At 39.5% G+C, this 70,794-nt stretch overlaps 6 protein-coding genes across 6 annotated transcripts; all 6 read right to left on the reverse strand.

Moving 5' to 3' along the window:
* Positions 1-18,041: 18,041 nt before the first annotated feature.
* LOC146708335 (kelch-like protein 10) lies at positions 18,042-23,059 on the reverse strand. Its single transcript, XM_085460172.1, has 5 exons — positions 22,786-23,059; positions 21,237-21,720; positions 20,054-20,668; positions 19,203-19,352; positions 18,042-18,477 (listed from the first exon to the last, which is right to left on the reverse strand). The coding sequence occupies exons 1-5, from the start codon at positions 22,932-22,934 to the stop codon at positions 18,124-18,126; spliced, it is 1,752 nt and encodes a 583-aa protein (XP_085316298.1). The 5' UTR covers positions 22,935-23,059; the 3' UTR covers positions 18,042-18,123.
* A 3,227-nt stretch (positions 23,060-26,286) lies between these two features.
* On the reverse strand, positions 26,287-31,265 carry LOC146708336 (kelch-like protein 10). The gene is made up of 5 exons (XM_085460174.1): positions 30,994-31,265; positions 29,504-29,987; positions 28,321-28,935; positions 27,448-27,597; positions 26,287-26,722 (listed from the first exon to the last, which is right to left on the reverse strand). The coding sequence occupies exons 1-5, from the start codon at positions 31,140-31,142 to the stop codon at positions 26,369-26,371; spliced, it is 1,752 nt and encodes a 583-aa protein (XP_085316300.1). The 5' UTR covers positions 31,143-31,265; the 3' UTR covers positions 26,287-26,368.
* Positions 31,266-33,643: 2,378 nt separating this feature from the next.
* LOC146708337 (kelch-like protein 10) lies at positions 33,644-38,456 on the reverse strand. Its single transcript, XM_085460175.1, has 5 exons — positions 38,178-38,456; positions 36,629-37,112; positions 35,675-36,289; positions 34,805-34,954; positions 33,644-34,079 (listed from the first exon to the last, which is right to left on the reverse strand). The coding sequence occupies exons 1-5, from the start codon at positions 38,324-38,326 to the stop codon at positions 33,726-33,728; spliced, it is 1,752 nt and encodes a 583-aa protein (XP_085316301.1). The 5' UTR covers positions 38,327-38,456; the 3' UTR covers positions 33,644-33,725.
* Positions 38,457-41,706: 3,250 nt separating this feature from the next.
* On the reverse strand, positions 41,707-46,433 carry LOC146708338 (kelch-like protein 10). The gene is made up of 5 exons (XM_085460176.1): positions 46,155-46,433; positions 44,665-45,148; positions 43,711-44,325; positions 42,839-42,988; positions 41,707-42,113 (listed from the first exon to the last, which is right to left on the reverse strand). Exons 1-5 carry the CDS (start codon positions 46,301-46,303, stop codon positions 41,760-41,762), a joined length of 1,752 nt encoding a protein of 583 aa, XP_085316302.1. The 5' UTR covers positions 46,304-46,433; the 3' UTR covers positions 41,707-41,759.
* Positions 46,434-48,815: 2,382 nt separating this feature from the next.
* On the reverse strand, positions 48,816-53,857 carry LOC146708339 (kelch-like protein 10). Its single transcript, XM_085460177.1, has 5 exons — positions 53,580-53,857; positions 52,031-52,514; positions 50,848-51,462; positions 49,977-50,126; positions 48,816-49,251 (listed from the first exon to the last, which is right to left on the reverse strand). The coding sequence occupies exons 1-5, from the start codon at positions 53,726-53,728 to the stop codon at positions 48,898-48,900; spliced, it is 1,752 nt and encodes a 583-aa protein (XP_085316303.1). The 5' UTR covers positions 53,729-53,857; the 3' UTR covers positions 48,816-48,897.
* A 3,221-nt stretch (positions 53,858-57,078) lies between these two features.
* Positions 57,079-61,830, reverse strand: LOC146708340 (kelch-like protein 10). The gene is made up of 5 exons (XM_085460178.1): positions 61,555-61,830; positions 60,065-60,548; positions 59,111-59,725; positions 58,240-58,389; positions 57,079-57,514 (listed from the first exon to the last, which is right to left on the reverse strand). Exons 1-5 carry the CDS (start codon positions 61,701-61,703, stop codon positions 57,161-57,163), a joined length of 1,752 nt encoding a protein of 583 aa, XP_085316304.1. The 5' UTR covers positions 61,704-61,830; the 3' UTR covers positions 57,079-57,160.
* Between the last annotated feature and the right edge of the window lie 8,964 nt (positions 61,831-70,794).

A 70,794-nucleotide genomic window follows, 5' to 3' on the forward strand; every position in this document is an offset into this window, starting at 1 on the left:
CGTGTGAGTGTAAAGGAGGTGATGCAGGATTTAAGACAGGTAGTACAGGGCTGAGGAAGACCACTGCTGTCAAATTTCTTTTAAAGTTTCATCATTTGTTTAGTCAGTGTGTGCTTTATAGTGCATTGTGACACATGTGTTTTTGTTATGTGTGTATGCGCTGCTCCCTTTCTGACCTGCAGGATGAGTAGGGGGGAGACTCCAGCTGATTAATGGGCCTGTCGGGTCTCCCATGGTGGCATGTATCCAAACTAAATTTGGCCACTGCTGGCTAGCAGGGTCAGGTGCAGGCAATGGAGACATTAGGGAGGGCCGGCCTCACAGCAGCATCTCTTGAAAACTGCTGCACCGCAACAGCAGGAGTACCTGGAACCAGCTAAGGCAGGTCATCCCACTGAACTCTTAAAAAGAATTGTTTATAATCTGTGACTGTCGTCAGTAAAACTGCCTGTATTTTCACTTGAAATAACTCAAATAATTTCCAAGAAATGTTCAAAGAGGATGTAGAGATATCACCATATTTAATCGTTGTAAAGAAGTAGATGAACTTTAAAAAAATGTAAAAGTTAAAAAGCTTTTTTAACATTTTTCTCACCTCTTTTATTCTTCGTATTAGGTAAGAAAATGAATTCCTCTAAAGAGCCTGTAAGCAAACTATAAGAACAGAGTAACAATTGAACAGTGTTGCGTGTGATGTGATTCATTACTGTACTGTAACTGCATTGTACAGTAAATATGGCATTTCTTAAAATACAGAGGTTTTATATTATCTGGCAAAATAGAAAGAAGGCATCTGCACAGAAAGCATGCTAACCAGTGCTGGGTGTCACCCGTTACAAAGTAACAGGCATTTCTGCCACAATCAGCTAACTTCAGCTCCAGCCAGAGGAGGAAAATAGCAGAGCAGCTTTTGAGTGGAGTGGAGATATGGACTTTGTTTTAATTGCAAAAAAGGACAATGGTAAAGTGGAAAGTGCATGCTGTATTATACTGCTAACACTGCTATCAGTTCTTTTCAACTGTCTTCGCAGACAGCATGCTGACACAAAACTAGCCAAGAACCCAGAGTGATTTAAAGGAAGAATCTTTCTTGACAGACCATGATCTTAAACAGCTAACAAAAGCAATGCTGAGCAGTCAGTATCTTCAGTTTCTACCTGTTCATATTTACAAAGTAGAATCAATGAGTGGATCTGAAGTCTCTTTTTGGCTGGTTTTCAGCTTTGCTTTATATTGTGAGTTTTGTGTTCACACATTGTGTCCTCAGTAAGATAGGGATCCGTGTTGGTGTTTAGGACCATTGCCTATAAGTTTGTATTGTTTGCTGGTAATAATGTGACAATGTGTTTCACATCATTTTACAGAGTAACAGTAACGTAATGTAACAAGTAGTTTAACAAATGACTTGACGTAACGTGTAAACTCCACACAGACAGGCCCTGGCCAGATAGTGGAGTCGAACTCAGGACCTTTATGCTGTGAGCCCTTTGAAAAATTGCAGCCATGTGTTAAACATAAAAGGTTGTTAGCAAAATCATTAAAATACTATTTATCTATAGTCAAAATGTATGTGGCTAACCATCGCACACTACTGATAGTAAGTTTTGTTTTGTTTAAAACTGAATATCACTATTTCTGTTTTGTGTCTATTTAGTTTCTGAGTAATAGTTTTGCTTTCCTTTTTTTTTTTATAGTTGTCACTATACGCCACCACATACATCAGAGTTGTATTGCTTTTCTTATTGCTCAGCAAAACAAAAATAAAATAAATAAATAAGAAGTTACGTTCTATTTTGGAAACAGCACAAAGATCTGATATATATATCTATATTTATCTATATCTATCGCTATATATATATATATCTTTTACCTCTTAGATGAACAGATGTAGTCAGCTTGAGAGCAAACCTTTGCACACAGGAGCAAATAAAAGGTGTTCACGGTCTTACAAAAGTCACAAAATGCCATTTTGCCCTATTTTATAACTAATAGCTGCTGATGATACAGGCAGCACCGCTAAACTGTAGACATAACCAACAGCATCCTACTCACAACCACATCCATCCTCCACAGTGACATTTCCCTGTCCATCTTGCAGTGCAATCAGCACTATCCATTATGTATTCGCTACTAGGTAACAAGCACAACTTGACCAATTACAACAACAATGGTAGACCCCGCAGCTCATTTTTCTCTGTGTTTTTGCCAGCGCTGTCATGGCGACCTCTACAACGGATGGACGTCAAGACTAGTTGGCAGGTCATCCAAGGTGGGCAATGCGAGTACATAATTACAGCTTGGGAACATTTGCCCTTTGCAAATTGTATGAAATGCATAGTGGCTAATTGGGCCACTCTGGCATTTGTGGAGTTCATGGGGTCATCTTTTATGTGACGGCCATTATCACTAAAGTGATAAGAATGATAGGCCCACTCAGCTCCCCCTGGTTCCTTTGCTGTATCCATAGAAATAACTGAGACTGGGTCAACTTGAGGAAGACATTACATAGTCAGTCATGAAGGTCATAAAATTAAGGCTTTTGCTATGTCCAAAAAAGTCTGTTTTGCTTTGGTATAATGCATTTTTTTAATGGATGAACCATATTCTCTTTAGTTATAGGCTAAGAGGATAAAACTGCAAAATCATCACACCCCAACCCCAATCCGCTATTAATGAACATTGAATGACATTATTTTTTAGTTATTGTGTAGTTTTCTGATTGTGGCATTTAGAGGTTAGAGTTCTCTATTATCAAAAAGTGGATTACTTTACCACTGCGTTGTACCTGCTAATCTTTTCAGAGACAATTTACTTTGAATTGGTTCCCTTGGATGATTCAAAGATGTAAGATTAGAGTTTAATAATGTATTTTAGACAAAGAGATAACCTGACTTCATGCAAGTGAAAAGATAACACAAACTGTAAGCTCTTGAAACCTATAACCTTGTGCACTTACACATATTTTTATTGAAAAACTGTCCTTCATCTACCTAAAGTAGTCATTATCAAGAAACCTTGAGCATTCACAGTGACAATAGCAAACCTCTTCACATTGAGGAACCTCAGCACATTTCATCATGCAAAGGAAAAAAATATCATGTTTTATTATTTTAAAACCTCCTATCTGACAAGGAACTTCTGCCATTCCACCAACACCCCCCAGTTCACAGTGAAGGAAGAATGTGCTAAATCCTCCTCAGGTGGGGGAGTTGGCCCATCAGCCATTGTCAGACTCCATTCTCATACAGACTGATAAATCTCTCTACTTGCATCCACACCCCTACATTAAGTAAAGGTAGCCCCATCTGCTCCCTATTAATTCCCCAGCAGGCGACTTATCACCTCAACCCTAGTGACCCCTTATGCCTCCTACATCCTCCCTGCTTTTCTCCTTTACTCACTTCTTCTTTTACCTCTGTACTCCCTCATTCCTGGACCCTATTCATCTCATCTTCTGCATGTTTTATACACTGCAGTTGAAGAGGTTTGTTGACATTTCATTTTACTGTGCCTTAGAATATGGATTTATACACATGCACACACATGAACACACACAGAATAACCTTTTTGGTAACTGCTAAGCTCTCCAGCAATCCAGCTCCTCCTATGCCCTGGTGGCGGGAGTTCAGCGGACAAGTCTGGTCCTCTAGGTCAATGGCAAATGAGAAACAGAGCTTTAGGATTAGGCAGGAGATAGCTGAGGGTTCAGGAGCCTTTCTCTGGCTTTGATTAGCTCCCTCGCTTGATTAAATGCCCATCGTCAGGGAAAAAAGATGAAAATTGGACGAGGGGAAAAGAAGAGAAGAGGGAGACAGAGTCAAGGCCATTTGTTTTCTCAGCTGGGGCTAGTTCAAGTGGTTGTCTTTTGGAGCCCTCTGGCCCAGGTTCACACACACACACACACACACACACACACACACACACACACACACACACACACACACACACACACACACACACACACAGCACACACACAGAGAGAGAGAGAGAGAGAGACTCTCACATACACATAAAAGCACTGCACATAAACACACACACACACACACACACACTGAGATTAATATAAATGTCCTGAGGGAGGAGAAAATAAGTCAGAAGGTTGGCTCTCTCAAATCCACCACCTCACTCTCCTACTTTCCAGTCCTATTCCTCACTTACTTGTTTACCCCCTCATCTTTCTCACTCCCACTTTTTCTGTCTTTCTCCCCCAACTGTACTCTGTTCCAGTCTGGTCTGTCATGGTAACCTGACTCCGGCGGCTTCTGACACGATCCAGACCGCTCATAGCCCCTGCCCAACACTTTCACCACCAGAGCCAGACAGTAAAACAACCAGATTACTACCACATGTTCCCCCTCTTTCTTTTCTCTCTCATTTTTTGCCTGATGAAGACCCGGTATGGTCAAAACGCTGCCACTCTTCAGTCATATAAATTTCTGGGAGTTGTAATTCTTTGTGTGGACACGAACATTTTTTTTTTACATTGCCTTCTCTCCTTCTTTCATACACAGATGAATGCTGGAAAGCCACACCACCATTGTTGCTAGCAGACTCAGTAGCACTGGTCACACCAAAAACCCCACAGCGAGTTATAGTGACCCAATCTGTGTGGGAAAATTTGCTGGGGGGTGGAGGTTTGTGTGTGTGGACGGTGTTCAGACAGACTAGTTATGATAGTATAGATAATTGTTTCAGACTGGCAGGGTGTGTGTGTATGTGTGTGTGTGTGTGTGTGTTGGAGAGGGCAGAGTGAGAAAAAAAATTAAGATTTAAAAGACAGCCCATTTTTATTCACAGGACACAAACTATTCTTTTCTTTTTTGAAAAATCAACCCCCTGCATCTTCTAAAAAGTGTCCAACATGTCCAAAGTTGCTGGTTGGTGCAATTTACAAAACAACAAGGAAGTGCTCAATCAAATCACAATCCAGAAGATTAGAGTTTGTGTTCAATGTGGGAGCATTTTGTTTGTGTGCTCATCTGCCTTAGATCCCATTCTTAATTCATAGAGTTTTCAGATGTCAGCCCACCCTTTGCAACTTTAACAGCTGAAACTTCTGTAGGTTTAGGAGTGTGTTCATGGGAATCTTTGACCATTTTTCCAGAAGCACATTTGTGAGATCAGACACTGATGTTGGACAAAAAGGCCTTGCTCACAGTCTCTGCTCTAACTCATCCCAAAGATTTTCAGTCAGGTTGAGGATAGGATTCTGTGCAGGCCAGTCAAGTCCTTCCACACCAAACTCACTCTTTCATGTCTTTCATGAACCTGGCTTTGTGCATTGGTGAGCAGACATGTTGGAATGGGAAGGGGCCATCCCCAAACTGTTCCAACATGAAACTATTCAAAATGTCTTGGTATGCTGAAGCATTAAGAGCTTTCACCGGAACAAAGGGGCCACACACTAACCACCACCACCACCAACAACCTTTACCCTTGGCACAATGTAGTCCAGACAAGTGCCGTTCTCTTGGCAACCTCCAAACCCATATTCGTTCATCATGACTCTATTGGCAGTGTGCTTTACACGAGTACACACAACACTCTGCATAGAACCAATCTCAAGGCCACACAAATGTCATAGTAAGGAATAATTTGATAATTAAACTGTTTTCCCACAAAGACTTTGAAAAACATTGGGAAAATTAAATTGGGACAGTTTCCAGAGCTGCTCACATTAGTAGGAGATGCATTGAGATCACTACTGAAAATCCTCTTATTGGTACCACAAGAATTCTCTTTGGGAAGAGCATGTAAGGTTCATTTCTTGTTATTATGTCATAAAATGAATGTTGCATTTCTGTTGTGTTTACATCATATTTGTCTCCATCTAATATTTTATTAATGCTGCGATACAGGTCCAGAGTTGTAAAATCCAGAGTCTGTAAATATAGCAGTTGTACTGATAAGCCTTTAAATGAAAGCATCTGCTACTCGAACTTGGCAGCATTTTATCACTGGTATCCTAGTCAGTACAATCCCACCAAAACAACCACTGCATTGTTTTATCACATGGCTGATTTTAGTTTAAATGTTACTTTACTCAACCGTTTGGGGAGGCATTGTTGGCTGTCTCTGGGGTTTGTTACATAGAGAAGAAATTAGCGTGATTTTTCTGCACTGAGATGACAGACCGGCCTGGGCTGCGCACTTGGTGGTCAGAGTTGTAAGGTTAGTTTATATAAACCTTACAAATGGAAGAGCTGGAAGATAGGAAAGCGTTGTAATATTGAGTTGTGTATGAATGAATGACTTGACTGGTATTCTTTAGAGTTACGTGGAATTACATTGGTTCACATATACGTCCTACTCTTGCACTAAACCCAAACTCTAGAAGTATTAAATTAAGAAGTCGTGGCATGTTGTTGTGGAGATTTCAAAGTGCACTTTGAGCTAAGGTACAAAGTTAAAAAAACGAACTAATTACTTTTTTATGGAATAATATGTAATGATAATCTCCATGTGCAATTCTGCAAGTTCCACCCACTGCATATAACATATTTATTCCCATTTTTAGGTCTGTTATATTTATTTTTCTCTTAAACATTTTAACAAAATAATTGAACATGACTCTTATCTTTATGCTGTAACTACTTGAAAAAAAAAACAACTAACAGTCCAAAGGTACGAGTGAAAGCATTGAAGAGTTCATCTTGTACAGAAACTACAACACTGCCTGATGTTCATAGAGTTATCGTTAAAGAGTTGTGGTCCCCTTTTGACTTTGCACCTGCAAAATGATCCCTCCCTCCTCCGCACTTTGTGGCAGGCGCCGTCTTGGTCATTCTGCATGCCCAGGCACATTATCAACTTGCAATTACACTCAAACACTCTGTTCAACTCGCCCAAATGAACCAGCTGGTGATACAGCAACACTGCTTTACAAACACACTGACTACTTGCATATTCTTAAATAAGAGGTCTTCCTATCACAAATAACCCTAATATGAACTTAATGCAGAGTAATGAATCTGTTGGAGCTTCATTCCACCATACTGGAAAGTTAATAAAACAATATTGCAATTGGTAGGGAAAGAGAGCTCTGTGGACCAAGCTTTAGATTAGGCCCCTAATGGCTCTGAAGCCGGAGGCTAAATTGAAATGTAAAACCCAGAGCGAGACCCTAATTCACCCTTATCTGTGTGAGTGACGAGCCTGCCTCCCCCGACTGAGATTGGGGCCATTGAGTTGGATGAACTGCAATTTGCTTTGTTAGAGGTAGGTGTATATGCATGCACGGCCCAAATCACAGTATGGAGCTATAGAAAGCGTGTTTGGAATGCATTGCAATAAATGAAAAAGGTTCAAAGGCTCCCCCTCTTCTTTTTCTGTCTCTCTTTCTTTGCACTCCTCTGTGAAGTGAATCTGAAGCAGATACTGGGTTACAATGCAACACCAAAGGAAAAGCAACTCAGTATGTTCAGATACAAGTGGTGAATTCAGTATTTTGAATAGATGGCGTCCATAATCAAATACTAAAAAAGTATTAAGGTGTTTGCTGGAAATTGTGGAAACGAGAGTTACCATTTTTGACAACATGCTGCAGGACTTTTGTGACCCTGGACTGGTTGCACTATAACACACAAAACAACAGCACACCTCCTCCTCCATATCTCTTCCTATATGCTCAGTCAACAGGCCAGTCGTCCACCTGTTCCCAATATGGTACTTCAGTAAAATCTCTCTCTTTCACCTCCACTTCCTAGTCTCTCTATTTTTCATGCTCATTCCTTCCTCTCCTATACCCTTAATAACCTTCTTTTTTCTTATCTCCCCTCATTTTTGCCACCACTGGTGCTTCCATCGCTGGCCGTTCATCACCCTGATCAAATCTAGCAGCTGAAAAACCGCTCACTGCCACTCCATGAGTTTTTATTTTTTATTTTTTTAAACTCCCTGGACTCATTTGCATATGCGTCCAGTTAATTAGCGTGGGGGGCGCAGGTGTGTGGTGATAATCATTATTAAACATGACAGTCACCTGTGACCGTACTGCCCTCCTCAACCCTACACATATAAACACTCACGCACACTCAAACACACACTGCCTCTGCAGCATTATCTTAACAACAGGGAGCATCGCTGAGAATAGCCACTGATGATGTACTTTCCTATTTCTATTTAATGCGTATTTCTACATATGCATTCACTTTTTCAGCAGTTATGTCTACAGCACAGGTTCAAGACAAGATGAGCAGGTTGTGGATAAGCTGGCTTCTTCTCAGCTAATTCTGTGCTCAGGTTCTTTTGGCTGCAACGTCTGAAAAGTTTTTAAAATAATTATGAAAGAAGAAGTAAGTAGATAGACTCTGTGTGTTGGCCTGTTGACATCACTGGGACTTCTGGTTCCTTTACTCCATTTGCCAGGCCAAGATTTTTGCCAGAATCAGCATGCATAGCACTGTTGCATGCAAATTTACATTTTTTCTTGTATGTGTGGATTTTGCTTTAACTCCGAAGGCATGTGTAAATGGGTGTGAATAATACACACCTGATGATGAGCTTATATTGTGGAAATCTGATGAGATGGGGGTCGGCGTACATTAGTAGTTACAGTATAGTAGTTATAGATGTTTATAAATACCCTGTATATTCATGGAATTTTAGGATTATCTTGTAGTCCCTTTATTTTGACATAAATAAAAAATTAGCTTATTGTAAATTAAGATATTGGACATCCAGACAAAAATAACATACCACTACAGTGACTACATGATTATATAAACAGCTATTTTTGGTGATATTATTAATGCAAATTTCAAGAAAGCTCTGATACACGCAAGCAAAGAATATTCTACTCAATCTTTGTATTTTTATGAGATTACAAATCAATCATATGACAGACATCAGTACATGTTTTCTCTAAATAGACCTGTGTCACCCTCTGCTGTACGATTGTAAAAAGTGCAGTGCATTGGTGCTCAGTGTCTTGGGACATTTTTATTAACAATTTATCTTAATTTTTACCTAAATTTAACAAGTTTTTGAAAGCTTTGCACTCACGCTGCTCACACCATAGTAAGAGGGTCCTTCTAATTCATCCGTCATCCCCGAAACCTCAGCAATAAATGTATGGTGAAAAACAGAACGGGCAACTGGAGCATGTGGTTTTTTTATATTTGGTATGTTGTCTTCATACTCGTTTCAGTTAAATACAGAGTTTAAATAATTTGAAAATCATTGTGTTTTGTCGAATTTACATTTTGTTTAGACTTTTGTAAACAGGCTTGCACAATAATTGCAATAAGGAATTGAACACAATAAATGGGCCATTAATATTTGTGGGGTTTTATATATATTTTGATATTTTGGACGAATCTGAATGAATAAGGTCATTAAGCTTGGCTGCATGATATGGTAAAACTTGTTTCTACATGTATGCATGAAGATATTTTTGAGTAATCGCTTCCACACCGTGTACTTTTGAACAAAACAATAAACTATGACAGTAAAACAAACGCATAAAGTCCAAAAACTACAACTCATGATGCTCCTGACAAGGCATTAACTATCAGACTCATCCTTCAGCATGGCTGTCCAGGAGCCACTTACAGGTGAGTAGCGGCTTTTTAAAAGATCCACCCATCCATTAAAGTTGCATACACTTTGGATAGCTCACCAGCCAGTGTGGCTTACACCAAAACACTGAATAGATTTGATTTTTCTGTATCACACATTTTCCAGTAAAGTACATGATGTTACAACAATTTTCTCACTCACATTACCTCTGCTATTCAAATGAGACTTAATGGGTTTTTTCTGTAAATTAACTGTAGGAACTCAGATATTTAGAAATGAAATGTAACCCAAGATTTGGTCCCAAGCTCTGATTTTTTTTTTTTTCTGTCTGGGATTCTTAGTTCTCTGTTAGGAAAATTAAGGGAGAACTTGGAACAATCGATGGGAGCACGTTTTTAGCCTAATTTTTATCTTTAATTTTTGGAATGATTTACAATTTAGCTATCAATGGGATGGTGATATGATGATTTACTTACTGTTCTTACATCATTTTGTTTTTCTCAGTGAATTACTATACAAAATATAACATAATCTGAGTCTTTTGAATGACTTTAAATTCTTGTTTCATAGTTTTTATCTAATCAGTTCTTTGTCACGTTTATTACTTTTTGCATTTTAAATATTTTGGATCTTTAGTTCATAGTTCTCTCTAATACAGTTTCTCTTTCTTCAGTTGTTATGTACTTCCTGTTTTACCGAGATAGTTCATTGTCTCCTGTGTCTTGTGTTTAATTTTACTACCTTTGCCTCATTCCCCATATTAGTTTCAGCTGTTGCTCCCAGTGTTCCTATTTTTACACTTTTCCTTGTTTACGCTTTGGCCCTTGTGTTCCCATGTTTCCCATTTCATGTCTGTCAGTCGTTCAGGTTTTTCTTTCAGTTTTACTTTAAAAGCTTTTATTCTGTGCCCTGTTAGTTTTTATTTTCTATCGTGTCTGTTCCCTGATTGTTATCACCTACTGAATGTATGCGCCAGTATCTTGTTCACACTACTGTGTCTAATCTATAATCAGCCCTTTGTGTGTGTATGTGTATATAGCCGAGTCATCTTTCTTGTGTCCTTCATCAAGTTGTATGTTCTCCTTTCTGATAGCTTTGTCTCTTTTTGGATTTGTTCCCCACCCCTTGTGCTTTTGTTACCTCTTTATTTTTATGAGTCCTATGTCTCAGCCACAGTGAGGGTTTGCTTTTATTTGAGGCTCATGAATCTCATGTGCATGTGGTAATAAGACTTAATAGTGTCATGCCATTTATTAATGTCTGCAGCAGTTGTATCCCTCTTATTCACTGATGCGTGTGTACACATTATTCAAGCACAACTGCACTGTATCAAATGTTGCACAATTTACTAGCCCTAAAAGGTAATTGGATTAAAATGGCATGTCATATTAAAGTACAGTTTAAGAACTTAATTTGAGATTAACCAATCACTTAAATCTGATACAGATGTTAATAAGTGTTACATGTCACGATAAGTGGCTCTGTTGTTGTTTTTTGGTTGCTCTTGTCTTTCAGGTGTCAAGCCTCCATCCATTGGCCCATTCAAAGTTAATTGGCACGTAGGCACAGTAGGCCAATCACTCGCCAGGGATCATTACAAAACGCCACCTCCCAGGTGAGCTGGGCCTGCTTCAAACAATAAGCAATAAAAAGTATGTCATGGGTTTCATTTTCCTTTTTTCCCCCTTTTTTAACATCTCTTTTTGTTAGACTTTCAATCTTAAGGATCTCCCTGTAGAAATGAAAATCTATAAATGTAAGAAAAAAGTGCAAGTAATGCTGGAAAGTAATCTAAATAAGTAGTCTTGTTTAATAACTTGTTAACCTAAATGTTGTTCTTTATAGACACAAAACTATTACTTGTATTATTATTTTTTTATTACATCATAATTATCCATTTAATAGTGCTTCTGATTGGAAAGTAACATGCCCCAAATGTGATACACTGACACTATCAAATCTGACACTATATAAATCCATGATTTCTGCAGCTGTGCTTGCCGTTCTGCATCCACTAGATGGCAGCAAGTTTATTTCAACACTACTATGCCCGTATAACCCAGGGGAAAAACTGATCTCCCTCTGAACGGCCCCATATGGCTGATCCTGCTTAGCTAATGTCTCCCAGGAACGGTAGTGCATGTCACTTCATGACAAACCTTAAATGGAAAATAACATTGCAATGACCTCTGTCCTCACGAGTTTTGTCATTTTTATCAATAAGAAAAATAGAAACAATTTGACTTATTTGAAAAGAAAATTAACATTAACGTGTTTATGCCTGCACACATAAGAGTGATGCAAAGTGTGACATTAGGAGGGTATTGTTGTATGTAAAACTCTTACCCCACATGTATACACATAAACATGTACAGCAGGAGCATATGCACTCCCATCTGGCGATGGAGGCTTGATGGATCTGTTCATATGCAGTGTAATGTAGATGTATAAAAAATAGAAGAACACAGTAGTGACGTGTGTGTGGCAGTTGGGCAGTTTGAAGAGAGGCACACAGGGGGGCAAAATGGTTTAGGGCCTTGTTAATTATTAAGGAAGCAGCATTTGTTGTCGTGCCTTAGTCAGCGCTGTGTTGCTTAATCCCACCCTCCACACAAACAAATTTTCAGTATAGGTGCTTTAAATTCCATCAGCGATGTGGAGTAATTTGTCACAATTTTACTGTCTGGTTTAATGTGTGTGTGCTGGAATGCTGCAGCTTTACACAACCCGAAATGCCCAAGTGGGATATAAAACTGAACAGAGATAGTTTTGTTTAAGGTAAATAGCGAGTCAGTGAGAAACTTCAGTTTGCAATAGGTATGTAGTCAATTAAGTATGTCCTTTAGTTACTGTGTTTTAACTGATTCTGTTACAAAAGGGAATGTGAATCTGTGAGTAACTTTTAGAAGGCAAACGTACCTGTAAGAAAAAAGGGAGAGTGCCAAAAAGGAGAGTGAAGAAAATACTGGACATGCTATGCATCCTAATTTCTTTGTTAATCCTTTGCAGAGAAAATAAAATAGTAGTTGGCATGGGGAAGTATCATTTTTCAGTGCCTTAAGGTGTGTGAAAGGCCTGACAACCAGGAACAGTGTGTGTGTGAGAGAGACAGAGAGATCTGTGTATGCATGCTGGTGCAACATGTTCTTTGATCTTTTCTTAGCCCTGCTCACTTGGCCCCAGGCCGCTTTTGTATTGATGGAAAATTGAGGTTAGGCCTAACTGGACAGTTCTAGGTGAAGAGTAGCAGAGGTGGGAAGGTGACATACTCTGTGCTTTGGCTGATTTTTGTGACTTGGAAGAAGGTCAAAGGAAGGTCATGTTTTCCACTGGAAGACAAATCGAAGCAGTTTGCATTATTAAGAGTTATGGTCCCTGTCGGTGAGATCTGGAGGACGTGAGGTCTGTTCATCATCCTTGAAGTTTGATTGGATACACATGATGTATACAGTCATCCTCGCACAGATTGTTCAGTAGCTGATGTTGGATCAGACCATATATCACTTTTTGAAATGCATGCTTTGTATCTTGAACAGCTCAAGCTTATCCAGTGCCCACGGTGAGCTGTGTTACAGAAAAAAAAGGCTTTAGCGTAATTTCTCAAGACATCAAATTTTAGCTGGTGGGTGTATGTGTGTGTTGGTGTTAATTACATCTGTCTCTCATCCCTGTCAACTTTTCAGTCTATGCTGTAATCATGAAAACAGGGTCTTTCATTTTCCAGGTGGCGCTTAGTGCAATGATAACATAAGTGCCTGTTTAACTCAAGGCATGTACATCCCTGTGTCATCATCTCTCCCATAGAACTGTATAGTCAAGAAAACATCTGAGAACTTTGAATAAATCTATTGTAATGATCAAAGAGAGCATGCATTGCCTAACCTTGAAATAAAATCCACTGGTTTACATTCTTGATTTTCCTGCACTGCATATCTCCTTCAAAGGTTTATGAGATTGGTCCTCTTTTATAAGTCAACATAGTTAGCATGAAGGCTAAAATTAGAAGTCATCAGGTACTTCACTGTCTAGGAAAATGCATTTGTTACTTTGTAACTTATATAAATCCCACATCAAGAAATTTGCAATTTTTTGACATTTAAAACTGTTTACCTGTAAGTCTTCATTTGTTACTCTGGTAAATAAAGAAACTTAATTTAGCATAATTTCTTCCCTAAGTCAAAAAGAAAGGAAACATAAAGAAAAATAGAAAGGCAGTATAGAGCTTTTGGAGGTAACTGCAGGTGGAGTAGGCAGATAAAAAGATTCTGACAACATATCCATATCTACTTATGGTGTGAAACTAATGGAGACAAAAACAGATTCCTTCTCTCCCCAACTGACCTTGGTGGCAGCTGAGCTGAGACTCGAGGGTAGAAACCCAAATAACCCAGCCATGAAAATAAAAATCAATGCAGGAAGCAGATCTGTTGCCAGAAGGTAGTCCTCCAAGGTCAACAGCCCCGGCCGGCTGGCTATCACATTCAGCTTTCCACCCAGTTGCACAGATGTAGACAAACAGCAGACATGGAAAGAAAAATGCCCACAACAATATTCACTCCATGTCAGATCAGCATTTAGCTTGTTTCTAGAAAGAAGTTGTTTAAAGTTGAATCCATTTTCTGTTCACCTGCTGGGATGCGTAGTTCCTTTTTCTTGTAATGATACCACAGCTAAATAGTCCACTCATAATTCACTCATAGCTTAATTCTTTACCAGTCAGATCAAACTGGCTAGTGAGTCTGACTGAAGAAATAACCATTACCCAGAATAAACTTTTTATTTAGTGTCCTTATTAAATTTGGCAGTGTAGTATGTCATTTATTCTTCCCTTTTGCCTCATTTATAGGTCAGTATTAAAACATGTAATGGTTTCAGACCTAGGTTAGACCGTTTTCAAGGAAGATATGTTGACCATAAACTGTACATTAAAGTGGATAACACATCACCACCTGCTCCCTCTGCACAGAAGTGAAGCCTTAGGTTCTGGTTGAATAGTCTCCTCTGCTTAGGAAGCCTCCTAACTGAGTGAAATGATCCAGAAGTATCTAAGTGGCAGTCTTGACAAGAGGTTGTCGAACTTTCTAAATGCTAAAGAAGGGTTTCCGGTGCTTCCTTCCTTATCTCTTTTAACACGGGAAGAACCATCTTTTGTCAAAGGACAGGTGATAATGCTATCCCACAGTTCCCTCAGGTTGCAGCCTTTCAAAGTTTCATATTATGCAGTTGTCAACAACACCACCAGGGGACTTGGAACGTCTCAGCATTGTGAATATCTAATGAATTCACCCTTACCTAAACCTCATGACATTTTTCATCAGCATCAAGAAAAACAGTTTAGCTAAAGACTCAGAATGCATTTTTTTTTCACCTCAACTGCAATCTAAATATTATGCAAATTATAATAAGAAATTTACAATCAGAGTCTGCACAAAAGTAAAAAGTAAAACTGGTGGAGCCCCTGCTTACTGTTGCAATAACAATAAAATAAACTGACCTTTCTCAGCTGGATTTACAAAGTAAAGGTAGCCCCTTTACTCAGCTGTTGCGCAGTTTAATTAGTAAATCTGTCTGAGCTCAGTTACATCTGGTTACACCATTTCTTCGCATTGCTCACTGTACTGACATACACTGGAAACCAAATAGAGCTATTATTAATGATGCACTCCTAATCTTTTCCTGCCTGTTAGCCTGCTGATCAAAACGTGCTGGACTTGCAGAGTGGGGCTACATGTAGCTTTACAACTGACAGGAATCCAACAGGAGAGAGTGACAGATTTCTCTTAGGCTTAATTACAGTAATCCTGACTTAACGTTTTACTTTGTTGTTTCATTTAAAATTACTATCCATGGATCAGTTTTATGATGTTGGAACAGAAGGTTTTAATTCAGGCAAATTGGCTACAATCTAAACTCAAAGAAATGATGTTGTTAAACAATATTATGTTCTGCTTTAATCACCAGTTTTGCTTCACCCATTGTTTCTCGAGCAATTAACAGCCTCTCGGAGGAAACCTATGGAAGACTCTTAAAACATGATGAGTGAAAGCTTCTGTCACCAGTTATTTCAGTAATTATTGAAGGTCATGTTAAGGCCACAGGAGTAATTAGTTTGGGTTATGGTTAAACTAGAGAAGCAGATCACCTAAATTGAAGGTGGGAATAAGAGGATGGAGTCTGCGTGTAGAAAATAATAGGATTTATTGTGGCGAGAGTCCCAAGGAGATTCCCGCATAAGTATTTGGAGACTTTTATCAGAAAAGAACACCATTCCTACTTATTTACTTAGTAGGAGAAAAAAACACTTTCAAAATCCTGTTTGCTCTTGAGGCACAGGTGCTTGATATTTGTCATGCGTCTATGTGCCCAGTTTACAGAAGCCTCATAAACAGACTAGAATATCTTTCTAGGGAGTGGTTAAGGCAGAGATAGTAATAGTAACATTTCTTTAAAGTGGCTTAATAGACATGGAACTTGATAGAGTTTTGTTAGTGTCATTTAAATTGTCTCTCAAAAAAATCAACTCCAATTTAAAGGCCTGTCCCAATCTACTTGCTTGGTTTCTCTGAAGTACCCATTTAAAAGTTCATCCAATTTAGCGGTTCGGTTTGTTGGAAGCCTCACAGATAAGGTCAGGGAGCGAGTATTAAATACAGTGTTTAGGTTTGTGCAGCGCTTGAGCGTTCACAGCTGTCAGAGCATAAGTAAAGAGAAGAAGCTCTCTGTAGCGTGTATCTCTTTTAAAAATGCTCTTCTTCAGGAAAATACATTTTTCATTCATTTGTGATAAAAAAAATTGTTTGAATTAATGCAAAAATTATTTAACAACATTACTAACAAATGAATGCCGTATCTATGCTGCTGTTTAACCATACCCTGACAACACGAAATGGATTTCAAAAACCTAATTTCTGGAGGTGAGGCAGGCAACTCACTGAGGTCCAGTGCAGCTTTGTGGAGCACTTGAGCACTCAGCTCTTTTCAGTGAGCTCAGGCCCTTAATTACTTCATAAAGGTCAAGACGGGCAGCCATGAATATGCTTATCCACCACCATCTTTGGATGCTGCACAGGTGAGCATTCGAAGCTGACAATCAATCATAGGTCACACGGGACAGGCTCCTAAGTTCCTGCTCACCACATCAACCCCATAAACCACGATTTTACAGCAATGTCTGAGTGAGGAGAGACGTCACTCCTCCAGGCTGCAGTGAGTATAATTTCTGATGCGGTGTGGACCTCTTGATTTATATCAGCACATTAGCTTAGCGCTTGAAATAATTTTTGCAGTCAGGTGACAGCTAACAGAAGAATATGGTAATGGGCCAGTATTAGCAGCAGGTTTCCTTCCTCTGCCTTGTAATTTCAAAACAAATTCTACGTTTAAAAAACACATACACTGTTGTTCACATGGTATATTGATGTTTCACTGAGTACAGCTCCATTTTCAGTGTGAATGCTGAATACAAAGTAAAACCATTTATTACCCATGCCAAAGCATTGCTCAAGAGATGGCACTGTCGACTGTTCTGTCTGTTGCTTGATCCAACGCTTTGGCTCAGTATGACGCAGACTCAACAACAGCTTGATGGCTTGCTTCAGCAGTGGCAGTAGTACACACATTTATGGTTCCTAAATAGTAAATCTAAGGCTCTAGCCACATTGCAAATGCAATAATATCAGATTTTATTTTCAAATAGATTGTAAAATTAATGCACTCTGTCTTGACACTGGATTGGCGGAGGCTTTTGTACAGAAATTCTTCCACAGATGATGACTCTGACTTTGGTGACCCATTGGTATTTACTCCAGTGACATCATGAGGCTGACATTTGTGCTTTAAGGTGAAACACTACAGGAAAAACACATTTAAGTCATGTACAGGTCACTTTTGAGTTTTTGAGCTATTTTGCAACCGTAATTCAATTCAATTCAATTCAATTTTACTTGCTCACATAAAGACCGGATTTTCCTTAGTAAATATGAAGGTCATGCTTTTTATCATAAACAAATATTTAATTCTATGCAATGTAGTGGAAAATACCACAAAGCACATTAAATACACACTGAGAAATAGAGTTATTTTTCTGTTTCACACAAGAGAAAAGATGGTATATGTGAAGCTACACAGTATATGTGTGTAATATTTGTTAAAGATTCAGAAATTGTCAGAAATTGCTCAAAAATGACCCGTGGATACATTCCTACTCAAGTGTAAAGTCTGTTACTAGACAGAACCCAGCTGAGTTAAGAAGGGAGAGTAAAAGCTTCCCTTTATTCTTGTTGTGTTTACCTAGGAGGACTTGGAAAAGTCCCACATGTGACTTATTGTGATCTGGTCACCCTTTGTGCATGTCCGTTCTACTCAGCAGCCATACCTTACAGGGAATGAAAAAATCTTTTACATTTGTTATTGTTGCAATGGCGTTCTCTTGATGAAACCCAGTATCTGCAGTGCACGGTCTCCTCACGGACACACTTAAAGTTTTTGAAATATCTACAAAAAAATGTCCAGTTCACCAGCGGTTTGATGTTCTAAAGATTTATTTCAGTCCTTCATGTTGGAGTCCCAGATGTTGACACATGGCAGTATTGCATTTTAAAGGTGTTACGTGGACTCCGCTGCTTCTTCTGGCACATTTAAACATGTCAGGCTGTCACGAGGAATGGTGTAATCAGACAGGTTGGGATGTCCGGACACCACACAGCAGCTCAGGGCACTGCGGAAAATCCCCATGTCACATGCTTTAAACCACCGGTTGGTTGAAGCGTCGTAGTACTCAACGTTGAAAGTGGTGGTGAAGCCGTTGAAGCCCCCGACAGCAAAGAGGCGATTATTGATTACCTCAATGCCAAAGTTGCTGCGGCGGGTCAACATAGAGGACACAAGGTTCCACGTATTGGTTTGCGGGTTGTAAGCCTCAGCGGTGCGCAGACGTCTGTGTCCATCGAAGCCACCAACCTAAAAGTAAATGCATGGGTGAAATGATTGTGAAGTATTTATGTTTTCAGTTGTCTTCACAGCTCTTTTGCCTTTATTTCAAAAAGGAGCTTCGAGTTTCAGTCCTTTCTTCAGCAGGTCAGCACCAGGATAAGGTCACTGCATTCTGCTGATAATAATTTTTTCATTTTTGAATAGAGACAGTGTAAATAGAAAATAAATCTTCAAGAGTAGCTAGCTAAATAAAGAAGTATGTCTCCAAAGGTGAGACTACACAATCTTTGCTTTTTACCAAAGGGTATAGCAGCAAATCAACTAAATCAGTGGGTTTAAGGCAACTAGCAAGACAAATTTACAGCTAAAATACGTACTGTCCCAAGAGAATGAGTGCTAATCACTTGGCTTATTTTTCAAAAGGTGTTGGAGGATAATTTTGAAATTGTCTCTAACATATTTCCCCTAGTGGAATGATGAGGAAATGTGAAATCATCAGTGAAATCATTTTGGGAATGGAGCAAATTCAAATCATGAAATGAAAAAATACATGCAGCAGAAACATCACTAATCAGTTAAATTAATGAGTGAGAATGCCTTCTCTGAACCTGTGGTCAGGATAGGAATCTGATTATTGATGAATACAAAACAAAGTTAGCAAAACTGCCAAATCTGTCAGCCTTGCTGATCAAGGCACATTACAGATGTGACTTGTATGTTACATGAGTGTCAGCACTACTTTCTGGTCTTACTGCAAAGACATGATCCGCATATGCAATGACACCTATCCCACTGCGGCGGCTGTTCATGGGACTGATCATCGTCCACTGGTCGGTCTCTGGGTTGTAACATTCAGCTGTCTGCAGACACTCGTTCCCATTGAATCCACCACAAATGTAAATCTGAAGACAAAGAAAAAAAACAAAAAAAACCTGACATTAGTATATATTTCAACTTTTTAAGAGTTGATGTTTTTCCCTACTTGCATGCTATTACATTCTGTGAACTTAAAGGTTTTTTGAAAATCTTTTTCTTTTACATGATCAACATAACAATGAACACTATAAATTCTTCTGATACAGACTGACATTTAGACATTTAGTCCCTGCCTTTCAAAAATAAAAAAAGCTAATTCTTTTAATGACTTTTGTTTTCCTTATCATCACTATTACGGGCATACAGGTAGTTTTAAATGCCTTCATCACTCTAGCTTAGAAACCAGTTTGTGAGGTATCTTGCACCTCGCTTCACTGTAAAAAATGTGTATCCCCTGACTGGTTGGCAAGTGGTAGCTGGAGGTTGATGGTGTCACTAGTGTGAAATTGAAGAAAGGTGTTGCACCAAAAACCTCCTTGTGTTTGCTTTGGTCATTAGCAGACTGTTGAGCACACCAGAGGTTTGCATGGAATACTCTGACTTGTCTGCAAACACTCACAAACTATTTGTAGAAGTCAGTGTCTTTCTTACAACCACTCCCTAACCAGCCGAGGAATACATATTTTTCACTAGCAACTGGTTGTTACCAAAAGGTTGCTGACAGGTCTCTAGGCCTGTGTGCCTGAGACCCTACTCTATTTCTCTCCTGCTCTTTTACTTTACCCACCCGGCTGTGAAGTGTTGTGCAGCTGGCATCGCTCCTCTGTTCATGCATGGATGCAATAAGACTCCACTGGTTGGTTTCAGGTTGATAGCGCTCTGCACTGCTGAGTCGTACATGCCCGTCGTAGCCTCCCATGGCATAGATGAACCCGTTCAACACAGTCACGCTCACATAGCAGCGGCGGCAGTACATGGGTGCCACCTCATTCCAGGTGCGAGTGGTCAGGTCAAACCTACGGACGCTGTTGAAATGCTCCACCCTGTCGAAGCCACCAATGGAGTAGACGTACCCGTTGAGGAAGGCGGCTCCATGATAGGCACGAGGATGCTCCAGGTTGTTTGTTACGTTTACCCAGCATTCAGCCCGGTAATCATAGGCCTCGATGGCGTTAGTTGGATTACGGTCACTCCATCCCCCAATGGCCAGCAGGACGGAATGAGGCAGGCGGGGACGAGCAAGATGGGGACAGAGGCGAAACACATAGGGTCTGTTGGTCATATTTTGTGGTAATATAATGGCAGCCTTTATCATGGACAGACGGTCAGAACTGGTCCGCACCAACTGATTGAGCCGCACATTGTCCCTTAGGTAGTCTAAAGTCACCAGTCCCAGTCGGACCTACAGAGAGATGACAGAAGACAATAGGACTTAGACAATGGAAACATTGAATTTGAACTATATCAGTTTTAGTCAACTCCAGCTTCTTTAGGATAATGCTCGTAGTGTTATTTCATTTTCTTATTGCTAGCAAGAGGGAGACCAAAGTGAGACACCATTAGCCTTTTTGTCAACATAGACAAAAGTCCTTTGTACAGTTCTGATGAAGATAAATCTTAAATCTAATGTGTTAAGTTTAACTTTATATAAAAAACAAATGACATAAACTAAAATAAAGCTGAGGAACACAAACAGGGGAGAATGGTTGTACTTGTTACGGACAGTTTTTAGTCATAGGCCTAGCAACTACACTAAATAAATACAATTTATTCTATAATATGTGTGAAGCTTTCTGATACAGTTTTAATGATCTTGAAGAGAATTGCTTAAATGTGGTTTGGCTACAGCTGAAAAGACCAACATCTCGAGCGATTAAAGCATCCTTATACCCAGATGGATTGACTCAATCTATGACTTAAATGCTGAAGATTTAAGTCGAAACTAAATGTAGTAATGGAAGTTTATACACCTTAGACAACAGAGCGATGAGGTGTTGTTCCCGTTCTGCAGGCACATGGCTAATCCACTTTATAAGTGCTTCGTACGCAGTGCTCTCACACTGTACATTGAGGTCATCTCTTTCAAGAATATCACCAAGTTCCTCCACAGTTAGCTGCAGGAACTCCTCCTGAAGAACCACCTGCTCAAAGTTACTGATGATGTAGTGGAAGGCCTTGGCACGTAGTTCGGGTGATAAGTGTACTTTTGTGAACTGCCAAATGCCAACACAGTTCTCTGCGCAGAGTTGCTCCCCCACGAAGTCACTGCAGATTTTTACAATGTCCATTACATTGAGTTGATCAGCTGCCATGAGAAGTTCCACTGCGTTTTCCTCCGTTACAGAAACACTGCCAGTGTATGCAAAGTCAATGATGAGTGCCATCATCTCAGGAGACAAGCCAGGTATGTTGAAGACCTGTTTGTCTGGGTCGCTCCAAGAGGTGAAGAGAGCTCTGAGGGTAGAGATGGACACAGAGCAGAGAATTTTAAAAGGTGTGGAAGCAACAAGATAATAAACCATGTCAAGCACAAGTAGGATAAATATATAAAATCAATTGACTGGAATGGAAATGATCGCCTGATTGCATGTGTTACTATGTGATTATTGTGATAGTCTTTTCATGTCTAGTCCATATTGCTGTAGAGGATATAACTCCAAAACAGAGTTTGTACATGTTTAGTGAGCTTGAGTGTTGGATTTATTACACTGGCAGTATGTATATGAAGCTATTGCCAAACAAAATGCAGTGACAGAGCCTCCACCTTGTTTTACAGCTGATTCTAGACACTCAGTGTTGTACCTCTATGACAAATGTTTAAGTCAACTCCATAAGGCCTGTTTCCACTGATCTTCAGTCTAGTTACCGTGTAATTTGGCATATCTCAGCCAGTTTCCTTTCCTTATGGAAGTTCCAGTGCATTTTGCTCAATTACAGTCCCTGTTTCCCTTCCATAACCATTCCTAGCTTAAATGGCTTAACAAACAAATAAACAAATGAACAAAAACAAAACAAAACAAAAGCATTCCTCTGAAAATGGTCAAGTACAAGGACTGGACCGAAAAGGGTGAAAAATGTCCAATCAAAACCTTTGAAAGCCTCTGACAACTATTGTTCAAGTGTACCTTTAAAAAATCATCTACTTCAAAGCAAAACATAACGACACGAGAGGCAACTCAAAACTTTTGCACAGCATATAACTGCATAATAGCATTCAACCTTTTTAGTATTAGTAAATCTGGTGTGTTTTACTGTGTGGATAACACTTGATAAGATTTTAATGTAACTTAATAAAACACATAAATGAAACTTCAGCTCAACACAGTCTGAATTTAGTTCATGCAATCACCAAGTGCAAATGTTTGCGTTATGTTTTGGGTATATCTGTCAGTTGACTGTGACCGTCTTTTTATCACAAAAGCTCCATGATTCCTTTTTGTTGGCACTGTTTCACAGACTAAGACCATGAATTACATAAATCGGTAATCATTCCTCCCCATTATCAGGTAAGCAACTCACCTGAAGTACGGGGTGCAGTTACACAGGATTATCTTGTGGACCGGAAATTCAACATCCTCCACTTTGATGATTGCATCACAAAATTTTCCCCCAAAACGGAGTTCATTATACACCGAGCTCGACTTGTATGGAGGCTGTTCTTCCCTCATCTTGAGTTTTGTGACTGCTTTTCTTATTTTTTTGTCTGAAGTTTGTCTTACAATCCAATACAGTTTGTCTTAAAGTGTTCTGAGCACCAAATCAAACCTAACTGTGACATTATGGAATGGAAGCTTATGACATCAAAATGACTTGGCAACAGTCACCCCATAGAATTGTTTTCAAATCTAAATCTACGTTTTTTTAAAAATGAACCTTTCATTGCTTAACAGCTTTGTTTTGATTTGGTTTTAATGTATTGCAAATGAGCCTCACAGATAGCACACAGCATTTTGTATGTTTGCTTCACAGAGGTCAACTTATGGACTACAATATCACATTTAGTTTTTATGCATGCAAGCTCATTGCCACACTTTTTTGTGTACTTTTCATTATTGCCCCGGTATTTTCCCTACTACACAACCTAAAGTATTTGTTATTAAAAATATGAGTCTAAAAATACATGGCAGTGCCAAACACAGATATGATACATAGCATGATTCATGGCTAAGCTGTTTTCTCGGATTGTATTAGACTTTTATCCAGGAGGAAAAATGTGCTCCTGCACTTTACTGATGTACTAGAGTAGTAAAAAACAAACAAATAAACAAACAAAAAACAGGTTTGTGTTCTAGAAAAATTTTATAGACCAACACTATAATATATGTACTGTATATATCGTACAAGACTGCTATAATGACGGTGCTTGACAGTGTTACCTCAGACAGGTGCAAGCAGTCACCTGCCTGAGCACAGACTGCACACGCGTAGCAGATCTGCTGTTGAACAATTGCTCAAAGATATAAGACAAAATATATATATAAGACTAAAAGCAGGTTGGATGTGACAAGCCTGGTTTGATGTAGATGTAGAGGTGTGTATGAAAACATCATCCCAAAATTAGAAAATTATAATGGAAAGCGTTTGATTTAGAGGCTTTGTAAAATAAAGTGGAGCAGCAGGAACAATCCCAGGACAGCCTTCTGCTTGCAATAAGAAAAATGTAAGAAATGTTTACAGTAAATTCATAAATCAGTCAATTCAGCATCAGAATAAAGATTAGACCACCATGGAGGGAGGTTGTTCCTATGAACAGCTTTGCAAATCACTGTCTACACGTTGGTTTACTGCAATAAGGTGCTGTGTTGGTGTTGCTTCAACCTTCATGTTGTGCAGGTAGGGGGACTGCACAGCATTTTATGCTTTTTCCCCCTGTCCCAAATGTGGGATAGGGGGATATAAGACTCCCCTTATAAATGGCTAATAAATCGTTTATATCTCGGTTATTAATTAAGCTTCAAACACTTTATAAACCATTAATAAATGTTACGCATTAAAGAAAGAGAGAAGAAAGAGAAAAACCTGACCAGTTTATTGCCAAATAGAGATCTATTCACTTATATATTTCATCTAGAGTTGCTATATTAAACATTTCAGACTAAGTTACTACCTTGTAAGCACAATAGGCATTTGTAAAGATATATTTTAAACATATAATATTGTATTTTATCAGTGCATTATAAATATCTGCAACTATCAATGGGAGCCTTATTTTAAAATGTAAAACGTGTCACTATTTATTAACGACTAATGAACATGTACGTGAAGTACCCTCAGAGGATCTACTAGAACATGTGAATGCAGCACTATAGACGATACCGCCACCATTTCCGAGACTAACAAGCTGATCTACAACACGGCAGCAGTGATCAGTGAGATGCTTGGCTACAAGTTGAATAGCCGCAAGTAGCAGTACCCTCAAGGTAGCACGGAGAGAGGTTAGCCAACTATCTGAGCTGCAGAATGGTATGACTGTGAGGGACCAAGCAGCCAAAGCATAGAGAACACAGGCAAAAAATATCTTCAAAAAGGGTTTTCTTTATTTTAACCCTCAAAAAGTTCAAAAATGACAAAATTCAAAATCATAATTAGCAGGCCCATAAAAGAGGTCAACTAAATATAACTCTGCGAAAAGTAATTTCCAGAAACTTAAACCAACAAAGTGAGACACAACTTAACTCACAAACTGACCGAATTACAAAGACACATGAGGGTAGCTTTTATAATGATTTGGCCAAACCATTTACACACAATAGGGGGGAAACAAAAACACACACTAATATTAACTAAGCACAGAATAACCTAACTAAACCTAAAACACCCCTGCTCCTGGTAAGCCCATGGTTGGTCCTGCTGAGCAGGCATTTTTTGTTCCCAGAGTTGTCAGCCACGATATTTGCCCAGACAGAAAACAGCCACCACCCAAACCCAGGTAACTCAAAGAAAGAGAAACATAATTAATATAACAAAATATTTTAGAAAAACCACACAATGTTACTATGTGCGCGCCTCATAATACCAGTGTTAGGTTTACCCAAATGATTAATGAATTATATTAATGAAGAAAACTGCAAAGCAAACTAATAAAGTGAAAAAATGGACTGATTTACCCATGTGTGGCTGATGCCATCACAGTGACAAAGAAGATGCCTAAGAAGTACAGCAAGCCGTCCATACCTGAGGTCTTGGAAACTGCCAAGCAACAACTCAAAGCCTTGGCCAGTCGCTTGAAGAGGTACACCAGAGAGATCGAAGGCAGGAGAATAAACCAGCTGTTCTCCACAGAACAATCCAAGGTGTACTCTCAGTGTCAGGGGAACAATATGAGAACAGCACCACCAAGGCTGGAGACGGAGCAATACTGGAAGAGCATGTGGGAGAAAGACGCAACCCATAACAGCAATGCTCAGTGGATAGCGGATCTGAGAGCAGATCACAGCAACCTCCCTGAACACATAAAGACCGGATTTTCCTTAGTAAATATGAAGGTCATGCTTTTTTATCATAAACAAATATATAATTCTATGTAATATAGTGGAAAATACCACAAAGCACATTAAATACACACTGAGAAATAGAGTTATTTTTCTGTTTCACACAAGAGAAAAGATGGTGTTAAGCAACACAGTATATGTGTGTAATATTTGTTAAAGATTCAAAAATTGTCAGAAATTGCTCAAAAATGACCCGTGGATACATTCCTACTCAAGTGTAAAGTCTGTTACTAGACAGAACCCCAGCTGACTTAAGAAGGGAGAGTAAAAGCTTCCCTTTATTCTTGTTGTGTTTACCTAGGAGGACTTGGAAAAGTCCCACATGTGACTTATTGTGATCTGGTCACCCTTTGTGCATGTCCGTTCTACTCAGCAGCCATACCTTGCAGGGAATGAAAAATTCTTTTAAATTTGTTATTGTTGCAATGGCATTCTCTTGATGAAACCCAGTATCTGCAGTGCACGGTCTCCTCACGCACACACTTAAAGTTTTTGAAATATCTACAAAAAATGTCCAGTTCACCAGCGGTTTGATGTTCTAAAGATTTATTTCAGTCCTTCATGTTGGAGTCCCAGATGTTGACACATGGCAGTATTGCATTTTAAAGGTGTTACGTGGACTCCGCTGCTTCTTCTGGCACATTTAAACATGTCAGGCTGTCACGAGGAATGGTGTAATCAGACAGGTTGGGATGTCCGGACACCACACAGCAGCTCAGGGCACTGCGGAAAATCCCCATGTGAGGCGCATTAAACCACCGGTTGGTTGAAGCGTCGTAGTACTCAACGTTGAAAGTGGTGGTGAAGCCGTTGAAGCCCCCGACAGCAAAGAGGCGATCATTGATTACCGCAATGCCAAAGTTGCTGCGGCGGGTCAACATAGAGGACACGAGGTTCCACGTATTGGTTTGCGGGTTGTAAGCCTCAGCGGTGCGCAGACGTCTGTTTCCATCAAAGCCACCAACCTAAAAGTAAATGCATGGGTGAAATGATTGTGAAGTATTTATGTTTTCAGTTGTCTTCACAGCTCTTTTGCCTTTATTTCAAAAAGGAGCTTCGAGTTTCAGTCCTTTCTTCAGCAGGTCAGCACCAGGATAAGGTCACTGCATTCTGCTGATAATAATTTTTTCATTTTTGAATAGAGACAGTGTAAATAGAAAATAAATCTTCAAGAGTAGCTAGCTAAATAAAGAAGTATGTCTCCAAAGGTGAGACTACACAATCTTTGCTTTTTACCAAAGGGTATAGCAGCAAATCAACTAAATCAGTGGGTTTAAGGCAACTAGCAAGACAAATTTACAGCTAAAATACATACTGTCCCAAGAGAATGAGTGCTAATCACTTGGCTTATTTTTCAAAAGGTGTTGGAGGATAATTTTGAAATTGTCTCTAACATATTTCCCCTAGTGGAATGATGAGGAAATGTGAAATCATCAGTGAAATCATTTTGGGAATGGAGCAAATTCAAATCATGAAATGAAAAAATACATGCAGCAGAAACATCACTAATCAGTTAAATTAATGAGTGAGAATGCCTTCTCTGAACCTGTGGTCAGGATAGGAATCTGATTATTGATGAATACAAAACAAAGTTAGCAAAACTGCCAAATCTGTCAGCCTTGCTGATCAAGGCACATTACAGATGTGACTTGTATGTTACGTGAGTGTCAGCACTACTTTCTGGTCTTACTGCAAAGACATGATCCGCATATGCAATGACACCTATCCCACTGCGGCGGCTGTTCATGGGACTGATCATCGTCCACTGGTCGGTCTCTGGGTTGTAACATTCAGCTGTCTGCAGACACTCGTTCCCATTGAATCCACCACAAATGTAAATCTGAAGACAAAGAAAAAAAAAACAAAAAAACCTGACATTAGTATATATTTCAACTTTTTAAGAGTTGATGTTTTTCCCTACTTGCATGCTATTACATTCTGTGAACTTAAAAGCTTTTTGAAAATCTTTTTCTTTTACATGATCAACATAACAATGAACACTATAAATTCTTCTGATACAGACTGACATTTAGACATGTAGTCCCTGCCTTTCAAAAATAAAAAAAGCTAATTCTTTTAATGACTTTTGTTTTCCTTATCATCACTATTACGGGCATACAGGTAGTTTTAAATGTGTAGTTTTGTTCAATTTAGGCCTTCATCACTCTAGCTTAGAAACCAGTTTGTGAGGTATCTTGCACCTCGCTTCACTGTAAAAAATGTGTATCCCCTGACTGGTTGGCAAGTGGTAGCTGGAGGTTGATGGTGTCACTAGTGTGAAATTGAAGAAAGGTGTTGCACCACAAACCTCCTTGTGTTTGCTTTGGTCATTAGCAGACTGTTGAGCACACCAGAGGTTTGCATGGAATACTCTGACTTGTCTGCAAACACTCACAAACTATTTGTAGAAGTCAGTGTCTTTCTTACAACCACTCCCTAACCAGCCGAGGAATACATATTTTTTACTAGCAACTGGTTGTTACCAAAAGGTTGCTGACAGGTCTCTAGGCCTGTGTGCCTGAGACCCTACTCTATTTCTCTCCTGCTCTTTTACTTTACCCACCCGGCTGTGAAGTGTTGTGCAGCTGGCATCGCTCCTCTGTTCATGCATGGATGCAATAAGACTCCACTGGTTGGTTTCAGGTTGATAGCGCTCTGCACTGCTGAGTCGTACATGCCCGTCGTAGCCTCCCATGGCATAGATGAACCCGTTCAACACAGTCACGCTCACATAGCAGCGGCGGCAGTACATGGGTGCCACCTCATTCCAGGTGCGAGTGGTCAGGTCAAACCTACAGACGCTGTTGAAATGCTCCACCCTGTCGAAGCCACCAATGGAGTAGACGTACCCGTTGAGGAAGGCGGCTCCATGATAGGCACGAGGATGCTCCAGGTTGTTTGTTACGTTTACCCAGCATTCAGCCCGGTAATCATAGGCCTCGATGGCGTTAGTTGGATTACGGTCACTCCATCCCCCAATGGCCAGCAGGACGGAATGAGGCAGGCGGGGACGAGCAAGATGGGGACAGAGGCGAAACACATAGGGTCTGTTGGTCATATTTTGTGGTAATATAATGGCAGCCTTTATCATGGACAGACGGTCAGAACTGGTCCGCACCAACTGATTGAGCCGCACATTGTCCCTTAGGTAGTCTAAAGTCACCAGTCCCAGTCGGACCTACAGAGACATGACAGAAGACAATAGGACTTAGACAATGGAAACATTGAATTTGAACTATATCAGTTTTAGTCAACTCCAGCTTCTTTAGGATAATGCTCGTAGTGTTATTTCATTTTCTTATTGCTAGCAAGAGGGAGACCAAAGTGAGACACCATTAGCCTTTTTGTCAACATAGACAAAAGTCCTTTGTACAGTTCTGATGAAGATAAATCTTAAATCTAATGTGTTAAGTTTAACTTTATATAAAAAACAAATGACATAAACTAAAATAAAGCTGAGGAACACAAACAGGGGAGAATGGTTGTACTTGTTACGGACAGTTTTTAGTCATAGGCCTAGCAACTACACTAAATAAATACAATTTATTCTATAATATGTGTGAAGCTTTCTGATACAGTTTTAATGATCTTGAAGAGAATTGCTTAAATGTGGTTTGGCTACAGCTGAAAAGACCAACATCTCGAGCGATTAAAGCATCCTTATACCCAGATGGATTGACTCAATCTATGACTTAAATGCTGAAGATTTAAGTCGAAACTAAATGTAGTAATGGAAGTTTATACACCTTAGACAACAGAGCGATGAGGTGTTGTTCCCGTTCTGCAGGCACATGGCTAATCCACTTTATAAGTGCTTCGTACGCAGTGCTCTCACACTGTACACTGAGGTCATCTCTTTCAAGAATATCACCAAGTTCCTCCACAGTTAGCTGCAGGAACTCCTCCTGAAGAACCACCTGCTCAAAGTTACTGATGATGTAGTGGAAGGCCTTGGCACGTAGTTCGGGTGATAAGTGTACTTTTGTGAACTGCCAAATGCCAACACAGTTCTCTGCGCAGAGTTGCTCCCCCACGAAGTCACTGCAGATTTTTACAATGTCCATTACATTGAGTTGAGCAGCTGCCATGAGAAGTTCCACTGCGTTTTCCTCCGTTACAGAAACACTGCCAGTGTATGCAAAGTCAATGATGAGTGCCATCATCTCAGGAGACAAGCCAGGTATGTTGAAGACCTGTTTGTCTGGGTCGCTCCAAGAGGTGAAGAGAGCTCTGAGGGTAGAGATGGACACAGAGCAGAGAATTTTAAAAGGTGTGGAAGCAACAAGATAATAAACCATGTCAAGCACAAGTAGGATAAATATATAAAATCAATTGACTGGAATGGAAATGATCGCCTGATTGCATGTGTTACTATGTGATTATTGTGATAGTCTTTTCATGTCTAGTCCATATTGCTGTAGAGGATATAACTCCAAAACAGAGTTTGTACATGTTTAGTGAGCTTGAGTGTTGGATTTATTACACTGGCAGTATGTATATGAAGCTATTGCCAAACAAAATGCAGTGACAGAGCCTCCACCATGTTTTACAGCTGATTCGAGACACTCAGTGTTGTACCTCTATGACAAATGTTTAAGTCAACTCCATAAGGCCTGTTTCCACTGATCTTCAGTCTAGTTATCGTGTAATTTGGCATATCTCAGCCTGTTTCCTTTTTCATAGGTCAACATTAAATGGCTTAACAAACAAATAAACAAACAAACAAAAACAAAACAAAAGCATTCCTCTGAAAATGGTCAGGTACAATGACTGGACCGAAAAGGGTGAAAAATGTCCAATCAAAACCTTTGAAAGCCTCTGACAACTATTGTTCAAGTGTACCTTTAAAAAATCATCTACTTCAAAGCAAAACATAACGACACGAGAGGCAACTCAAAACTTTTGCACAGCATATAACTGCATAATAGCATTCAACCTTTTTAGTATTAGTAAATCTGGTGTGTTTTACTGTGTGGATAACACTTGATAAGATTTTAATGTAACTTAATAAAACACATAAATGAAACTTCAGCTCAACACAGTCTGAATTTAGTTCATGCAATCACCAAGTGCAAATGTTTGCGTTATGTTTTGGGTATATCTGTCAGTTGACTGTGACCGTCTTTTTATCACAAAAGCTCCATGATTCCTTTTTGTTGGCACTGTTTCACAGACTAAGACCATGAATTACATAAATCGGTAATCATTCCTCCCCATTATCAGGTAAGCAACTCACCTGAAGTACGGGGTGCAGTTACACAGGATTATCTTGTGGACCGGAAATTCAACATCCTCCACTTTGATGATTGCATCACAAAATTTTCCCTCAAAACGGAGTTCATTATACACCGAGCTCAACTTGTATGGAGGCTGTTCTTCCCTCATCTTGAGTTTTGTGACTGCTTTTCTTATTTTTTTGTCTGAAGTTTGTCTTACAATCCAATACAGTTTGTCTTAAAGTGTTCTGAGCACCAAATCAAACCTAACTGTGACATTATGGAATGGAAGCTTATGACATCAAAATGACTTGGCAACAGTCACCCCATAGAATTGTTTTCAAATCTAAATCTACGTTTTTTTAAAAATGAACCTTTCATTGCTTAACAGCTTTGTTTTGATTTGGTTTTAATGTATTGCAAATGAGCCTCACAGATAGCACACAGCATTTTGTATGTTTGCTTCACAGAGGTCAACTTATGGACTACAATATCACATTTAGTTTTTATGCATGCAAGCTCATTGCCACACTTTTTTGTGTACTTTTCATTATTGCCCCGGTATTTTCCCTACTACACAACCTAAAGTATTTGTTATTAAAAAATATGAGTCTAAAAATACATGGCAGTGCCAAACACAGATATGATTCATGGCTAAGCTGTTTTCTCGGATTGTATTAGACTTTTATCCAGGAGGAAAAATGTGCTCCTGCACTTTACTGATGTACTAGAGTAGTAAAAAACAAACAAATAAACAAACAAAAAACAGGTTTGTGTTCTAGAAAAATTTTATAGACCAACACTATAATATATGTACTGTATATATCGTACAAGACTGCTATAATGACGGTGCTTGACAGTGTTACCTCAGACAGGTGCAAGCAGTCACCTGCCTGAGCACAGACTGCACACGCGTAGCAGATCTGCTGTTGAACAATTGCTCAAAGATATAAGACAAAATATATATATAAGACTAAAAGCAGGTTGGATGTGACAAGCCTGGTTTGATGTAGATGTAGAGGTGTGTATGAAAACATCATCCTAAAATTAGAAAATTATAATGGAAAGAGTTTGATTTAGAGTCTTTGTAAAATAAAGTGGAGCAGCAGGAACAATCCCAGGACAGCCTTCTGCTTGCAATAAGAAAAATGTAAGAAATGTTTACAGTAAATTCATAAATCAGTCAATTCAGCATCAGAATAAAGATTAGACCACCATGGAGGGAGGTTGTTCCTATGAACAGCTTTGCAAATCACTGTCTACACGTTGGTTTACTGCAATAAGGTGCTGGAAAAGTAATTTCCAGAAACTTAAACAAACAAAGTGAGACACAACTTAACTCACAAACTGACCGAATTACAAAGACACATGAGGGTAGCTTTTATAATGATTTGGCCAAACCATTTACACACAATAGGGGGGAAACAAAAACACACACTAATATTAACTAAGCACAGAATAACCTAACTAAACCTAAAACACCCCTGCTCCTGGTAAGCCCATGGTTGGTCCTGCTGAGCAGGCATTTTGTTCCCAGAGTTGTCAGCCACGATATTTGCCCAGACAGAAAACAGCCACCACCCAAACCCAGGTAACTCAAAGAAAGAGAAACATAATTAATATAACAAAATATTTTAGAAAAACCACACAATGTTACTATGTGCGCGCCTCATAATACCAGTGTTATGATTAATGAATTATATTAATGAAGAAAACTGCAAAGCAAACTAATAAAGTGAAAAAATGGACTGATTTACCCATGTGTGGCTGATGCCATCACAGTGACAAAGCAGATGCCTAAGAAGTACAGCAAGCCGTCCATACCTGAGGTCTTGGAAACTGCCAAGCAACAACTCAAAGCCTTGGCCAGTCGCTTGAAGAGGTACACCAGAGAGATCGAAGGCAGGAGAATAAACCAGCTGTTCTCCACAGAACAATCCAAGGTGTACTCTCAGTGTCAGGGGAACAATATGAGAACAGTACCACCAAGGCTGGAGACGGAGCAATACTGGAAGAGCATGTGGGAGAAAGACGCAACCCATAACAGCAATGCTCAGTGGATAGCGGATCTGAGAGCAGATCACAGCAACCTCCCTGAACACATAAAGACCGGATTTTCCTTAGTAAATATGAAGGTCATGCTTTTTTATCATAAACAAATATATAATTCTATGTAATATAGTGGAAAATACCACAAAGCACATTAAATACACACTGAGAAATAGAGTTATTTTTCTGTTTCACACAAGAGAAAAGATGGTGTTAAGCAACACAGTATATGTGTGTAATATTTGTTAAAGATTCAAAAATTGTCAGAAATTGCTCAAAAATGACCCGTGGATACATTCCTACTCAAGTGTAAAGTCTGTTACTAGACAGAACCCCAGCTGACTTAAGAAGGGAGAGTAAAAGCTTCCCTTTATTCTTGTTGTGTTTACCTAGGAGGACTTGGAAAAGTCCCACATGTGACTTATTGTGATCTGGTCACCCTTTGTGCATGTCCGTTCTACTCAGCAGCCATACCTTGCAGGGAATGAAAAATTCTTTTAAATTTGTTATTGTTGCAATGGCGTTCTCTTGATGAAACCCAGTATCTGCAGTGCACGGTCTCCTCACGCACACACTTAAAGTTTTTGAAATATCTACAAAAAATGTCCAGTTCACCAGCGGTTTGATGTTCTAAAGATTTATTTCAGTCCTTCATGTTGGAGTCCCAGATGTTGACACATGGCAGTATTGCATTTTAAAGGTGTTACGTGGACTCCGCTGCTTCTTCTGGCACATTTAAACATGTCAGGCTGTCACGAGGAATGGTGTAATCAGACAGGTTGGGATGTCCGGACACCACACAGCAGCTCAGGGCACTGCGGAAAATCCCCATGTCACATGCTTTAAACCACCGGTTGGTTGAAGCGTCGTAGTACTCAACGTTGAAAGTGGTGGTGAAGCCGTTGAAGCCCCCGACAGCAAAGAGGCGATTATTGATTACCTCAATGCCAAAGTTGCTGCGGCGGGTCAACATAGAGGACACGAGGTTCCACGTATTGGTTTGTGGGTTGTAAGCCTCAGCGGTGCGCAGACGTCTGTTTCCATCAAAGCCACCAACCTAAAAGTAAATGCATGGGTGAAATGATTGTGAAGTATTTATGTTTTCAGTTGTCTTCACAGCTCTTTTGCCTTTATTTCAAAAAGGAGCTTCGAGTTTCAGTCCTTTCTTCAGCAGGTCAGCACCAGGATAAGGTCACTGCATTCTGCTGATAATAATTTTTTCATTTTTGAATAGAGACAGTGTAAATAGAAAATAAATCTTCAAGAGTAGCTAGCTAAATAAAGAAGTATGTCTCCGAAGGTGAGACTACACAATCTTTGCTTTTTACCAAAGGGTATAGCAGCAAATCAACTAAATCAGTGGGTTTAAGGCAACTAGCAAGACAAATTTACAGCTAAAATACGTACTGTCCCAAGAGAATGAGTGCTAATCACTTGGCTTATTTTTCAAAAGGTGTTGGAGGATAATTTTGAAATTGTCTCTAACATATTTCCCCTAGTGGAATGATGAGGAAATGTGAAATCATCAGTGAAATCATTTTGGGAATGGAGCAAATTCAAATCATGAAATGAAAAAATACATGCAGCAGAAACATCACTAATCAGTTAAATTAATGAGTGAGAATGCCTTCTCTGAACCTGTGGTCAGGATAGGAATCTGATTATTGATGAATACAAAACAAAGTTAGCAAAACTGCCAAATCTGTCAGCCTTGCTGATCAAGGCACATTACAGATGTGACTTGTATGTTACGTGAGTGTCAGCACTACTTTCTGGTCTTACTGCAAAGACATGATCCGCATATGCAATGACACCTATCCCACTGCGGCGGCTGTTCATGGGACTGATCATCGTCCACTGGTCGGTCTCTGGGTTGTAACATTCAGCTGTCTGCAGACACTCGTTCCCATTGAATCCACCACAAATGTAAATCTGAAGACAAAGAAAAAAAACAAAAAAACCTGACATTAGTATATATTTCAACTTTTTAAGAGTTGATGTTTTCCCTACTTGCATGCTATTACATTCTGTGAACTTAAAAGTTTTTTGAAAATCTTTTTCTTTTACATGATCAACATAACAATGAACACTATAAATTCTTCTGATACAGACTGACATTTAGACATTTAGTCCCTGCCTTTCAAAAATAAAAAAAGCTAATTCTTTTAATGACTTTTGTTTTCCTTATCATCACTATTACGGGCATACAGGTAGTTTTAAATGTGTAGTTTTGTTCAATTTAGGCCTTCATCACTCTAGCTTAGAAACCAGTTTGTGAGGTATCTTGCACCTCGCTTCACTGTAAAAAATGTGTATCCCCTGACTGGTTGGCAAGTGGTAGCTGGAGGTTGATGGTGTCACTAGTGTGAAATTGAAGAAAGGTGTTGCACCACAAACCTCCTTGTGTTTGCTTTGGTCATTAGCAGACTGTTGAGCACACCAGAGGTTTGCATGGAATACTCTGACTTGTCTGCAAACACTCACAAACTATTTGTAGAAGTCAGTGTCTTTCTTACAACCACTCCCTAACCAGCCGAGGAATACATATTTTTCACTAGCAACTGGTTGTTACCAAAAGGTTGCTGACAGGTCTGTAGGCCTGTGTGCCTGAGACCCTACTCTATTTCTCTCCTGCTCTTTTACTTTACCCACCCGGCTGTGAAGTGTTGTGCAGCTGGCATCGCTCCTCTGTTCATGCATGGATGCAATAAGACTCCACTGGTTGGTTTCAGGTTGATAGCGCTCTGCACTGCTGAGTCGTACATGCCCGTCGTAGCCTCCCATGGCATAGATGAACCCGTTCAACACAGTCACGCTCACATAGCAGCGGCGGCAGTACATGGGTGCCACCTCATTCCAGGTGCGAGTGGTCAGGTCAAACCTACGGACGCTGTTGAAATGCTCCACCCTGTCGAAGCCACCAATGGAGTAGACGTACCCGTTGAGGAAGGCGGCTCCATGATAGGCACGAGGATGCTCCAGGTTGTTTGTTACGTTTACCCAGCATTCAGCCCGGTAATCATAGGCCTCGATGGCGTTAGTTGGATTACGGTCACTCCATCCCCCAATGGCCAGCAGGACGGAATGAGGCAGGCGGGGACGAGCAAGATGGGGACAGAGGCGAAACACATAGGGTCTGTTGGTCATATTTTGTGGTAATATAATGGCAGCCTTTATCATGGACAGACGGTCAGAACTGGTCCGCACCAACTGATTGAGCCGCACATTGTCCCTTAGGTAGTCTAAAGTCACCAGTCCCAGTCGGACCTACAGAGACATGACAGAAGACAATAGGACTTAGACAATGGAAACATTGAATTTGAACTATATCAGTTTTAGTCAACTCCAGCTTCTTTAGGATAATGCTCGTAGTGTTATTTCATTTTCTTATTGCTAGCAAGAGGGAGACCAAAGTGAGACACCATTAGCCTTTTTGTCAACATAGACAAAAGAAGAGAATTGCTTAAATGTGGTTTGGCTACAGCTGAAAAGACCAACATCTCGAGCGATTAAAGCATCCTTATACCCAGATGGATTGACTCAATCTATGACTTAAATGCTGAAGATTTAAGTCGAAACTAAATGTAGTAATGGAAGTTTATACACCTTAGACAACAGAGCGATGAGGTGTTGTTCCCGTTCTGCAGGCACATGGCTAATCCACTTTATAAGTGCTTCGTACGCAGTGCTCTCACACTGTACATTGAGGTCATCTCTTTCAAGAATATCACCAAGTTCCTCCACAGTTAGCTGCAGGAACTCCTCCTGAAGAACCACCTGCTCAAAGTTACTGACGATGTAGTGGAAGGCCTTGGCACGTAGTTCGGGTGATAAGTGTACTTTTGTGAACTGCCAAATGCCAACACAGTTCTCTGCGCAGAGTTGCTCCCCCACGAAGTCACTGCAGATTTTTACAATGTCCATTACATTGAGTTGATCAGCTGCCATGAGAAGTTCCACTGCGTTTTCCTCCGTTACAGAAACACTGCCAGTGTATGCAAAGTCAATGATGAGTGCCATCATCTCAGGAGACAAGCCAGGTATGTTGAAGACCTGTTTGTCTGGGTCGCTCCAAGAGGTGAAGAGAGCTCTGAGGGTAGAGATGGACACAGAGCAGAGAATTTTAAAAGGTGTGGAAGCAACAAGATAATAAACCATGTCAAGCACAAGTAGGATAAATATATAAAATCAATTGACTGGAATGGAAATGATCGCCTGATTGCATGTGTTACTATGTGATTATTGTGATAGTCTTTTCATGTCTAGTCCATATTGCTGTAGAGGATATAACTCCAAAACAGAGTTTGTACATGTTTAGTGAGCTTGAGTGTTGGATTTATTACACTGGCAGTATGTATATGAAGCTATTGCCAAACAAAATGCAGTGACAGAGCCTCCACCTTGTTTTACAGCTGATTCGAGACACTCAGTGTTGTACCTCTATGACAAATGTTTAAGTCAACTCCATAAGGCCTGTTTCCACTGATCTTCAGTCTAGTTACCGTGTAATTTGGCATATCTCAGCCAGTTTCCTTTCCTTATGGAAGTTCCAGTGCATTTTGCTCAATTACAGTCCCTGTTTCCCTTCCATAACCATTCCTAGCTTAAATGGCTTAACAAACAAATAAACAAATGAACAAAAACAAAACAAAACAAAAGCATTCCTCTGAAAATGGTCAGGTACAAGGACTGGACCGAAAAGGGTGAAAAATGTCCAATCAAAACCTTTGAAAGCCTCTGAGAACTGTTGTTCAAGTGTACCTTTAAAAAATCATCTAATTCAAAGCAAAACATAACGACATGAGAGGCAACTCAAAACTTTTGCACAGCATATAACTGCATAATAGCATTCAACCTTTTTAGTATTAGTAAATCTGGTGTGTTTTACTGTGTGGATAACACTTGATAAGATATTAATGTAACTTAATAAAACACATAAATGAAACTTCAGCTCAACACAGTCTGAATTTAGTTCATGCAATCACCAAGTGCAAATGTTTGCGTTATGTTTTGGGTATATCTGTCAGTTGACTGTGACCGTCTTTTTATCACAAAAGCTCCATGATTCCTTTTTGTTGGCACTGTTTCACAGACTAAGACCATGAATTACATAAATCGGTAATCATTCCTCCCCATTATCAGGTAAGCAACTCACCTGAAGGACGGGGTGCAGTTACACAGGATTATCTTGTGGACCGGAAATTCAACATCCTCCACTTTGATGATTGCATCACAAAATTTTCCCTCAAAACGGAGTTCATTATACACCGAGCTCGACTTGTATGGAGGCTGTTCTTCCCTCATCTTGAGTTTTGTGACTGCTTTTCTTATTTTTTTGTCTGAAGTTTGTCTTACAATCCAATACAGTTTGTCTTAAAGTGTTCTGAGCACCAAATCAAACCTAACTGTGACATTATGGAATGGAAGCTTATGACATCAAAATGACTTGGCAACAGTCACCCCATAGAATTGTTTTCAAATCTAAATCTACGTTTTTTTAAAAATGAACCTTTCATTGCTTAACAGCTTTGTTTTGATTTGGTTTTAATGTATTGCAAATGAGCCTCACAGATAGCACACAGCATTTTGTATGTTTGCTTCACAGAGGTCAACTTATGGACTACAATATCACATTTAGCTTTTATGCATGCAAGCTCATTGCCACACTTTTTTCGTATACATTTCATTATTGCCCCGGTATTTTCCCTACTACACAACCTAAAATATTTGTTATTAAAAATATGAGTCTAAAAATACATGGCAGTGCCAAACACAGATATGATACATAGCATGATTCATGGCTAAGCTGTTTTCTCGGATTGTATTAGACTTTTATCCAGGAGGAAAAATGTGCTCCTGCACTTTACTGATGTACTAGAGTAGTAAAAAACAAACAAATAAACAAACAAAAAACAGGTTTGTGTTCTAGAAAAATTTTATAGACCAACACTATAATATATGTACTGTATATATCGTACAAGACTGCTATAATGACGGTGCTTGACAGTGTTACCTCAGACAGGTGCAAGCAGTCACCTGCCTGAGCACAGACTGCACACGCGTAGCAGATCTGCTGTTGAACAATTGCTCAAAGATATAAGACAAAATATATATATAAGACTAAAAGCAGGTTGGATGTGACAAGCCTGGTTTGATGTAGATGTAGAGGTGTGTATGAAAACATCATCCCAAAATTAGAAAATTATAATGGAAAGAGTTTGATTTAGAGTCTTTGTAAAATAAAGTGGAGCAGCAGGAACAATCCCAGGACAGCCTTCTGCTTGCAATAAGAAAAATGTAAGAAATGTTTACAGTAAATTCATAAATCAGTCAATTCAGCATCAGAATAAAGATTAGACCACCATGGAGGGAGGTTGTTCCTATGAACAGCTTTGCAAATCACTGTCTACACGTTGGTTTACTGCAATAAGGTGCTGTGTTGGTGTTGCTTCAACCTTCATGTTGTGCAGGTAGGGGGACTGCACAGCATTTTATGCTTTTTCCCCCTGTCCCAAATGTGGGATAGGGGAATATAAGACTCCCCTTATAGATGGCTAATAAATCGTTTATAGCTATGTTATTAATTAAGCTTCAAACACTTTATAAACCATTAATAAATGTTACGCATTAAAGAAAGAGAGAAGAAAGAGAAAAACCTGACCAGTTTATTGCCAAATAGAGATCTATTCACTTATATATTTCATCTAGAGTTGCTATATTAAACATTTCAGACTAAGTTACTACCTTGTAAGCACAATAGGCATTTGTAAAGATATATTTTAAACATATAATATTGTATTTTATCAGTGCATTATAAATATCTGCAACTATCAATGGGAGCCTTATTTTAAAATGTAAAACGTGTCACTATTTATTAACGACTAATGAACATGTACGTGAAGTACCCTCAGAGGATCTACTAGAACATGTGAATGCAGCACTATAGACGATACCACCACCATTTCCGAGACTAACAAGCTGATCTACAACACGGCAGCAGTGATCAGTGAGATGCTTGGCTACAAGTTGAATAGTCGCAAGGAGCAGTACCCTCAAGGTAGCACGGAGAGAGGTTAGCCAACTATCTGAGCTGCAGAATGGTATGACTGTGAGGGACCAAGCAGCCAAAGCATAGAGAACACAGGCAAAAAATATCTTCAAAAAGGGTTTTCTTTATTTTAACCCTCAAAAAGTTCAAAAATGACAAAATTCAAAATCATAATTAGCAGGCCCATAAAAGAGGTCAACTAAATATAACTCTGCGAAAAGTAATTTCCAGAAACTTAAACAAACAAAGTGAGACACAACTTAACTCACAAACTGACCGAATTACAAAGACACATGAGGGTAGCTTTTATAATGATTTGGCCAAACCATTTACACACAATAGGGGGGAAACAAAAACACACACTAATATTAACTAAGCACAGAATAACCTAACTAAACCTAAAACACCCCTGCTCCTGGTAAGCCCATGGTTGGTCCTGCTGAGCAGGCATTTTGTTCCCAGAGTTGTCAGCCACGATATTTGCCCAGACAGAAAACAGCCACCACCCAAACCCAGGTAACTCAAAGAAAGAGAAACATAATTAATATAACAAAATATTTTAGAAAAACCACACAATGTTACTATGTGCGCGCCTCATAATACCAGTGTTAGGTTTACCCAAATGATTAATGAATTATATTAATGAAGAAAACTGCAAAGCAAACTAATAAAGTGAAAAAATGGACTGATTTACCCATGTGTGGCTGATGCCATCACAGTGACAAAGAAGATGCCTAAGAAGTACAGCAAGCCGTCCATACCTGAGGTCTTGGAAACTGCCAAGCAACAACTCAAAGCCTTGGCCAGTCGCTTGAAGAGGTACACCAGAGAGATCGAAGGCAGGAGAATAAACCAGCTGTTCTCCACAGAACAATCCAAGGTGTACTCTCAGTGTCAGGGGAACAATATGAGAACAGCACCACCAAGGCTGGAGACGGAGCAATACTGGAAGAGCATGTGGGAGAAAGACGCAACCCATAACAGCAATGCTCAGTGGATAGCGGATCTGAGAGCAGATCACAGCAACCTCCCTGAACACATAAAGACCGGATTTTCCTTAGTAAATATGAAGGTCATGCTTTTTTATCATAAACAAATATATAATTCTATGTAATATAGTGGAAAATACCACAAAGCACATTAAATACACACTGAGAAATAGAGTTATTTTTCTGTTTCACACAAGAGAAAAGATGGTGTTAAGCAACACAGTATATGTGTGTAATATTTGTTAAAGATTCAAAAATTGTCAGAAATTGCTCAAAAATGACCCGTGGATACATTCCTACTCAAGTGTAAAGTCTGTTACTAGACAGAACCCCAGTTGACTTAAGAAGGGAGAGTAAAAGCTTCCCTTTATTCTTGTTGTGTTTACCTAGGAGGACTTGGAAAAGTCCCACATGTGACTTATTGTGATCTGGTCACCCTTTGTGCATGTCCGTTCTACTCAGCAGCCATACCTTGCAGGGAATGAAAAATTCTTTTAAATTTGTTATTGTTGCAATGGCATTCTCTTGATGAAACCCAGTATCTGCAGTGCACGGTCTCCTCACGCACACACTTAAAGTTTTTGAAATATCTACAAAAAATGTCCAGTTCACCAGCGGTTTGATGTTCTAAAGATTTATTCCAGTCCTTCATGTTGGAGTCCCAGATGTTGACACATGGCAGTATTGCATTTTAAAGGTGTTACGTGGACTCCGCTGCTTCTTCTGGCACATTTAAACATGTCAGGCTGTCACGAGGAATGGTGTAATCAGACAGGTTGGGATGTCCGGACACCACACAGCAGCTCAGGGCACTGCGGAAAATCCCCATGTCACATGCTTTAAACCACCGGTTGGTTGAAGCGTCGTAGTACTCAACGTTGAAAGTGGTGGTGAAGCCGTTGAAGCCCCCGACAGCAAAGAGGCAATCATTGATTACCGCAATGCCAAAGTTGCTGCGGCGGGTCAACATAGAGGACACGAGGTTCCACGTATTGGTTTGCGGGTTGTAAGCCTCAGCGGTGTGCAGACGTCTGTTTCCATCAAAGCCACCAACCTAAAAGTAAATGCATGGGTGAAATGATTGTGAAGTATTTATGTTTTCAGTTGTCTTCACAGCTCTTTTGCCTTTATTTCAAAAAGGAGCTTCGAGTTTCAGTCCTTTCTTCAGCAGGTCAGCATCAGGATAAGGTCACTGCATTCTGCTGATAATAATTTTTTCATTTTTGAATAGAGACAGTGTAAATAGAAAATAAATCTTCAAGAGTAGCTAGCTAAATAAAGAAGTATGTCTCCGAAGGTGAGACTACACAATCTTTGCTTTTTACCAAAGGGTATAGCAGCAAATCAACTAAATCAGTGGGTTTAAGGCAACTAGCAAGACAAATTTACAGCTAAAATACATACTGTCCCAAGAGAATGAGTGCTAATCACTTGGCTTATTTTTCAAAAGGTGTTGGAGGATGATTTTGAAATTGTCTCTAACATATTTCCCCTAGTGGAATGATGAGGAAATGTGAAATCATCAGTGAAATCATTTTGGGAATGGAGCAAATTCAAATCATGAAATGAAAAAATACATGCAGCAGAAACATCACTAATCAGTTAAATTAATGAGTGAGAATGCCTTCTCTGAACCTGTGGTCAGGATAGGAATCTGATTATTGATGAATACAAAACAAAGTTAGCAAAACTGCCAAATCTGTCAGCCTTGCTGATCAAGGCACATTACAGATGTGACTTGTATGTTACGTGAGTGTCAGCACTACTTTCTGGTCTTACTGCAAAGACATGATCCGCATATGCAATGACACCTATCCCACTGCGGCGGCTGTTCATGGGACTGATCATCGTCCACTGGTCGGTCTCTGGGTTGTAACATTCAGCTGTCTGCAGACACTCGTTCCCATTGAATCCACCACAAATGTAAATCTGAAGACAAAGAAAAAAAACAAAAAAAACCTGACATTAGTATATATTTCAACTTTTTAAGAGTTGATGTTTTTCCCTACTTGCATGCTATTACATTCTGTGAACTTAAAAGTTTTTTGAAAATCTTTTTCTTTTACATGATCAACATAACAATGAACACTATAAATTCTTCTGATACAGACTGACATTTAGACATTTAGTCCCTGCCTTTCAAAAATAAAAAAAGCTAATTCTTTTAATGACTTTTGTTTTCCTTATCATCACTATTACGGGCATACAGGTAGTTTTAAATGTGTAGTTTTGTTCAATTTAGGCCTTCATCACTCTAGTTTAGAAACCAGTTTGTGAGGTATCTTGCACCTCGCTTCACTGTAAAAAATGTGTATCCCCTGACTGGTTGGCAAGTGGTAGCTGGAGGTTGATGGTGTCACTAGTGTGAAATTGAAGAAAGGTGTTGCACCACAAACCTCCTTGTGTTTGCTTTGGTCATTAGCAGACTGTTGAGCACACCAGAGGTTTGCATGGAATACTCTGACTTGTCTGCAAACACTCACAAACTATTTGTAGAAGTCAGTGTCTTTCTTACAACCACTCCCTAACCAGCCGAGGAATACATATTTTTCACTAGCAACTGGTTGTTACCAAAAGGTTGCTGACAGGTCTCTAGGCCTGTGTGCCTGAGACCCTACTCTATTTCTCTCCTGCTCTTTTACTTTACCCACCCGGCTGTGAAGTGTTGTGCAGCTGGCATCGCTCCTCTGTTCATGCATGGATGCAATAAGACTCCACTGGTTGGTTTCAGGTTGATAGCGCTCTGCACTGCTGAGTCGTACATGCCCGTCGTAGCCTCCCATGGCATAGATGAACCCGTTCAACACAGTCACGCTCACATAGCAGCGGCGGCAGTACATGGGTGCCACCTCATTCCAGGTGCGAGTGGTCAGGTCAAACCTACGGACGCTGTTGAAATGCTCCACCCTGTCGAAGCCACCAATGGAGTAGACGTACCCGTTGAGGAAGGCGGCTCCATGATAGGCACGAGGATGCTCCAGGTTGTTTGTTACGTTTACCCAGCATTCAGCCCGGTAATCATAGGCCTCGATGGCGTTAGTTGGATTACGGTCACTCCATCCCCCAATGGCCAGCAGGACGGAATGAGGCAGGCGGGGACGAGCAAGATGGGGACAGAGGCGAAACACATAGGGTCTGTTGGTCATATTTTGTGGTAATATAATGGCAGCCTTTATCATGGACAGACGGTCAGAACTGGTCCGCACCAACTGATTGAGCCGCACATTGTCCCTTAGGTAGTCTAAAGTCACCAGTCCCAGTCGGACCTACAGAGAGATGACAGAAGACAATAGGACTTAGACAATGGAAACATTGAATTTGAACTATATCAGTTTTAGTCAACTCCAGCTTCTTTAGGATAATGCTCGTAGTGTTATTTCATTTTCTTATTGCTAGCAAGAGGGAGACCAAAGTGAGACACCATTAGCCTTTTTGTCAACATAGACAAAAGAAGAGAATTGCTTAAATGTGGTTTGGCTACAGCTGAAAAGACCAACATCTCGAGCGATTAAAGCATCCTTATACCCAGATGGATTGACTCAATCTATGACTTAAATGCTGAAGATTTAAGTCGAAACTAAATGTAGTAATGGAAGTTTATACACCTTAGACAACAGAGCGATGAGGTGTTGTTCCCGTTCTGCAGGCACATGGCTAATCCACTTTATAAGTGCTTCGTACGCAGTGCTCTCACACTGTACATTGAGGTCATCTCTTTCAAGAATATCACCAAGTTCCTCCACAGTTAGCTGCAGGAACTCCTCCTGAAGAACCACCTGCTCAAAGTTACTGACGATGTAGTGGAAGGCCTTGGCACGTAGTTCGGGTGATAAGTGTACTTTTGTGAACTGCCAAATGCCAACACAGTTCTCTGCGCAGAGTTGCTCCCCCACGAAGTCACTGCAGATTTTTACAATGTCCATTACATTGAGTTGATCAGCTGCCATGAGAAGTTCCACTGCGTTTTCCTCCGTTACAGAAACACTGCCAGTGTATGCAAAGTCAATGATGAGTGCCATCATCTCAGGAGACAAGCCAGGTATGTTGAAGACCTGTTTGTCTGGGTCGCTCCAAGAGGTGAAGAGAGCTCTGAGGGTAGAGATGGACACAGAGCAGAGAATTTTAAAAGGTGTGGAAGCAACAAGATAATAAACCATGTCAAGCACAAGTAGGATAAATATATAAAATCAATTGACTGGAATGGAAATGATCGCCTGATTGCATGTGTTACTATGTGATTATTGTGATAGTCTTTTCATGTCTAGTCCATATTGCTGTAGAGGATATAACTCCAAAACAGAGTTTGTACATGTTTAGTGAGCTTGAGTGTTGGATTTATTACACTGGCAGTATGTATATGAAGCTATTGCCAAACAAAATGCAGTGACAGAGCCTCCACCTTGTTTTACAGCTGATTCGAGACACTCAGTGTTGTACCTCTATGACAAATGTTTAAGTCAACTCCATAAGGCCTGTTTCCACTGATCTTCAGTCTAGTTATCGTGTAATTTGGCATATCTCAGCCTGTTTCCTTTTTCATAGGTCAACATTAAATGGCTTAACAAACAAATAAACAAACAAACAAAAACAAAACAAAAGCATTCCTCTGAAAATGGTCAGGTACAATGACTGGACCGAAAAGGGTGAAAAATGTCCAATCAAAACCTTTGAAAGCCTCTGACAACTATTGTTCAAGTGTACCTTTAAAAAATCATCTACTTCAAAGCAAAACATAACGACATGAGAGGCAAGTCAAAACTTTTGCACAGCATATAACTGCATAATAGCATTCAACCTTTTTAGTATTAGTAAATCTGGTGTGTTTTACTGTGTGGATAACACTTGATAAGATTTTAATGTAACTTAATAAAACACATAAATGAAACTTCAGCTCAACACAGTCTGAATTTAGTTCATGCAATCACCAAGTGCAAATGTTTGCGTTATGTTTTGGGTATATCTGTCAGTTGACTGTGACCGTCTTTTTATCACAAAAGCTCCATGATTCCTTTTTGTTGGCACTGTTTCACAGACTAAGACCATGAATTACATAAATCGGTAATCATTCCTCCCCATTATCAGGTAAGCAACTCACCTGAAGTACGGGGTGCAGTTACACAGGATTATCTTGTGGACCGGAAATTCAACATCCTCCACTTTGATGATTGCATCACAAAATTTTCCCTCAAAACGGAGTTCATTATACACCGAGCTCGACTTGTATGGAGGCTGTTCTTCCCTCATCTTGAGTTTTGTGACTGCTTTTCTTATTTTTTTGTCTGAAGTTTGTCTTACAATCCAATACAGTTTGTCTTAAAGTGTTCTGAGCACCAAATCAAACCTAACTGTGACATTATGGAATGGAAGCTTATGACATCAAAATGACTTGGCAACAGTCACCCCATAGAATTGTTTTCAAATCTAAATCTACGTTTTTTTAAAAATGAACCTTTCATTGCTTAACAGCTTTGTTTTGATTTGGTTTTAATGTATTGCAAATGAGCCTCACAGATAGCACACAGCATTTTGTATGTTTGCTTCACAGAGGTCAACTTATGGACTACAATATCACATTTAGTTTTTATGCATGCAAGCTCATTGCCACACTTTTTTGTGTACTTTTCATTATTGCCCCGGTATTTTCCCTACTACACAACCTAAAGTATTTGTTATTAAAAATATGAGTCTAAAAATACATGGCAGTGCCAAACACAGATATGATACATAGCATGATTCATGGCTAAGCTGTTTTCTCGGATTGTATTAGACTTTTATCCAGGAGGAAAAATGTGCTCCTGCACTTTACTGATGTACTAGAGTAGTAAAAAACAAACAAATAAACAAACAAAAAACAGGTTTGTGTTCTAGAAAAATTTTATAGACCAACACTATAATATATGTACTGTATATATCGTACAAGACTGCTATAATGACGGTGCTTGACAGTGTTACCTCAGACAGGTGCAAGCAGTCACCTGCCTGAGCACAGACTGCACACGCGTAGCAGATCTGCTGTTGAACAATTGCTCAAAGATATAAGACAAAATATATATATAAGACTAAAAGCAGGTTGGATGTGACAAGCCTGGTTTGATGTAGATGTAGAGGTGTGTATGAAAACATCATCCCAAAATTAGAAAATTATAATGGAAAGAGTTTGATTTAGAGTCTTTGTAAAATAAAGTGGAGCAGCAGGAACAATCCCAGGACAGCCTTCTGCTTGCAATAAGAAAAATGTAAGAAATGTTTACAGTAAATTCATAAATCAGTCAATTCAGCATCAGAATAAAGATTAGACCACCATGGAGGGAGGTTGTTCCTATGAACAGCTTTGCAAATCACTGTCTACACGTTGGTTTACTGCAATAAGGTGCTGGAAAAGTAATTTCCAGAAACTTAAACCAACAAAGTGAGACACAACTTAACTCACAAACTGACCGAATTACAAAGACACATGAGGGTAGCTTTTATAATGATTTGGCCAAACCATTTACACACAATAGGGGGGAAACAAAAACACACACTAATATTAACTAAGCACAGAATAACCTAACTAAACCTAAAACACCCCTGCTCCTGGTAAGCCCATGGTTGGTCCTGCTGAGCAGGCATTTTGTTCCCAGAGTTGTCAGCCACGATATTTGCCCAGACAGAAAACAGCCACCACCCAAACCCAGGTAACTCAAAGAAAGAGAAACATAATTAATATAACAAAATATTTTAGAAAAACCACACAATGTTACTATGTGCGCGCCTCATAATACCAGTGTTATGATTAATGAATTATATTAATGAAGAAAACTGCAAAGCAAACTAATAAAGTGAAAAAATGGACTGATTTACCCATGTGTGGCTGATGCCATCACAGTGACAAAGAAGATGCCTAAGAAGTACAGCAAGCCGTCCATACCTGAGGTCTTGGAAACTGCCAAGCAACAACTCAAAGCCTTGGCCAGTCGCTTGAAGAGGTACACCAGAGAGATCGAAGGCAGGAGAATAAACCAGCTGTTCTCCACAGAACAATCCAAGGTGTACTCTCAGTGTCAGGGGAACAATATGAGAACAGCACCACCAAGGCTGGAGACGGAGCAATACTGGAAGAGCATGTGGGAGAAAGACGCAACCCATAACAGCAATGCTCAGTGGATAGCGGATCTGAGAGCAGATCACAGCAACCTCCCTGAACACATAAAGACCGGATTTTCCTTAGTAAATATGAAGGTCATGCTTTTTTATCATAAACAAATATATAATTCTATGTAATATAGTGGAAAATACCACAAAGCACATTAAATACACACTGAGAAATAGAGTTATTTTTCTGTTTCACACAAGAGAAAAGATGGTGTTAAGCAACACAGTATATGTGTGTAATATTTGTTAAAGATTCAAAAATTGTCAGAAATTGCTCAAAAATGACCCGTGGATACATTCCTACTCAAGTGTAAAGTCTGTTACTAGACAGAACCCCAGCTGAATTAAGAAGGGAGAGTAAAAGCTTCCCTTTATTCTTGTTGTGTTTACCTAGGAGGACTTGGAAAAGTCCCACATGTGACTTATTGTGATCTGGTCACCCTTTGTGCATGTCTGTTCTACTCAGCAGCCATACCTTGCAGGGAATGAAAAATTCTTTTAAATTTGTTATTGTTGCAATGGCGTTCTCTTGATGAAACCCAGTATCTGCAGTGCACGGTCTCCTCACGCACACACTTAAAGTTTTTGAAATATCTACAAAAAATGTCCAGTTCACCAGCGGTTTGATGTTCTAAAGATTTATTTCAGTCCTTCATGTTGGAGTCCCAGATGTTGACACATGGCAGTATTGCATTTTAAAGGTGTTACGTGGACTCCGCTGCTTCTTCTGGCACATTTAAACATGTCAGGCTGTCACGAGGAATGGTGTAATCAGACAGGTTGGGATGTCCGGACACCACACAGCAGCTCAGGGCACTGCGGAAAATCCCCATGTCACATGCTTTAAACCACCGGTTGGTTGAAGCGTCGTAGTACTCAACGTTGAAAGTGGTGGTGAAGCCGTTGAAGCCCCCGACAGCAAAGAGGCGATCATTGATTACCGCAATGCCAAAGTTGCTGCGGCGGGTCAACATAGAGGACACGAGGTTCCACGTATTGGTTTGCGGGTTGTAAGCCTCAGCGGTGCGCAGACGTCTGTTTCCATCAAAGCCACCAACCTAAAAGTAAATGCATGGGTGAAATGATTGTGAAGTATTTATGTTTTCAGTTGTCTTCACAGCTCTTTTGCCTTTATTTCAAAAAGGAGCTTCGAGTTTCAGTCCTTTCTTCAGCAGGTCAGCACCAGGATAAGGTCACTGCATTCTGCTGATAATAATTTTTTCATTTTTGAATAGAGACAGTGTAAATAGAAAATAAATCTTCAAGAGTAGCTAGCTAAATAAAGAAGTATGTCTCCGAAGGTGAGACTACACAATCTTTGCTTTTTACCAAAGGGTATAGCAGCAAATCAACTAAATCAGTGGGTTTAAGGCAACTAGCAAGACAAATTTACAGCTAAAATACATACTGTCCCAAGAGAATGAGTGCTAATCACTTGGCTTATTTTTCAAAAGGTGTTGGAGGATGATTTTGAAATTGTCTCTAACATATTTCCCCTAGTGGAATGATGAGGAAATGTGAAATCATCAGTGAAATCATTTTGGGAATGGAGCAAATTCAAATCATGAAATGAAAAAATACATGAAGCAGAAACATCACTAATCAGTTAAATTAATGAGTGAGAATGCCTTCTCTGAACCTGTGGTCAGGATAGGAATCTGATTATTGATGAATACAAAACAAAGTTAGCAAAACTGCCAAATCTGTCAGCCTTGCTGATCAAGGCACATTACAGATGTGACTTGTATGTTACGTGAGTGTCAGCACTACTTTCTGGTCTTACTGCAAAGACATGATCCGCATATGCAATGACACCTATCCCACTGCGGCGGCTGTTCATGGGACTGATCATCGTCCACTGGTCGGTCTCTGGGTTGTAACATTCAGCTGTCTGCAGACACTCGTTCCCATTGAATCCACCACAAATGTAAATCTGAAGACAAAGAAAAAAAACAAAAAAACCTGACATTAGTATATATTTCAACTTTTTAAGAGTTGATGTTTTTCCCTACTTGCATGCTATTACATTCTGTGAACTTAAAAGTTTTTTGAAAATCTTTTTCTTTTACATGATCAACATAACAATGAACACTATAAATTCTTCTGATACAGACTGACATTTAGACATTTAGTCCCTGCCTTTCAAAAATAAAAAAAGCTAATTCTTTTAATGACTTTTGTTTTCCTTATCATCACTATTACGGGCATACAGGTAGTTTTAAATGTGTAGTTTTGTTCAATTTAGGCCTTCATCACTCTAGCTTAGAAACCAGTTTGTGAGGTATCTTGCACCTCGCTTCACTGTAAAAAATGTGTATCCCCTGACTGGTTGGCAAGTGGTAGCTGGAGGTTGATGGTGTCACTAGTGTGAAACTGAAGAAAGGTGTTGCACCACAAACCTCCTTGTGTTTGCTTTGGTCATTAGCAGACTGTTGAGCACACCAGAGGTTTGCATGGAATACTCTGACTTGTCTGCAAACACTCACAAACTATTTGTAGAAGTCAGTGTCTTTCTTACAACCACTCCCTAACCAGCCGAGGAATACATATTTTTCACTAGCAACTGGTTGTTACCAAAAGGTTGCTGACAGGTCTCTAGGCCTGTGTGCCTGAGACCCTACTCTATTTCTCTCCTGCTCTTTTACTTTACCCACCCGGCTGTGAAGTGTTGTGCAGCTGGCATCGCTCCTCTGTTCATGCATGGATGCAATAAGACTCCACTGGTTGGTTTCAGGTTGATAGCGCTCTGCACTGCTGAGTCGTACATGCCCGTCGTAGCCTCCCATGGCATAGATGAACCCGTTCAACACAGTCACGCTCACATAGCAGCGGCGGCAGTACATGGGTGCCACCTCATTCCAGGTGCGAGTGGTCAGGTCAAACCTACAGACGCTGTTGAAATGCTCCACCCTGTCGAAGCCACCAATGGAGTAGACGTACCCGTTGAGGAAGGCGGCTCCATGATAGGCACGAGGATGCTCCAGGTTGTTTGTTACGTTTACCCAGCATTCAGCCCGGTAATCATAGGCCTCGATGGCGTTAGTTGGATTACGGTCACTCCATCCCCCAATGGCCAGCAGGACGGAATGAGGCAGGCGGGGACGAGCAAGATGGGGACAGAGGCGAAACACATAGGGTCTGTTGGTCATATTTTGTGGTAATATAATGGCAGCCTTTATCATGGACAGATGGTCAGAAGTGGTCTGCACCAACTGATTGAGCCGCACATTGTCCCTTAGGTAGTCTAAAGTCACCAGTCCCAGTCGGACCTACAGAGAGATGACAGAAGACAATAGGACTTAGACAATGGAAACATTGAATTTGAACTATATCAGTTTTAGTCAACTCCAGCTTCTTTAGGATAATGCTCGTAGTGTTATTTCATTTTCTTATTGCTAGCAAGAGGGAGACCAAAGTGAGACACCATTAGCCTTTTTGTCAACATAGACAAAAGTCCTTTGTACAGTTCTGATGAAGATAAATCTTAAATCTAATGTGTTAAGTTTAACTTTATATAAAAAACAAATGACATAAACTAAAATAAAGCTGAGGAACACAAACAGGGGAGAATGGTTGTACTTGTTACGGACAGTTTTTAGTCATAGGCCTAGCAACTACACTAAATAAATACAATTTATTCTATAATATGTGTGAAGCTTTCTGATACAGTTTTAATGATCTTGAAGAGAATTGCTTAAATGTGGTTTGGCTACAGCTGAAAAGACCAACATCTCGAGCGATTAAAGCATCCTTATACCCAGATGGATTGACTCAATCTATGACTTAAATGCTGAAGATTTAAGTCGAAACTAAATGTAGTAATGGAAGTTTATACACCTTAGACAACAGAGCGATGAGGTGTTGTTCCCGTTCTGCAGGCACATGGCTAATCCACTTTATAAGTGCTTCGTACGCAGTGCTCTCACACTGTACATTGAGGTCATCTCTTTCAAGAATATCACCAAGTTCCTCCACAGTTAGCTGCAGGAACTCCTCCTGAAGAACCACCTGCTCAAAGTTACTGACGATGTAGTGGAAGGCCTTGGCACGTAGTTCGGGTGATAAGTGTACTTTTGTGAACTGCCAAATGCCAACACAGTTCTCTGCGCAGAGTTGCTCCCCCACGAAGTCACTGCAGATTTTTACAATGTCCATTACATTGAGTTGATCAGCTGCCATGAGAAGTTCCACTGCGTTTTCCTCCGTTACAGAAACACTGCCAGTGTATGCAAAGTCAATGATGAGTGCCATCATCTCAGGAGACAAGCCAGGTATGTTGAAGACCTGTTTGTCTGGGTCGCTCCAAGAGGTGAAGAGAGCTCTGAGGGTAGAGATGGACACAGAGCAGAGAATTTTAAAAGGTGTGGAAGCAACAAGATAATAAACCATGTCAAGCACAAGTAGGATAAATATATAAAATCAATTGACTGGAATGGAAATGATCGCCTGATTGCATGTGTTACTATGTGATTATTGTGATAGTCTTTTCATGTCTAGTCCATATTGCTGTAGAGGATATAACTCCAAAACAGAGTTTGTACATGTTTAGTGAGCTTGAGTGTTGGATTTATTACACTGGCAGTATGTATATGAAGCTATTGCCAAACAAAATGCAGTGACAGAGCCTCCACCATGTTTTACAGCTGATTCTAGACACTCAGTGTTGTACCTCTATGACAAATGTTTAAGTCAACTCCATAAGGCCTGTTTCCACTGATCTTCAGTCTAGTTACCGTGTAATTTGGCATATCTCAGCCAGTTTCCTTTCCTTATGGAAGTTCCAGTGCATTTTGCTCAATTACAGTCCCTGTTTCCCTTCCATAACCATTCCTAGCTTAAATGGCTTAACAAACAAATAAACAAATGAACAAAAACAAAACAAAACAAAAGCATTCCTCTGAAAATGGTCAGGTACAATGACTGGACCGAAAAGGGTGAAAAATGTCCAATCAAAACCTTTGAAAGCCTCTGAGAACTGTTGTTCAAGTGTACCTTTAAAAAATCATCTAATTCAAAGCAAAACATAACGACACGAGAGGCAACTCAAAACTTTTGCACAGCATATAACTGCATAATAGCATTCAACCTTTTTAGTATTAGTAAATCTGGTGTGTTTTACTGTGTGGATAACACTTGATAAGATATTAATGTAACTTAATAAAACACATAAATGAAACTTCAGCTCAACACAGTCTGAATTTAGTTCATGCAATCACCAAGTGCAAATGTTTGCGTTATGTTTTGGGTATATCTGTCAGTTGACTGTGACCGTCTTTTTATCACAAAAGCTCCATGATTCCTTTTTGTTGGCACTGTTTCACAGACTAAGACCATGAATTACATAAATCGGTAATCATTCCTCCCCATTATCAGGTAAGCAACTCACCTGAAGGACGGGGTGCAGTTACACAGGATTATCTTGTGGACCGGAAATTCAACATCCTCCACTTTGATGATTGCATCACAAAATTTTCCCTCAAAACGGAGTTCATTATACACCGAGCTCGACTTGTATGGAGGCTGTTCTTCCCTCATCTTGAGTTTTGTGACTGCTTTTCTTATTTTTTTGTCTGAAGTTTGTCTTACAATCCAATACAGTTTGTCTTAAAGTGTTCTGAGCACCAAATCAAACCTAACTGTGACATTATGGAATGGAAGCTTATGACATCAAAATGACTTGGCAACAGTCACCCCATAGAATTGTTTTCAAATCTAAATCTACGTTTTTTTAAAAATGAACCTTTCATTGCTTAACAGCTTTGTTTTGATTTGGTTTTAATGTATTGCAAATGAGCCTCACAGATAGCACACAGCATTTTGTATGTTTGCTTCACAGAGGTCAACTTATGGACTACAATATCACATTTAGTTTTTATGCATGCAAGCTCATTGCCACACTTTTTTGTGTACTTTTCATTATTGCCCCGGTATTTTCCCTACTACACAACCTAAAGTATTTGTTATTAAAAATATGAGTCTAAAAATACATGGCAGTGCCAAACACAGATATGATACATAGCATGATTCATGGCTAAGCTGTTTTCTCGGATTGTATTAGACTTTTATCCAGGAGGAAAAATGTGCTCCTGCACTTTACTGATGTACTAGAGTAGTAAAAAACAAACAAATAAACAAACAAAAAACAGGTTTGTGTTCTAGAAAAATTTTATAGACCAACACTATAATATATGTACTGTATATATCGTACAAGACTGCTATAATGACGGTGCTTGACAGTGTTACCTCAGACAGGTGCAAGCAGTCACCTGCCTGAGCACAGACTGCACACGCGTAGCAGATCTGCTGTTGAACAATTGCTCAAAGATATAAGACAAAATATATATATAAGACTAAAAGCAGGTTGGATGTGACAAGCCTGGTTTGATGTAGATGTAGAGGTGTGTATGAAAACATCATCCCAAAATTAGAAAATTATAATGGAAAGAGTTTGATTTAGAGTCTTTGTAAAATAAAGTGGAGCAGCAGGAACAATCCCAGGACAGCCTTCTGCTTGCAATAAGAAAAATGTAAGAAATGTTTACAGTAAATTCATAAATCAGTCAATTCAGCATCAGAATAAAGATTAGACCACCATGGAGGGAGGTTGTTCCTATGAACAGCTTTGCAAATCACTGTCTACACGTTGGTTTACTGCAATAAGGTGCTGTGTTGGTGTTGCTTCAACCTTCATGTTGTGCAGGTAGGGGGACTGCACAGCATTTTATGCTTTTTCCCCCTGTCCCAAATGTGGGATAGGGGAATATAAGACTCCCCTTATAAATGGCTAATAAATCGTTTATAGCTATGTTATTAATTAAGCTTCAAACACTTTATAAACCATTAATAAATGTTACGCATTAAAGAAAGAGAGAAGAAAGAGAAAAACCTGACCAGTTTATTGCCAAATAGAGATCTATTCACTTATATATTTCATCTAGAGTTGCTATATTAAACATTTCAGACTAAGTTACTACCTTGTAAGCACAATAGGCATTTGTAAAGATATATTTTAAACATATAATATTGTATTTTATCAGTGCATTATAAATATCTGCAACTATCAATGGGAGCCTTATTTTAAAATGTAAAACGTGTCACTATTTATTAACGACTAATGAACATGTACATGAAGTACCCTCAGAGGATCTACTAGAACATGTGAATGCAGCACTATAGACGATACCGCCACCATTTCCGAGACTAACAAGCTGAGCTACAACACAGCAGCAGTGATCAGTGAGATGCTTGGCTACAAGTTGAATAGTCGCAAGGAGCAGTACCCTCAAGGTAGCACGGAGAGAGGTTAGCCAACTATCTGAGCTGCAGAATGGTATGACTGTGAGGGACCAAGCAGCCAAAGCATAGAGGACACAGGCAAAAAATATCTTCAAAAAGGGTTTTCTTTATTTTAACCCTCAAAAAGTTCAAAAATGACAAAATTCAAAATCATAATTAGCAGGCCCATAAAAGAGGTCAACTAAATATAACTCTGCGAAAAGTAATTTCCAGAAACTTAAACCAACAAAGTGAGACACAACTTAACTCACAAACTGACCGAATTACAAAGACACATGAGGGTAGCTTTTATAATGATTTGGCCAAACCATTTACACACAATAGGGGGGAAACAAAAACACACACTAATATTAACTAAGCACAGAATAACCTAACTAAACCTAAAACACCCCTGCTCCTGGTAAGCCCATGGTTGGTCCTGCTGAGCAGGCATTTTGTTCCCAGAGTTGTCAGCCACGATATTTGCCCAGACAGAAAACAGCCACCACCCAAACCCAGGTAACTCAAAGAAAGAGAAACATAATTAATATAACAAAATATTTTAGAAAAACCACACAATGTTACTATGTGCGCGCCTCATAATACCAGTGTTAGGTTTACCCAAATGATTAATGAATTATATTAATGAAGAAAACTGCAAAGCAAACTAATAAAGTGAAAAAATGGACTGATTTACCCATGTGTGGCTGATGCCATCACAGTGACAAAGAAGATGCCTAAGAAGTACAGCAAGCCGTCCATACCTGAGGTCTTGGAAACTGCCAAGCAACAACTCAAAGCCTTGGCCAGTCGCTTGAAGAGGTACACCAGAGAGATCGAAGGCAGGAGAATAAACCAGCTGTTCTCCACAGAACAATCCAAGGTGTACTCTCAGTGTCAGGGGAACAATATGAGAACAGTACCACCAAGGCTGGAGACGGAGCAATACTGGAAGAGCATGTGGGAGAAAGACGCAACCCATAACAGCAATGCTCAGTGGATAGCGGATCTGAGAGCAGATCACAGCAACCTCCCTGAACACATAAAGACCGGATTTTCCTTAGTAAATATGAAGGTCATGCTTTTTTATCATAAACAAATATATAATTCTATGTAATATAGTGGAAAATACCACAAAGCACATTAAATACACACTGAGAAATAGAGTTATTTTTCTGTTTCACACAAGAGAAAAGATGGTGTTAAGCAACACAGTATATGTGTGTAATATTTGTTAAAGATTCAAAAATTGTCAGAAATTGCTCAAAAATGACCCGTGGATACATTCCTACTCAAGTGTAAAGTCTGTTACTAGACAGAACCCCAGCTGAATTAAGAAGGGAGAGTAAAAGCTTCCCTTTATTCTTGTTGTGTTTACCTAGGAGGACTTGGAAAAGTCCCACATGTGACTTATTGTGATCTGGTCACCCTTTGTGCATGTCCGTTCTACTCAGCAGCCATACCTTGCAGGGAATGAAAAATTCTTTTAAATTTGTTATTGTTGCAATGGCGTTCTCTTGATGAAACCCAGTATCTGCAGTGCACGGTCTCCTCACGCACACACTTAAAGTTTTTGAAATATCTACAAAAAATGTCCAGTTCACCAGCGGTTTGATGTTCTAAAGATTTATTTCAGTCCTTCATGTTGGAGTCCCAGATGTTGACACATGGCAGTATTGCATTTTAAAGGTGTTACGTGGACTCCGCTGCTTCTTCTGGCACATTTAAACATGTCAGGCTGTCACGAGGAATGGTGTAATCAGACAGGTTGGGATGTCCGGACACCACACAGCAGCTCAGGGCACTGCGGAAAATCCCCATGTCACATGCTTTAAACCACCGGTTGGTTGAAGCGTCGTAGTACTCAACGTTGAAAGTGGTGGTGAAGCCGTTGAAGCCCCCGACAGCAAAGAGGCGATCATTGATTACCGCAATGCCAAAGTTGCTGCGGCGGGTCAACATAGAGGACACGAGGTTCCACGTATTGGTTTGCGGGTTGTAAGCCTCAGCGGTGCGCAGACGTCTGTTTCCATCAAAGCCACCAACCTAAAAGTAAATGCATGGGTGAAATGATTGTGAAGTATTTATGTTTTCAGTTGTCTTCACAGCTCTTTTGCCTTTATTTCAAAAAGGAGCTTCGAGTTTCAGTCCTTCCTTCAGCAGGTCAGCACCAGGATAAGGTCACTGCATTCTGCTGATAATAATTTTTTCATTTTTGAATAGAGACAGTGTAAATAGAAAATAAATCTTCAAGAGTAGCTAGCTAAATAAAGAAGTATGTCTCCAAAGGTGAGACTACACAATCTTTGCTTTTTACCAAAGGGTATAGCAGCAAATCAACTAAATCAGTGGGTTTAAGGCAACTAGCAAGACAAATTTACAGCTAAAATACATACTGTCCCAAGAGAATGAGTGCTAATCACTTGGCTTATTTTTCAAAAGGTGTTGGAGGATGATTTTGAAATTGTCTCTAACATATTTCCCCTAGTGGAATGATGAGGAAATGTGAAATCATCAGTGAAATCATTTTGGGAATGGAGCAAATTCAAATCATGAAATGAAAAAATACATGCAGCAGAAACATCACTAATCAGTTAAATTAATGAGTGAGAATGCCTTCTCTGAACCTGTGGTCAGGATAGGAATCTGATTATTGATGAATACAAAACAAAGTTAGCAAAACTGCCAAATCTGTCAGCCTTGCTGATCAAGGCACATTACAGATGTGACTTGTATGTTACGTAAGTGTCAGCACTACTTTCTGGTCTTACTGCAAAGACATGATCCGCATATGCAATGACACCTATCCCACTGCGGCGGCTGTTCATGGGACTGATCATCGTCCACTGGTCGGTCTCTGGGTTGTAACATTCAGCTGTCTGCAGACACCCGTTCCCATTGAATCCACCACAAATGTAAATCTGAAGACAAAGAAAAAAAACAAAAAAACCTGACATTAGTATATATTTCAACTTTTTAAGAGTTGATGTTTTTCCCTACTTGCATGCTATTACATTCTGTGAACTTAAAAGTTTTTTGAAAATCTTTTTCTTTTACATGATCAACATAACAATGAACACTATAAATTCTTCTGATACAGACTGACATTTAGACATTTAGTCCCTGCCTTTCAAAAATAAAAAAAGCTAATTCTTTTAATGACTTTTGTTTTCCTTATCATCACTATTACGGGCATACAGGTAGTTTTAAATGTGTAGTTTTGTTCAATTTAGGCCTTCATCACTCTAGCTTAGAAACCAGTTTGTGAGGTATCTTGCACCTCGCTTCACTGTAAAAAATGTGTATCCCCTGACTGGTTGGCAAGTGGTAGCTGGAGGTTGATGGTGTCACTAGTGTGAAATTGAAGAAAGGTGTTGCACCACAAACCTCCTTGTGTTTGCTTTGGTCATTAGCAGACTGTTGAGCACACCAGAGGTTTGCATGGAATACTCTGACTTGTCTGCAAACACTCACAAACTATTTGTAGAAGTCAGTGTCTTTCATACAACCACTCCCTAACCAGCCGAGGAATACATATTTTTCACTAGCAACTGGTTGTTACCAAAAGGTTGCTGACAGGTCTCTAGGCCTGTGTGCCTGAGACCCTACTCTATTTCTCTCCTGCTTTTTTACTTTACCCACCCGGCTGTGAAGTGTTGTGCAGCTGGCATCGCTCCTCTGTTCATGCATGGATGCAATAAGACTCCACTGGTTGGTTTCAGGTTGATAGCGCTCTGCACTGCTGAGTCGTACATGCCCGTCGTAGCCTCCCATGGCATAGATGAACCCGTTCAACACAGTCACGCTCACATAGCAGCGGCGGCAGTACATGGGTGCCACCTCATTCCAGGTGCGAGTGGTCAGGTCAAACCTACGGACGCTGTTGAAATGCTCCACCCTGTCGAAGCCACCAATGGAGTAGACGTACCCGTTGAGGAAGGCGGCTCCATGATAGGCACGAGGATGCTCCAGGTTGTTTGTTACGTTTACCCAGCATTCAGCCCGGTAATCATAGGCCTCGATGGCGTTAGTTGGATTACGGTCACTCCATCCCCCAATGGCCAGCAGGACGGAATGAGGCAGACGGGGACGAGCAAGATGGGGACAGAGGCGAAACACATAGGGTCTGTTGGTCATATTTTGTGGTAATATAATGGCAGCCTTTATCATGGACAGACGGTCAGAACTGGTCCGCACCAACTGATTGAGCCGCACATTGTCCCTTAGGTAGTCTAAAGTCACCAGTCCCAGTCGGACCTACAGAGAGATGACAGAAGACAATAGGACTTAGACAATGGAAACATTGAATTTGAACTATATCAGTTTTAGTCAACTCCAGCTTCTTTAGGATAATGCTCGTAGTGTTATTTCATTTTCTTATTGCTAGCAAGAGGGAGACCAAAGTGAGACACCATTAGCCTTTTTGTCAACATAGACAAAAGAAGAGAATTGCTTAAATGTGGTTTGGCTACAGCTGAAAAGACCAACATCTCGAGCGATTAAAGCATCCTTATACCCAGATGGATTGACTCAATCTATGACTTAAATGCTGAAGATTTAAGTCGAAACTAAATGTAGTAATGGAAGTTTATACACCTTAGACAACAGAGCGATGAGGTGTTGTTCCCGTTCTGCAGGCACATGGCTAATCCACTTTATAAGTGCTTCGTACGCAGTGCTCTCACACTGTACATTGAGGTCATCTCTTTCAAGAATATCACCAAGTTCCTCCACAGTTAGCTGCAGGAACTCCTCCTGAAGAACCACCTGCTCAAAGTTACTGACGATGTAGTGGAAGGCCTTGGCACGTAGTTCGGGTGATAAGTGTACTTTTGTGAACTGCCAAATGCCAACACAGTTCTCTGCGCAGAGTTGCTCCCCCACGAAGTCACTGCAGATTTTTACAATGTCCATTACATTGAGTTGATCAGCTGCCATGAGAAGTTCCACTGCGTTTTCCTCCGTTACAGAAACACTGCCAGTGTATGCAAAGTCAATGATGAGTGCCATCATCTCAGGAGACAAGCCAGGTATGTTGAAGACCTGTTTGTCTGGGTCGCTCCAAGAGGTGAAGAGAGCTCTGAGGGTAGAGATGGACACAGAGCAGAGAATTTTAAAAGGTGTGGAAGCAACAAGATAATAAACCATGTCAAGCACAAGTAGGATAAATATATAAAATCAATTGACTGGAATGGAAATGATCGCCTGATTGCATGTGTTACTATGTGATTATTGTGATAGTCTTTTCATGTCTAGTCCATATTGCTGTAGAGGATATAACTCCAAAACAGAGTTTGTACATGTTTAGTGAGCTTGAATGTTGGATTTATTACACTGGCAGTATGTATATGAAGCTATTGCCAAACAAAATGCAGTGACAGAGCCTCCACCATGTTTTACAGCTGATTCGAGACACTCAGTGTTGTACCTCTATGACAAATGTTTAAGTCAACTCCATAAGGCCTGTTTCCACTGATCTTCAGTCTAGTTATCGTGTATTTTGGCATATCTCAGCCTGTTTCCTTTTTCATAGGTCAACATTAAATGGCTTAACAAACAAATAAACAAACAAACAAAAACAAAACAAAAGCATTCCTCTGAAAATGGTCAGGTACAATGACTGGACCGAAAAGGGTGAAAAATGTCCAATCAAAACCTTTGAAAGCCTCTGACAACTATTGTTCAAGTGTACCTTTAAAAAATCATCTACTTCAAAGCAAAACATAACGACACGAGAGGCAACTCAAAACTTTTGCACAGCATATAACTGCATAATAGCATTCAACCTTTTTAGTATTAGTAAATCTGGTGTGTTTTACTGTGTGGATAACACTTGATAAGATTTTAATGTAACTTAATAAAACACATAAATGAAACTTCAGCTCAACACAGTCTGAATTTAGTTCATGCAATCACCAAGTGCAAATGTTTGCGTTATGTTTTGGGTATATCTGTCAGTTGACTGTGACCGTCTTTTTATCACAAAAGCTCCATGATTCCTTTTTGTTGGCACTGTTTCACAGACTAAGACCATGAATTACATAAATCGGTAATCATTCCTCCCCATTATCAGGTAAGCAACTCACCTGAAGTACGGGGTGCAGTTACACAGGATTATCTTGTGGACCGGAAATTCAACATCCTCCACTTTGATGATTGCATCACAAAATTTTCCCTCAAAACGGAGTTCATTATACACCGAGCTCGACTTGTATGGAGGCTGTTCTTCCCTCATCTTGAGTTTTGTGACTGCTTTTCTTATTTTTTTGTCTGAAGTTTGTCTTACAATCCAATACAGTTTGTCTTAAAGTGTTCTGAGCACCAAATCAAACCTAACTGTGACATTATGGAATGGAAGCTTATGACATCAAAATGACTTGGCAACAGTCACCCCATAGAATTGTTTTCAAATCTAAATCTACGTTTTTTTAAAAATGAACCTTTCATTGCTTAACAGCTTTGTTTTGATTTGGTTTTAATGTATTGCAAATGAGCCTCACAGATAGCACACAGCATTTTGTATGTTTGCTTCACAGAGGTCAACTTATGGACTACAATATCACATTTAGTTTTTATGCATGCAAGCTCATTGCCACACTTTTTTCTAATACATTTCATTATTGCCCCGGTATTTTCCCTACTACACAACCTAAAATATTTGTTATTAAAAATATGAGTCTAAAAATACATGGCAGTGCCAAACACAGATATGATTCATGGCTAAGCTGTTTTCTCGGATTGTATTAGACTTTTATCCATGAGGAAAAATGTGCTCCTGCACTTTACTGATGTACTAGAGTAGTAAAAAACAAACAAATAAACAAACAAAAAACAGGTTTGTGTTCTAGAAAAATTTTGTAGACCAACACTATAATATATGTACTGTATATATCGTACAAGACTGCTATAATGACGGTGCTTGACAGTGTTACCTCAGACAGGTGCAAGCAGTCACCTGCCTGAGCACAGACTGCACACACATAGCAGATCTGCTGTTGAACAATTGCTCAAAGATATAATATACAAGACTAAGGTTGGATGTGACAAGCCTGGTTTGATGTAGATGTAGATGTGTGTATGAAAACATCATCCTAAAATTAGAAAATTATAATGGGAAGCGTGTGATTTAGAGTTTTCGAAAATGAAGTGGAGTAGCAGGAAGAATCCCAGGACAGCCTTCTGCTTGCAATAAGACAAATGTATGAAATCTTTACAGTAAATTCATAAATCAATCAATTCAGCATCCGAATAAAGATTAGACCACCATGGAGGGAGGTTGTTCCTATGAACAGCTTTGCAGATATATGATATATACTGTATATATGACAATATTTTTTAAACACATAAAGTAAGTAAAAAAGGAGAGATATTGGTCAAAGTTATGTGTTGCAGATGTCACACAGGCACTTTTATTAACATACAGGGTAGATGTACATAAAAAATTGCTCAGAAATAAATTATCAGCATTTATTAAATACTAACGCCCCGTGAATAAAAATAACACAATATTGTTTTCGTGCATAACAAAAAGCTCACAATTGTGCAGTTAAAATGTAAACTAAAATGAAGCTGAGCATAATAACAAAGACAGATAGATTTTGCAGCTGCTTTATTCCCATGTTCTACTATGTGACTGATAGCCTTGAGTTTGAAATCCGCTTCATAAGCATATCTCTTAACAGGTGCCATTTTGGGGTCCTTGTAGACACACAATACAGTAATATCACATTGAAGCACAGTACGTATTACTATGCGAGGCTCCTGACTACAGTAGCTGTGACGCCCCAACAAGCCATCAAGCAGTGCGCCTTCGTAGCTTACGAAAGTCGTACTAAAACATTTTTTTTGACAGATTTTTGAGCCCCGTGTACCACATAAAATCGGTTCAAGGTCAATAAACACAACCAGAATTCAGACATAAGGCGCACTGTCGATTTTTGAGAAAATTAAAGGATTTTAAGTGTGCCCTACAGTTCGAAAAAATACGGTACATGAGTTTTGTAAGGCGGCTTTTTTAGGGGCAGGAGGCTGGGAAGACTTCGCGGTCTGGAATACAGCACGCAGTTTCACACACTCTTCATTCTACACCTCATGGCGCTGTTGTAAATGGTGAAAATACTAGCAGTGCTCGAACCTTTAGTCAGACCGCTTTCCCAACATTCTCTACAGAATACATTATTCTCCTGTTCATTTGACACTTTAAATCCGAATCAATAATAATAATCTCCAAATGTTTTCTTTTTACCGACTAGCTCCTCTTTGATAGCTGCCGAGTGAATCTTGTCGCTACCTGCAGGTAAAACGCTGAGAGAAGGGGAGTTGTGTTCAGTGAAGGAGAGAGGCGGGACAGAGTAACGTTGCGTAGAGACAAAAGTGGACAAAAAAGAGAGACAAACTAGTGGCTCCGCAAGTATAATTATAATGCAACATAGACTATATCGATATAAACGATATTGACACATCTTATATCTCGTATGAAAGTATATTGATATTTATTTAAAACTTGATATACTGCTCAATCTTAGGCAAGAATACCAGAGGCGCAAAACACCATGCTACTGGTAGACTGAGCAGTCAGCCAGAGGAGAGGGGAACTTTTATTGTATATGTTTCTAATGATTAGTCCAAAATCAGTCCAAACCTTATATTAAGATGAGGTAGCAAATACAGACTAGTTTGTAGAAAAATTTTAAATGATAATACTATCTTTTATGTGACATTTATAAGATCCTCTTTTGTACGCTCTTTTCTACCAAAGTCTTTTGCTCACAGCGCTGCCGGAACTTCTTATGCTCCTTCTCATGTTTCTTGGCTCTTGAATGCTTTTTCTTTAATTTGTGCTTTCACTTCTTTGGAGATGAAGATGAGGATGACAACACAGACGATACAGATGAAGATGTGGAAGATGAATCTGAGTTTTCCGAGGCATTCAAGGAAAATGGATCATTGAATGGTTCGTCTTTAGGTTGCTCTGCAGGATGCAAAAAAGAATATGACTGGCTTTAGAAATAAGATATTTTACACCCGTCAGGTTACATTGAGTGACAAAGATGTGCAGAGTAGCCGCCGCTTCAAAGTCAAAGTCCCCGTGTATTTAAATTACACAGTTGATGATTTTGTCAGCTTGTGTGCTTAAACAGAATGAGGATTTTGTTAAAGAAAAGCATCATGTGCCCTTATATGTAAAGTTATATACAAACAACCAATATTAATTCTGCTTTAAAGGCTACAACATTATCAAAAAAATAGTGTAATGAGCAAATGTTTTTGTCCTCTACAACATAAAGTTTCAGTACTTGAGAGTAATTACCTATTATTGTGTATTTTTTAAAGGGGGAAAAATTGTGGCAAATCCCATCTGTGCTAAGCAGGCGGTAACAAGAAGGATAGAAGTGACACAACTACAGTCTAAATCAGGGGTCCCCAATCCCAGTCCACGTGGGCCGGTGTCCCTGCAGGTTTTAGATCTCACCCTGGGTCAACACACCTGAATCACATGATTAGTTCATTACCAGGCCTCTGGAGAACTTCAAGACATGTTGAGAAGGTAATTTATCCATTTAAATCAGCTGTGATGGATCAAGGACACATCTAAAACCTGCAGGGACACCAGCCCTCGTGGACTGGGATTGGGGACCCCTGGTCTAAATGAATGTTTTCCCAACGTCATTTTTCTTTTAAACTATTAAAATATGTGAATGAGAGAATTCAGCCATTATAAACTTGTGTATGAGAGCAAAGACAACAGAGAAGAATAGAAACAGATACTAGGGTAATGGCATAATCTACATGCCAATCGGTGAATGACATCATAAAATATATATTGTTAAATTTGTTTCAGGAAGATTATGATAAATGAATGATAACTAGTTCAAGTTGGAGCTTTGATCTTATGAACAATGAAAATGAATCAATCAAGTTAGACCTGGCTGAACTGAATTTGGAACTCTGGATCTCTTTAGGAATGAACTGACACAACACTTCAAGTTAACTGACTAAAACGCAGTCTTTTAATCAACACAATGACAATAAGGGAACTTAACTGGGATTTATAAATTACCTGATGTTTATTAGAAGAATGTAAAATAAAAAATAATGCTTATGGAACTAGTCTAGTTTCATACTTCTAAGGGACGATAGCTGACCTCAGAGGAACTGACCACGGAGAAAATCTCACTCTCTCCTTCGAGTTCTTCAATTTTCATCTTTTGTGACTCCAGTTTCTTCTTAAGAAAAGTCAGTTCCTGTCTCTCCTTGTTAAGAAGGGCAGTTGCAGTAGGGGCAAGATCAGAAGAAGAATCTAAAAAACAAACAATTATTAAATGACAATACTAAAAGAATCTCTAATCTAAACTTAGGAAACTCAAATAAAATAATATTTAAGAAATAAAGTTCAGATAAATGCACATAAGGTGGTTCAGACATTTCTAAAACAAGACAAAAACAGTCCTTATTTGTACTACCTGAATGGGGTGTTTAATAATATAATACTAAGTCTGATGATGCACATAAACAAAAGATAAAAACAAAACAAATAAAACTAAGTGATGTCTAACGTTTGCAATAATTAATATTAATAGAGCGTGTCACATGACGTTAGGTAGCCACTGTAGCTAGCAACCAAATGGCTTGGTAGCTAGGTGGATAGTTGTAACATTATTCACCATCATGTTTAACTGTTGACACTGCTGGCTTAGTGTAATCTAGATCATCCAGTCTCTGTTTTTCTCTTTGAATGTGTGCTAACCGTGTATGTCGCAGAGGTACGCGAATCCATCTTCTGCTCTATCCATGGCGCAGCCACTTGAACGAGCACCTTCAGTCTGGTCATGCCCCTTTGGCTTGACCTTCCTGAGCGCTTCACTGGTGGTCGCGCCCTGATAGAAGGGACTTTCCTTAATAAGATTAACTGTGATTGGATGTTTATATAAGCTCCCGAGCCTATGAAATATGTTCGTTTTCCTTCCCTTTGGTGCCAGGACAGTTTTTTCCTATATTACAATGAATCCAGCAGGTAGATCTTCATAACTGAGTACATTTTTAATAAACCCATCCTTCTTTGGTGTTTATGTGTAAAGTATGATTTTAATTAGACATGCGCACTTCTGATATTTGGATTGGAAATCACACTGGTCAATCCACTGTATGACTCAGTCAGTGGTTCAGTCCATTCAAATTGGTCTTCAATGTTTACTGTGGGATGGGACAATAGTAGGTAGTAGCAGAGCTAATGTAGAAGAAACTAACAGCAGAAGACAAACAGTTTGAATGTATTTCATGCTCTTATTTCAACAGCTTCTACTTGTATGTTCACAAAAAAAATTTTCATTAACTGCAAACAATGGTCAAAGTGATCTGATTTAAGTGCAAAGATCAGACAAGTTATTAAACTTTATGTAACCCATTGTCAGCTGCACACAGGTTTGTGTGAGGAAAAAAAGCACAGTCACAAGACTATTGTGCAAACTGCAAACTTACGCCAATTATTTGCAGAATAATGACTCACAAATAAATTGGATAAGTAGTACTAGCAGTAAATTACTTATTTTTTCAATGCATTTATCCTGAGGCTTTTTTCTTTAGTTATTTCACTGAAAAATGGACTTACTTTATATTCTTGGCTGTATTTATTTGTTACATTTTATTATACAATATTGGGAACACTGTTTAAGTGGTGTTTGATGCTTCCTTACGCTTAAAAGAATAATTCCCAGTTCCTTCCTCACAGGGAGAAATCTGATTATAAAGTTGCATTGGTATTCGATCAGTATTCAGGATCAGTCAAGGTGTTCGAGTTCGGTTGCTGGATCTGTTATTTCAACATTGTTTGTTTCATTCATTTTTTTAAGTTGTGATGTAGTGTTACAGATCTTGATTGTATATTCGAAGGATAACTCCTTCAGGTATTTTTATTTTTTTAATACTCTAAAATTATACAACCAAACAGTCTGTGATATGTTAACACACAATATGATGCAAAGGTCAGAGTCTTTGTCAGCAGCTAAGGTCACATCTCTGGAGAGATGTTTTCCAACTAGACAGAGTGAACAATACCTCTTCAGGGGCATATAATCGTGACTCACTGCTGTGTGTGGATGCCTCACTTGCATGTAAATGTGAACGCCTCTGTCACCCTCACTGACAATCTGATTCAGCAAGATATCTAGACTGAGTGTGGGATGATGCAGTCAAATCTGCATGTAAGAATCATAGCTAGGTTTTCCATTTGTTTTATTTGAGTGAATATACAGTACAAGTAAAACTTTACACACATTTTTCATAAATGAACATGCAAGGTTGCACAAACTGCAAATGACTGGCCTGGATTTTAAAGACACTACAGAAAGTAAAACTCTTAAACAGAGCTGTTTCTAATTTTTTTTTAATTTAAAAATCAAGCTGTTTAAACTAAAGTGATATAACAGACAAAAAGTGGCAGCAGGATTTGATTTTCCCTGCTATAGCTGCAAGTTCACTCATTAATGTACATAAATTCATCTAAATAAAGGGATGCCACTTCTCGTTTCCCACTAACTTCCCCTGGACACGAATAAGCTATATATAGAGTGAAGCTGAAACATGCTGTCTGTCTGTCTGAATGGATGTGCAGAGAAACTCACAGAGGGTTAACCACTGTGACTGTTAGACTATGATTCACACTCTGATGGGTTAAGGACCTACATGCAACAGAGCAGAATTCTCCTCAGGGCTAGAGACACCCACAGTGCACAAATTGCTAATGTATTTGTATGCATTTGTTCATTGTTTCACATGTTTATTTCATTGAACATTTGCATGTGTCACATTGGTTAAAATGCAGTTTGATGAGATTCTTTCCACTGGTCTTTCTGGTAAATGTATAACATACACAAACACACACACACACACACAGAGGGGAGAGGGAGAGAGAGAGAGAGATTCCCACAGTGAATCAGAAAGCAAGGTTATAATGTTATATTGTAGCTTCATTCTTTTCTGGTGATCACACTGTATGGTTCTCCCTGTAGTGATGAGCTCATGTGATTTCCCTGTACATTAGACCAGCTTTCAGCAGTAGCCTTTAAAATCGCTGCAGCCTTAAAGGGCAGTTATAACATATCGACTGCCTGGTAAAATCTCCTGGGACACTCACAGAGACAATGGCTTTCCATCTGATTGCATTGATTTCCTCTTTTTTCCCCTTTGTGATCTAGGAATCCTTCGTTGTTCCGCACTATCAGAGAAGAGCTGCACAGATAGTTACGTACAAGAGGGAGACCTAATGATGGACAATGGATCTATTAATATACACTGTGCTCTCCCTGCCAAGGCCAACTAGGGTGTTTGGTCATTTTAAAGAAAGATATTCAGACGTTGTTCCTTTGCTCACCTCACACTAAGGTTCATGAAAGCTCTGGCTATCGCCTTGATAAATAAATAAAAGGAAAAAACAATAAAAGTCGAATCTGTGAAGAAGAGAAATAAATGGTAAAAATAATGTTGGAGAATATATAAAAAGAAAGGAAGCGAAAGAAAAGAGGAGAGCAAAAAAAAAAAGATGGTGAATGAGCTGAGAGAGCCAGGAGGAGTAATTGTTATTTATGGTCGCCATGCAGCCCACATATCCATTAGTGCCATAACAAATGGATGGTCCCTGGCAGTGACAGTCAGCTTGAGCTTGGGCTGACTGAGCTGTGATCACTCCAGCCCGCCGCTGCCAACTTTGAAACACTAACCTTTGCAGATGACACTTAAATGCACCCGTAAATTCAGACCCACGGTGAGTGCTTCCCTGTCACACCTTTCTTTCTTTCCTTTCTTTTCATCTTCCTTAGTGATTGTCTGTTTCTGTCTGTTTCTGTGTCTTTTTTTGTCAACACTTGGTGCACTTTTAGAGTTTTGGACATGGTCTGTAAGGATTAGTGTCTGTCTCCACTTAAGTGTGCACTGTCAAAATATAAGGTGTGGCTCTCCACTAACTATATACTTTTTCTTGCTGTCAAGGTGCTGAAACTGTGGATTACCATTTTTCTCTTTACTTTAATGACTCTACATAATACTCAAGGTCAAGCATCATCCACTCCATGTACATCACTTAGACAAGATGACTATAATTATCAGCTTGCATGGCAACTGGTAACCTATATTTACACTCATTACCTGTCTGGCAAAAGTTAAATAAGCCCATAAACAGTGTAATATGCTACATGTGAGCATTTTGGAATGCACTTGTTTCATAATTTCTCTATGTGTTATGAAGTCACAGCGAAAGTTATTTATCTTATAGAGATTAACATCAATGAAATTATTGTACCACTGTATACGTACGATACATGAAGTATATTTATTGTAGATAATAAATAATAGTTATAATAGTTAATAGTTAATAATAGAATAATAGTTACTTGGAACTAAGTAATTGTTTTTGAGTAATGTAATCTTTAAGGTATTACAGATTACTTTTACTTAAGAAACAGAAGCCAAGAGAAGAAAGTAATTTGTTACACTATTCAGAATCAGAATCAGAATCAGAATGGGTTTATTGCCAGATGTTGAGGTTTACAACATTAGGAAATTGCTGCGGTGCTTCAGTGCAGACAATAAGAATTAAAGTGCTATGTAGAAAGAAAGATATGTGCATGAGATATACAATGGACATATCTCATATACATGAGATATATATACATGAGAATAAGAATTATGAGTGCTACGTAGAAAGATATATACATGAGTGCAGGTGGTGATCAGTGCCAAACATGAAATGATGGAGTGACACAGCGTAGGGTCATGTGTTAGTGGCGGGGACAATCATGTGGTTATTGTTCATGTGTCCAACAGCAGAGGGGAAGAAACTGTTCTTGTGGCGAGAGGTTCTGGTGCGAATGGACCGGAGCCTCCTGCCTGAGGGGAGCAGGTCAAACAGACTGTGTCCAGGGTGAGAAGGGTCAGCTGAGATCCGGGCTGCACGCCGCAGTGTCCTGGAGGTGTACAGGTCCTGCAGAGATGGGAGTCTGCAGCCAATCACCTTCTCAGCAGAGCGCACAACACGCTGCAGTCTCTGTTTGTCCCTGATAGTGGCTCCAGCGTACCACACGGTGATGGAGGAGGTGAGGATGGACTCGATGATTGCGGTGTAGAATTGCATCATCGTCCGTGTTGGCAGGTTGAATTTCTTCAGCTGCCTCAGGAAGTACATCCTCTGCTGGGCTTTCTTGATGACGGAGGTGATGGTGGGCTCCCACTTCAGGTCCTGGGTGATGGTGGTACCCAGGAAGCGGAATGAGTCCACAGAGGTGATGGGGGTGTCAGTCAGGATGATGGGGGGGAGTGGGGCTGTGTGCTTCCTG

Source organism: Copadichromis virginalis, linkage group LG6 (assembly GCF_057382275.1).
Source record: "Copadichromis virginalis isolate Kocher_CV1m ecotype Utaka linkage group LG6, C_Virginalis_male_GT1.1, whole genome shotgun sequence".
NCBI lineage: Eukaryota > Metazoa > Chordata > Actinopteri > Cichliformes > Cichlidae > Copadichromis > Copadichromis virginalis.

Excerpts from the sequence above, each read along its gene's own strand:
- LOC146708335 (XM_085460172.1), bottom strand. The coding sequence starts at position 22,934 with ATGAGGGAAGAACAGCCTCCATACAAGTCGAGCTCGGTGTATAATGAA. Across the intron at positions 21,721-22,785 it reads AACTGCACCCCGTACTTCAG|AGCTCTCTTCACCTCTTGGA; the intron begins GTGAGTTGCTTA and ends CTCTACCCTCAG. Across the intron at positions 20,669-21,236 it reads TCATCGCTCTGTTGTCTAAG|GTCCGACTGGGACTGGTGAC; the intron begins GTGTATAAACTT and ends ATCTCTCTGTAG.
- LOC146708336 (XM_085460174.1), bottom strand. The coding sequence starts at position 31,142 with ATGAGGGAAGAACAGCCTCCATACAAGTTGAGCTCGGTGTATAATGAA. Across the intron at positions 28,936-29,503 it reads TCATCGCTCTGTTGTCTAAG|GTCCGACTGGGACTGGTGAC; the intron begins GTGTATAAACTT and ends ATGTCTCTGTAG. Across the intron at positions 26,723-27,447 it reads ATGCGGATCATGTCTTTGCA|GTTGGTGGCTTTGATGGAAA; the intron begins GTAAGACCAGAA and ends ATTTACTTTTAG.
- LOC146708337 (XM_085460175.1), bottom strand. The coding sequence starts at position 38,326 with ATGAGGGAAGAACAGCCTCCATACAAGTCGAGCTCGGTGTATAATGAA. Across the intron at positions 36,290-36,628 it reads TCATCGCTCTGTTGTCTAAG|GTCCGACTGGGACTGGTGAC; the intron begins GTGTATAAACTT and ends ATGTCTCTGTAG. Across the intron at positions 34,955-35,674 it reads GCACAACACTTCACAGCCGG|ATTTACATTTGTGGTGGATT; the intron begins GTGGGTAAAGTA and ends CTTTGTCTTCAG.
- LOC146708338 (XM_085460176.1), bottom strand. The coding sequence starts at position 46,303 with ATGAGGGAAGAACAGCCTCCATACAAGTCGAGCTCGGTGTATAATGAA. Across the intron at positions 45,149-46,154 it reads AACTGCACCCCGTACTTCAG|AGCTCTCTTCACCTCTTGGA; the intron begins GTGAGTTGCTTA and ends CTCTACCCTCAG. Across the intron at positions 42,989-43,710 it reads GCACAACACTTCACAGCCGG|ATTTACATTTGTGGTGGATT; the intron begins GTGGGTAAAGTA and ends CTTTGTCTTCAG.
- LOC146708339 (XM_085460177.1), bottom strand. The coding sequence starts at position 53,728 with ATGAGGGAAGAACAGCCTCCATACAAGTCGAGCTCGGTGTATAATGAA. Across the intron at positions 52,515-53,579 it reads AACTGCACCCCGTCCTTCAG|AGCTCTCTTCACCTCTTGGA; the intron begins GTGAGTTGCTTA and ends CTCTACCCTCAG. Across the intron at positions 51,463-52,030 it reads TCATCGCTCTGTTGTCTAAG|GTCCGACTGGGACTGGTGAC; the intron begins GTGTATAAACTT and ends ATCTCTCTGTAG.
- LOC146708340 (XM_085460178.1), bottom strand. The coding sequence starts at position 61,703 with ATGAGGGAAGAACAGCCTCCATACAAGTCGAGCTCGGTGTATAATGAA. Across the intron at positions 60,549-61,554 it reads AACTGCACCCCGTACTTCAG|AGCTCTCTTCACCTCTTGGA; the intron begins GTGAGTTGCTTA and ends CTCTACCCTCAG. Across the intron at positions 59,726-60,064 it reads TCATCGCTCTGTTGTCTAAG|GTCCGACTGGGACTGGTGAC; the intron begins GTGTATAAACTT and ends ATCTCTCTGTAG.